The sequence below is a fragment of the Bufo gargarizans genome, chromosome 6, assembly GCF_014858855.1.
Source record: "Bufo gargarizans isolate SCDJY-AF-19 chromosome 6, ASM1485885v1, whole genome shotgun sequence".
Taxonomy (NCBI): Eukaryota; Metazoa; Chordata; class Amphibia; order Anura; family Bufonidae; genus Bufo; species Bufo gargarizans.
Window position 1 is genome coordinate 74,103,877 of NC_058085.1, and position 72,089 is coordinate 74,175,965.

Consider the following 72,089-nt stretch of genomic DNA (forward strand, 5'->3'; position numbering starts at 1 on the left):
GGGGGACAAGATTAGCTTGCACAGGGTCTGGCACTTCTCTGTCTGACATACTGTTAAATCAAATAAATAAATTAAATGGAAATTAAAACACCCTGTAATTCTCTCACTTCACCACATAACAGCTAATAAGCCCTTTTTCCCCTTTTCCCCACTAATACATGCCACAAACAGCTTTAGAACATATAACTGCACCGCTGATCAGAAAATATATATTTTCTTTTTGCACTAATACATGCCCCAAACGGCATTAGAACATATAACTGCATCGCTGATCGGCAAATATATTTTATTTTGCTACTAATACACGACAAAAAGGGCTGTAATTTCCGCACTTCACCAAACAACAGCTAATAAGCCCCTTTTTTCCCACGAATACAAGCCAAAAAATGCTTTAGGCTAGGTCTACACGACGACAATAAGTCGCGAGACACATAGGGCACCACTAAACTGCAACATGTGTCACGTGACATTGATGTCGCACCAATGTCACGCGACAATTTTTATAATGATAGTCTATGGTCTCGCACTACGACATGCGACATGCTGCGACTGCGACGCGACAGACGCAGAAAAATCTATTTCTAATAGATTTTTAGCGACTGTCGCAGTCGCAGCATGTTGCATGTCTCAGTGCGACACCAAAGACTATCATTTTAAAAATTGTTGTGCAACAAAATGTTGCGCGACAAATGTCGTTGTGTAGACCTAGCCTTAGAACATATACTGTAACTGCACTGCACAAGGGCAAATAAGACGTAGAAATATTTGTAATAAACCCTGTCAATGGCTGTATCAAACAGCACTTGCACCCCAATAACAAGAATGGTTTGCTGGAATTACAGAGCTATATAATGGCAATTTGGGTCCACAGTGCAGCAAGGTGTAATAGGATTTTTCTTAATACCCAGGCTGTAACATCCCCTACTGAACCCTGTTCAACATAAATGCTGTGGAATGATTCCTCCCTATTCTTTACCTACCTACACCTTGAATATTCTTTCCCTGCACTTGTAAATTTTTTTTTTTTTGCACAATGAAGTTTTTTCTAACATTGTCCCTAGCGCCTGCTGACATTTTTCCCTGCACTAAGTACACTGGAAAATGGCAAACTCTAAGATGGCTGAGGCTATTTATAGGACTGTGACATCACAGGGCTGGCTGCTGATTGGCTGCATGCATGGCATTATGGGTGATCCCGCCTTCCCAGAGTTCCTTGCTCGATGTCCTCACACATGTAGCAGCCATTTTCGGGAAAAATTTGATTCATTATCACGAATCGCGAGGAAATTCGGATTCGGTGCGAATCTAATTTTTCCTGAAATTCTGATCGAATTCCACTTTGTCAGCTTCAATTCGCTCATCTCTACCAGTAATCACTAGAACAGGCGTCTCATACAGTTGAAGGGAGTGGCAGCATGCCTGTTGGTCCACTGCCCCATTTAAACGGGAGAACACGGGCTCTTATTCTAGTGCCCCTAATGCCCTACTGATCAGACACTTATCCCCTATCCTATGCTTTTGTAATGGGACAACCACTTTAAAGGAAATCTATCAACAGTGACATCCCTATCACACAGTTTGCATAGACACATAGCTGTGGTTCTAAATGAGTAACTAAAGTTGATACTGGTTTACGTACTTGTCACTATAGATCAGGGATGCTCAACCTGCGGCCCTCCAGCTGTTGCAAAACTACAACTCCCAGGATTCCCAGACAGCCTACAGCTATCAGCCTACAGCAGGGCATGATGGGAGTTTTAGTTTTACAACAGCTGGAGGGCCGCAGGTTGAGCATCCCTTCTATAGATCAATGGTTTACTGCCTGAGAAAGAACACTTAAAAACAATAATTTATTATCATCATATTAAAATATAGTGGCTACCCGCCAACAAACAGATCAGGCTGAGTGCAAAGAGGTAGCGGACTGCTTGTATAAATATCAAGCCACTCGTCCCCTTGTCACTGATGAGTAAAAGAATCTGTATGTGGTGCTAGAGATACGATGTTGCCTCTACACTCTCACCACACACGGCCGTCATAGAGCCGAAGGCTTCGCTACTCCATGCTGCACGTGTGGCGTCTCCAACATGCAGCACTTCTCCCTCTATCTCCCAGCACCCATGATACGCCACGTGTATGGGCGATCTGCATCTGGGTGATGAAAGCTCTGCTCCTGATGAATGGCTGCCCAGCCTGCCCTGAATAGGGTAGCATAGAAACGCATCGAGTGGACGCTAGATGAGGCAGGGATTCATGTATTATGCCTTAACATAGGTCATAGGGCTCGGCAATGACAGGGATTATGACTGGTGGCTACAAGTACATACTAGACCAATCCACCCCCTATCAGATAACACTGCCATTAGCCCTGAATGACCTGCTTGAGTAACAGATACACATAAAGAGAATACAGTGTATCTGAGTGTGTGTGGTGAGAGTGTGGAGGCAACAATGTATCTCTAGCACCACACACTGATTCTTTAAGGCCTCGTTCACATCATCGTTTCTCCTTTCCGTTCTCAGGCTCCGTTGAGGAGCAGGAGAACGGAAAGGATGGATTCTGCAGATAACTGAGACCTAACTGAGCGTAACGGAACCTAAAGACCCCACAGACTATAATGGGGTCCGTTCGGTGTCCTCTCAGAACATGATTTTTGAACGGAGACGAAAGTTCTGCCTCTATGGGGTCTTTAGGCTCCGTTACGCTCAGTTAGGTCTCAGTTATCCGCAGACTCCATCCTTTCCGTTCTCCTGCTACTCAGCGGAGCCGGAGAACAGAAAGGAAAAACGGTGATGTGAACGAGGCCTTGCTCATCAGTGACAAGGTGAGTGGCTTGATATTTATACAAGCAGTCCGCTACATCTTTGCTCTCAGCCTGATATGTTTGTTGGCGGGTAGCCACTATATTTTAATATGATGATAATAAATTATTGTTTTTAAGCGTTCTTTCTCAGCCAGTAAACCACATAGCTGTGGTTCACCTGATTAAAACACTGTTCCAACGCTTAATTCCCAAGTTATGACACTTTCTCAAATTTGGAAATTACGCCTTTGGTGCATGGAGGGCATGACCATTGCTCTTGTTACACCCAGGCTCCACTAATTTCTGTGGCTATCCCCTCCCTCGCTGCTTGGATTGACAGCACCAGGCAGTGGCAAAGCATCCAGGAAGGGGCTGGGAACAGAAAGGAGCGGAGCTTGTGTGCAACAAGAGCAATGGTGCTGCCCTCATTGCACCAAAGGCCTAATGTGCATATTAAGAAAAAGTATTATAACTCAGGAATGGAGCTTTGGATCAACAAGAGAAAATCCATTTTTTTATCAGGTGAACCACAGCCACAGTATGTGTCTATGCAAACATGGGATAGGGAGGTTGCTGGTGACATTCTCATGAAGTGGTATCTTGGTGGCTATTCGGGATACCTGTGCACAAATCTACAGATGGGAAACTCATGAAAAAATCATCAAAATCATTATGCCATTTTTCGAGAATTTAATTATATCAGTTTATCCACATATAGTATTCTAATAATGGGTGATCACCACCTCCAATGAGGTGTTTATTTGAGTGGAAAAACAGACTCTAATGACTAATAAATTGGAAAGAGCTCCAAATATTACAAAAGATTTCACCATTTCCAGTTCACTATGTCTAATGCATTTGAAGTCTTAAAATTACATTTAGTCTTGTAAATTAGCACCAAGGAGTGATTCATACCCATATTTATATATTATTACATTTAAAGGACCTCAAAGTCACATATTCCGTAACACATAATTAGTAACCTCACGGAACAGTATAAGTAGCTTCTTATTTACACCAACAGATTATCGGACAGATTTTCTGACCAATCATTGGTCAGATGGCTGATTACACACGCAGATCTTTTGTTACACACACACCAACTATTGGTCTGATTAGACAGAAATTGGTCAAATAATCTGTTGGTGTAAGGCAGGGGTTCACAACCTGCGGCCCGGGGGCCACATGCGGCCCTTGATACCATTCTGTGCGGCTCCCAACCATCTGGTAACAGACATGTATGCCTATGTCTTGTGGCTGCTCACATGTATTTTTCATGTATTTCTCCGATTAGATGGGAGTCCTGGAAGTGTAACTAGACATTAATGGTATATAATGTGTGTTCAATATGCCATAAGTACAATATTTTAGTTGTTAATACACCTTTAAATTTTAATTTCGGACCTCGTCATTGGTTTAGTCTGGCAATGTGGCCCCCTAACAGGAAACTTTGTGCACCCCTGGTGTAAGGTCTGAAAGTCACCATCAGCCTCCCTATCCAGTTGTTTTGGATAGACACATAGCTGTGGTTCACGTGAACCAAATGCTCTTTTTTTTACTTCTGCTGATCCGATGCTCCGTTCTAGAGTTATGACACTGTTTCTTAATATGGAGATTAGACCTTTGGTGCAATCAAGGTGCCACTATTGCTCTTCTTGCACCAAAGCTCTGCTCTTTTCTGTGGTTAGCCCCTCCCTGCCTGCTGTGCCATGGCCTGGCCCTCAGTGGTTTATGTAGAAGAATAGTTGGTGGTTGACTTAGTTATACAGATGACCCAGCCAATAATTTATTTGACCTCATTTATTATTCATTATTGCAGTACCCCAGACCTGGTTGTATCAGCAATTACTGTAATGTATTGTAATGTACTTTTCATGTTTTTGGCCGTATCTTCCAGGAAGGTTATGGATGGAAAAGGTTGGTAGGAACAGGGCTAATCACCCTCCCCTCTTGTCAGGAGTGGGCTGGTCCTGCTTCCTGCCAGGAGGGGGAGTTCCTGTCCAGACACAGAGAGGAGAGGGAACCACCTGCAGAGCTCCTGCTTCTGTAAAGGATGCTCCAGAGAGAACAACTAAAGTCATCCTCAAGCAAATACTTCAGAAATCAGGTAGCAGATAGAACACCTGCATCAAAGACACTGGTGGAAGGTGAGGGACTACAGCTAAGACACCCATCACCCAAACTACCACTAGACCACTTAAAGCTGAAATCTGGACCTGATAGTGTACACCTACACCCACAAGGGTGAAATTGTAGCCATCCAACCTGCCTCCATATTCCCTACTAGTGCCAGAAATTGCATTTGAAAATTCCTGCTATTGAATGTACCAAAAGATATACTTTGCACTTAGTAAAAGAGACTGTTATATGTTCACTTCTGGCATCATTCTTCAAAATGACATTTATACTGCACCAACCCCCAGACAGCAATGGCCTGAGGGTGTACATTGTGACACAACACTTCATCAGAGCCACTACCACTCCCATCCTCTGCATCGGCTCATCCGAGGCACGCTGCATTATCATAACCCTAAACAGCAACTCAGTCTTGTCTGTGTCAATCCAATCAGGGAACTGACAGTCTACGGTCCAGATCTATAACAGTAAACCCAGGTCTCCCGTTAGCTTGGTTGTACACCGGGGTTCCATGCCCAAGTTGATCCTCATTATCTTTATCTTGCTACTCTTGGAAATAAACATCAGAAGATGCTTCCAATGCAAGAGAAGTATCTTGGATATTACAATATACACAAGATGCAATATATACTGTAAACAAATGATCGATGCAGTACATAATGGACAAAAAATAAAAATGACCATGGTTGACCAAACCAAATATGTTATCTGTTACACTGATTTTCCTAAATACTGGAGAATTATTTAAAGATGGTTGCCAGAGACAGATGCTATCAGTGCACCTGATCATTTGTCAGTTGTGGCAGTAGGTAAAATTAGAACAACGATTAATCACAAAAAGCTGTGTATTGTATAATAACCGCACACAATTTCTGTTGGTTCCTGTCCTGATAACAATGATCTGGAAACCATGAGAACGTGTCTCTGTAATACTCAACTGTTCTTGGTTGTATTGCTACAAAACGGAATCCTTGAAAATCCTCAGACAAAGCACATGCCGTTTGTTTGGTACAAGGTCTCCTATTATGACACTGAATACTATTACTTTACTCCATGTTATAGAACCACTTCAGAAATATAATTTTCATATGTTGTTTAACCCCTTCAAGACCTTAAGATTTTTCATCTTTGCATTTTTGTTTTTATCTACCTTCTCACAGCCATAACTTTTTTATTTTTCAATTCACATAGATGTATGAGCACTTGTTTGTTGCGAGACAAGTTGTCCTTTCTAATGGCATTGTTTAATGCCATTAAAAGTGGTGCAATTGGAAAAAACCCCACAATTCTGCCACAGTTTTATGGATTTCATTTTTATAGTGTTCTTTATACAGTAAGGCTACATGCACACGACCGTATGTGTTTTGCGGTCTGCAAATTGCGGATCCGCCCCCAAAAAACGGATGATGTCGGTATGGCATCCGTTTTTTGGGGGGCGGATATGTTATTTTTGCGGATCCATTGTAATAAAGGCTATCCTTGTCCGCGAACTAGAAAAAAATAGGACATGCACTATTTTTTTTTTTTTTGCGGGGCTACGGAACGGACATACTGAACTGAACGGACAAGGAAACAAAATACGCTTGTGTGCATGAGGCCTTAAACTCAGTCACCTGCATTCTACAGGTCAGTAAGATTAAAGCAATACCAAATACTGAAAAAAAATATATGAAAAAATTCGATTTTTTTTTATTTGTCACATTCTGACCCCCATAAATTTATTTATTTATTTTATGCACTTACATAGCGCTACTATATTCCCCAGCGCTTTACAGACATTAGTATCCAGCTGTCCCCAATGGGGCTCACAATCTAAGGTCCCTATCGGTATGTCTTTGGAGTGTGGGAGGAAACCCACACAAATACAGGGAGAACATACAAACTCCAGGCAGATGTTGTCCTTGGTTGGATTCGAACCTAGGACCCCAGCGCTGCAAGGCACCAGTGCTAACCACTGAGTCTAGAGACCTATGTGAGGGCTCATTTTCTGCAACACCCGGCGACTATGGTTCCCTCTCAGCTTTTGATCAGGCCCCATGTTTAAAGACCATACTTCCATTGTATAAGTACAATGGAGGTCCAGAAGGGGTTATGTTCTTCTAGCAGTCTGCAAAGAATTTTCTTGTTAATGGAGTTCTCCGAGACTGGCAACCCCTTGTACTGTATATGTGCAGAAAGGGTCCAAGGGTTAAAAATAACTCACTTGTCACCAATGCTCTGGTTCCAACACCAAGCTCCCAGCTTTCATTCATTTCCAGTTCCTGTTGGACCTGAAATGTGAGGTGCCATCTACACTCAAATCACTGCTGCTGGCCAATAAATGGCCTCAGCTGTGGCAGTTGTCATCATTGTACTTGCATAAGTTACTTCTGAGCAGTTTGATTGGCCAGCAGCAGTGATGTCCACTTCTGGTCCAGCAGGGACTGGAAGCAGAGGAGAAGGTAGCTCGGTGCTGGAACAGGAGAGTCGGTGACAGTTGAGACTTTTTTTTTTTTTAAACTACTACACCCTTGCTTGGCCATACAAAAAGAGGTTCCCAAACTCGGAGAACCCCTTTAAAGTTTGTATTGTAGAGTTACTCTTTCTACTCTGAGGCTTGGAAGTTGGAACCATAGGCAGTCATTTTAGAGTTACTGCATGTATGTTCGAGTCACTTACATGTATGGATATTCAGATACTGCATTGCTCTCCTCTCCCTCGTCCATACATCTATAAGTTTGCTCATAACTCCATGTTTCTGTAATGAAATTACTTTCCACTTTCACACTGGTCAAAAACCTCTCTATTCAACATGTGGGAAAATATTAAAAACTCATGATTTGATTCTTTGTATCAATGTTTTATTAAGAAAACAACTATACAATGTTACATACCAGATATTTTAAGAAAAATTTATATTTTTTTATAAATTATGTTTATTTGTTTTTATAGCACTATTCCAGTGATGCTCATGGGTGACTAAAAGTCCATTGTGGCCCCACCCTTGGTATTACACCATCTCCGTGGACTCCTCAAGCCCAGCAAGCTGTGACATCTACCTAGGTTGGCCTACTACCTAGGTTGACCCCGAACTTCCTCACCAACAGTATCTAGTGAACATTTGCTTTTGAGTTAAAATGTTTCTTAAGTAGTCGCACTACCATCCGAATAATTCTGCACGCTGAATGTCAACACATTTTAAAATACTGTAGGGAGATGGGTAAGCAGTACCCTGTTAACCGTAAGCAGCAGATTCTGAGTTGATGGCTGTAGTGGGAACACAATTCAGTAAAAGATGAATAATAATATACAGTTTCTTTACAATTGAGCGGTAAAAGTATAGTAATAGTCCTAAAAGCACATAAATAACCCACTATGCATTGTATGCCACATTCAGAAATGCTGCTTAGGATGCAAGTGCTTAAGGACGTGAACAGTTTTATTTACAGGATGAAAATTGATGTACATTTACTAGGAAACATACTGTACTGGGGCATACTGTTATGGGGCAATTCAATGTCTAAATGACTAGTTCTTAAAAAAATAAAATATATATATATATATATATATACATACATACAGAAAATTATCGGAATTTTTTTTACCTTGGCGCGGTGAGTGGGCTTATGCTTTTTTGATCAAAATATATACCAATGCCTCTTGTACAGCATGCAACATATGGGGCTGCATACTATCTATTATGCTGAGAAGCAGTTATTAGATCAAAGCATAGCATGTGAATGTGCGCTCCAGGTTTCACTCCCTTTTTTTGGATATTGAATATATTTACGTTCCCTTTTTTTGCTCCCTGGTATCAGCACTCCTCCCATTCGGCCCAGGTGATTTTAATTAGCAGGAGTCTACATAAAAGCTCATGCACACTAGTGTTGATCGTGAATATTCTAATCGCAAATTTTTATCGCGAATATTGGCACTTTGAGGATTCACGAATAACTGGAATATAGTGCTATAGCGTATCGCGAATATTCTAGATTTTTTTTCATCAGTACCCATGATCCCTCACTGCTTGTGGGCCAATGAGAAGGCTGCAATATCTTTGACTTTAGGAGTAGCGGTTGATTGCAAATTTTCGTATCACAAATTTTCAAGTGCCGATTTCTGCAATCAAGAAAATAATGACTGGAGAAATATTTGCAAAATATCGCAAATTCGAATATTGCCCCTGCCGCTCATCACTAACCGGCCCGGGCCGTGCTGAGGACCTGCAAGGGCAACGACCTTAGGGCCCGCCGCATGCGGACACGGACCCATTTTGTAGTTCTTAAGTAGGGTTCCGTGCCTCCGTTCCGCACCTTCCGGATTTCGGACCCATTCAAGTGAATGGTGATGCAGTACAAAAATGTGGACCCGCTGTTTGTGGGTCGCAATACGTGCCCGGCTGGCACAAGGTCGAGTGCATGAGCCCTAATTTTGACAAGTGTTCACATGGTGCGGTGCTGCATGGTGGCCATTGTTGCTGTGGTTCTGTGCTTGTGGGTTGGTGGGTCCCAGTGCTGGGGTGGCATTGTCAGACAGCAGGGGTGCTGTTTGACTGCTGGGTCCCGCCGGCATCTGGTGCAGTGCTGCAGTGTCGGTGGTCGCGACACAGTGCCGCACTACATTTAGAGTGGGTTCCCACTCAAGGAGGCAACCTTGGCGTGGTGAGTGGGCTTATGCTTTTTTGATCAAAATATATACCAGTGCCTCATGTATAGCATGCAACATAGGGGGCTGCATACTATCTATTACGCTGAGAAGCAATGTTAATTATGCTCAGAAGCAGTTATTAGATCAAAGCATAGCATGTGGATGTGCGCTCCAGGTTTCACTCCCTCTTTTTTGGATATTAAATTTATTAAGACTGAAGTTTTTTTATGCCAGTCTTAATAAAAAAATAATAATAATACAAAGGTGTAAATTGCACCAGTTTTATTAAGAGGTGCATTTGGCATATCCTAGAGAGGTCCATGCACCAGAAACTGAAATCTGCACCAGGTGGCAGCCCTAAAAATGCTTAGAACTTAGTCTTCACTTACGCTTAATTGCTGGTGATATAATGACCCCCAAAGAGCTCTCTTTTAATATACTGGGAATGGAGAGTGTTAGAACCATTGTGGATGGCAGTAAAACAACTGACCGATTAAAGGTTTAGGACTTTTGGGTTCAGGTCTCATTTTTCTGCATCACAGCAAGATTCCTCTCAATTGTTGGAAGAATACACTTCTCAGACATCTAGTTTAGGCCTTGTGCACACACCCATAACCAAATTAGCGGATGCTTGAAAAATGAATAGCTTCCCTGTGCATTCTGTGTTTTTTTAGTTTTTTTTTTTTCGGTGCACTGATTGACAGGGCCAGGTATGATGAATTGATGTTTTTACTGCCTGTTCTTGTCAATCAAGTGGAGAGGGCGTGACAGTTGCAGAGAGAGCTGAGCCTACTTGTGTGATTTATTTCTAGGTTTGGGGTCCATTCACACGTCCATAGTGTATTGCGGATCTGCAATTCATCCGGCCGGCACCCCCATAGAACTATCTATTCTTGTCCGAATAGGACATGTTCTATTTTTTTCTGGAGCCGCGGACCGGAAGATCGGGGGCGCGCTCCGGAAATGCGGACAGCACACTGTGTATTGTCTGTAATGCATTATCAATGTCATTATTATATGTTTCCGTGTCACTGGGTACGTTTTCAAAAGGTAAAAAAGAACACAAATCTTAATAAATAAATTAAAATATAAAAAAAAAATAACATTTCTGAAACCTGAACTACAATTTCATAAAACGTAGTCATTTTTCCATTTATATTAAAAGCACAATGCAAAGAAAATCTTTGGGTTACTGAAAGTCAGGCTTCAAGTGATGTGATGCGAAACATCTGAATGTACACTAGTTTTGTTTAAATCCAGTTTAATAGTCTTTAAAAGACTGTTGCCCATCTAAGATGTCTGATTCTGTGGCTATGCTGATGTTGAAATGCATCGTTCTCTCAGACTTCCTCCTGAGACATATGGTAGTCCTTCCCCTGCTCCTGGGCCACCGGCAATCCTTGCATTGTAATATCCTGATCATCCTGATCTTCTTCAGGAAGGTTGTCTTCTTTAGGTTTGATAAGCTGCTGTGGATTGTGCTCCTCAGGTGGATCCTGTTAAAATTTAAAGCAAAAACATAAATGTTGTGGCAGATGGGCTCCTACTGTATATAAACATACTTGAATATGAGTTAAAGACAATCTCTTACCTTTCTAATTTTCTTCCTAAGTTTTGATTTCCTCACTAAATAAGACAAAAACAGGTTAACCATAGTAATGTATGTTATCATATTCATAAACGTCATGAGGATATAAGTTAAGCAGTATATAAAGATGAGTAGATATTCATCATGTGGCTAAAGTACATATGCATCTTTCCTAACCATTCTACGTGGCTCAAGATATCTCAGATGATTTGAGATACCTCGAGCCAAGAGTGCAAGATGACTAGCAAGATAATGAGCACCAGATGAGCGCGAGATGACTAGTATCGTGAGTGGCGCAAAAGGTTTTTTCTTTTAAAAATGTTCATCTTGCAGTGTTTATCTCTGGATATCTCAAGCCAAATAGAAAAGTAAGGAAGAACACAACTGTAATAACAGGGTGGTATGTGGTTTATTAAATGCAAAGAAAATATGAAGTTGACTTAGTGATGTTGTGAAGGTATCTGTTTGTTATTAAATGAGTAAAATTTGGCTAAGATTGTCCAGGAATAGTTGGTTTTGACTTCCTCTTGATTAGTTAGAGCTCGGTCCATACAACCACTGGGCAATAATGCCCTACATGTATGGCATTACGCATTAAAAAGTTAAAATGGTTTAATAAAACTGGCCTTAGGTATGAGATAATGTAGCTGTCAGATGAACATTCAGTCTGACATGAATAGACCTTTTCACCTTCTTTACGCAGTTTTTGCGCTATGATGGTATTTCTACTTACCAAAGATTACGACAGGCAACACGATTGCTACAAAGACTCCCACAAAGACCACGATATAGATCCAAGCATTAGACTGATTAGTTGGTGGCCTAGGTCCTTAAAACGGAAGAAACATGTATATGTATATAGAAAAATGCTAAAGCAGTACAATACTCTACAAAAATGTGAAAGTTGCAACCTCCTTCAGATCCTTTATTATTTTTCTACTGAAGCTTCAGAAGCCAGAATAGGGTGATACCTTGGCCTCACCACTAGTCTTAGTCTCTGGCAAAATATTTAATAATTAGCTGCATTTATTTTAAAATATATTTGCTGAACTCTGACTGTAGAACATTAAAATAAGCACAAAAGTCAAAAGCTGGTTATGCTGTTAAAGCAGAGATTGGTGTATCTCTACAAAGGCCCTCTTCACAGTTTGAGAAGCACTGCTGTAGAATACATATGGTTCTGTGCACGTGGTTGCATTATGTAGTGTGAAGGTTTGGATTATTGTACCTTTTCCTATAAAACCATGAAAACTTTTTCCAAAGAACACCTATGACAAGAAACACTTAAAATTGTGGCAATAAATATCCAGTTCATGCGTGGAATTATGATATGGCCTTAGATTTCTAGTACATTAATCATACATTGCATTTTTTTTATATTTGTAGACATGACTCCCTATAAGTCAGGGGCTCATCTATTTGTCTTAAATGTTTTTTTCTGGACTTTTATATTGATGGTTTATCCAGACTGACGGGTGTCCGACTTCCAGCACCCCTGCTGATCCGCTGTTTTTCAGTAGCTCAGTGCTGGGAATAGGCAACAGAACTACACAGCTCCATTCAGGCTTAGACTGGCCAACATGGGAGCAGTTGACTCATGGGAGCTTCTGAGTCAGGGTGGTCCCCTAGTCCCCATTCCCCCGGTGGCACATTGGACAGTACATTGACTTTACTACATATAGGAATCATACACTCTTTCGCTCTATGTGTCTATATAAACTTTGTCGATTATTTAACAAACTACACTTGTAGGTAGCTGAGATAATTTATTGGGATAGAGGCAAGCCAGCCAGTATCCTCTTTCACTAGGGACTCACCTTCTAAATTTCACTGCAGGGGTCCCATCATCAGCCATCCTGCAGGTACTTGCTGATGCCGACTGCTGTGTGAGTATGTGTTCCTGGTTTATGGAGCATGTTACTGCACCACTGCTCCCATTCACTTCAATGGGAGCATCCCTGCAGTAACTAGCTTCATCATCTACATAGTGGACGGAGATGTGTAGTTTCATTGTTGACTTTTGGTGCCAGAGCTACCTAAAAACTGCAGATTTGTCAGGGTTTCCGAGAGTCGGACCACCGCCGATCACACATTGATAAATTGTCCTGAGGACCGGCCATGAATATGAAGGTCCTAGAAAATCCCTTTAAGGGCCTCTTTCACTGGCTAATTATGGTATAAATAAATTATTTTGTCAAGCAAATGTGACCAATCATTGTCGAGTGTAAACATGTGCAGCTATCGCACGATCAGCCAAAATTCAAACATTTGTCATTGCCTAAATCTTATATGATGACGTGAAAATGATCATTTGTCGGAGTGATATCCCTCATGTAAACCTGATTCTGCATGCTAGCCATTAGCAGTCAAAACAGGAGGAAAATGATGAAAAACATATTATTGTTACATATCGATGCATGTCTTTCAAACCTTGCTATTATCATCAATTGTTTTTACAAATATGTGTTCACATATAATAAGACCTTTGCACTAGAACGAGAAGATAATAACAGACCCATGTCAATGACTGACCACTGCCAGCACGAAGAAATGGTGATAATCATTGTAATTACTGTCAGGGTTCAAACAATTCTTTCTGTTGAGTCGTAGATAAAGTAGGGAAGGAATAACAATCCTGTATTTTGATGTCAAGAAATGTAGAATTCTACTGATGCAAGGTTTGGAACCCAAGGTCCTTTACCCTGCTAGTGCTGAATATTGGGGAATATAGCCATTGTTGGTATATGTATATTTTCCATTTAGATAAATGAACATATTTGTGTTTATCTTTACCATTTTTGAGATCTCTTCTGAAAGGGGTTGTGAAAGAATGGGGGGGGGGGGGGTAAACCCCCACTTGGCCAGACCTGTAAGGGAAAGATGACCTGCTTCCAAGGCCTGGCTTTCCGTTCCTTCTCCTCCAGGCCTGTGATGTTCCACTGGGCTCCATCAATGTCAACATATGGTTTGACATCACTGCCGCCAATCACTGGTTGCAGTGAAGACAAATGGTCATATGACTCAAGGGTATACAGGTCCTTTTAAAAAAATTAGCATATTGTGATAAAGTTCATTATTTTCTGTAATGTACTGATAAACATTAGACTTTCATATATTTTAGATTCATTACACACCAACTGAAGGAGTTCAAGCCTTTTATTGTTGTAATATTGATGATTTTGGCATACAGCTCATGAAAAACCAAAATTCCTATCTCAAAAAATTAGCATATCATGAAAAAGGTTCTCTAAACGAGCTATTAACCTAATCATCTGAATCAACTAATTAACTCTAAACACCTGCAAAAGATTCCTGAGGCTTTTAAAAACTCCCAGCCTGGTTCATTACTCCAAACGGCAATCATGGGTCAGACTGCCGACCTGACTGCTGTCCAGAAGGCCATCATTGACCCCTCAAGCAAGAGGGTAAGACACAGAAAGACATGTCTGAAGGAATAGGCTGTTCCCAGAGTGCTGTATCAAGGCCCCTCAGTGGGAAGTCTGTAGGAAGGAAAAAGTGTGGCAGAAAACGCTGCACAACGAGAAGAGGTGACCGGACCCTGAGGAAGATTGTGGAGAAGGACCGATTCCAGACCTTGGGGGAGCTGCGGAAGCAGTGGACTGAGTCTGGAGTAGAAACATCCAGAGCCCCCGTGTACAGGCGTGTGGAGGAAATGGGCTACAGGTGCCGCATTCCCCAGGTCAAGCCACTTTTGAACCAGAAACAGCGGCAGAAGAGCCTGACCTGGGCTACAGAGAAGCAGCACTGGACTGTTGCTTAGTGGTCCAAAGTACTTTTTTCGGATGAAAGCAAATTTTGCATGTCATTCGGAAATCAAGGTGCCAGAGTCTGGAGGAAGACTGGGGAGAGGGAAATGCCAAAATGCCTGAAGTCCAGTGTCCAGTCCCCACAGTCAGTGATGGTCTGGGGTGCCATGTCAGCTGCTGGTGTTGGTCCACTGTGTTTTATCAAGGGCAGGGTCAATGCAGCCGCTATCAGGAGATTTTGGAGCACTTCATGCTTCCATCTGCTTAAAAGCTTTATGGAGATGAAGATTTCATTTTTCAGCACGACCTGGCACCTGCTCACAGTGCCAAAACCACTGGTAAATGGTTTACTGACCATGGTATTACTGGGCTCAATTGACCTGCCAACTCTCCTGACCTGAACCCCATAGAGAATCTGTGGGATATTGGGAAGAGAAAGTTGAGAGACGCAAGACCCAACACTCTGGATGAGCTTAAGGCCGCTTTTGAAGCATCCTGGGCCTCCATAACACCTCAGCAGTGCCACAGGCTGATTGCCTCATGCCACGCCGCAGTGAAGCATCCTGGGCCTACATAACACCTCAGCAGTGCCACAGGCTGATCGCCTCCATGCCACGCCGCATTGAAGCAGTCATTTCTGCAAAAGGATTCCCGACCAAGTATTGAGTGCATAACTGAACATAATTATTTGAAGGTTGACTTTTTTTGTATTAAAAACACTTTTCTTTTATTGGTCGGATGAAATATGCTAATTTTTTTAGATAGGAAATTTTGGTTTTTATGAGCTGTGGCCAAAATCATCAATATTAAAACAATAAAAGGCTTGAACTACTTCAGTTGGTGTGTAATGAATCTAAAATATATGAAAGTCTAATGTTTATCAGTACATTACAGAAAATAATGAACTTTATCACAATATGCTAAATTTTTTAGAAGGACCTGTATGGTCTTAATCACATTATTGGCAATGGTGGTCAAACCGGATGTTGACATCAAGGGATCCCAGGGGAGCATCGTAGGCTTGGAGGAGACAGAGCGGGGAGCTAGCGCTGGCAAGCAGGTAAGTCATTCTTCCTTTACAGGTCTGGCCAGCTCAATTCTTGTACAACTTCTGAAAATTCAGAGGCTTTGTGATTGAGGTATGGGGATATACTTTGAAAAGGAGACTTACTGAATTAAAAGAGGCTTCAGCCATTGGTAAGTGGGATATCATTTGATTTGCTTTCTAGGATACAGTCTTTATAATAAGCTATAAGGCAATTTGACATTTTATATTGCCATGTCCTTAACTGTTGAGCTTTGCTGGTGACTCATTTTTAGTTCATTTCACTGAGCAGATTGAGGAAATACTGTATACAGTATCTAAAAATGTCATCCCTTTGTGGGGAATGGGGATAATAACTCACCACACTTAAGATCAGTAGTAGGAGTTCCTGGCTGTATTGTCACCTCTTCTTCACCACACCTAAAAGCAGAAAAACGTATTAGGCAAAAGTTGACTTTTGCATGTAGGTAAGCAATTAAACAGTTGTGGTAAATAATGTGCACCTACAGTACATTCAGAAAGTCTTCAGACCCTTTCACTTTTACCACATTTGATTCTTTTTGTGTTAAAATTAAAACAATACAAGTTTTCCCCCATCAGTCTGCACTCAATTAATCATAATGACAAAGTAAAAACAGAATTTTAGACATTTTTGCAAATGTATTAAAAAGAAAAAAAACTGAAATTTCACAAGAACACATCTATTCAGAGTTCAGACCCTTTGCTAGAAATTTAGCTCTACTGGCCCCATTTCTCTTGATCATCTTTGAGGTGTTTCTACATCTTGATTTGGAGCCCACCTGTGTTAAATCTGCTTGATTGGACATGACTTGGAAAAAAACACCCTTGTCTATATAAGGTCTCACAGCTGACAATGCATATCAGAGCAAAAAACAAGCCTTGAGTAGGAAACAATTGCATGTAGAACTCAGACAGGATTGTGTGAGACACATAACTGGAGAAGGATACCAAAAAATATCTGCTGCACAGAAAGTTCCCGAGAACACACTGGCCTCCATAATTCTAAAATGGAAGACATTTTGAACAACAGGACTCTTCCTAAAGCTGGCCTCCTCACCAAACTAAGTACCTGGGGGAGAAGGGCTTTGGTAAGAGGTGACCATGAACCCAATGGAGATTTTCTTGATGAAAACTTAAAGGGATTCGGTCATGACATTTTAGGCCTATAACTTAAACATATGGCCAGGTCCATACTAATAACCTGAATCCGAAACTGTCCTCATTAAATCTGCCTGTGGCTCTATTAGCAAATAAAACTGTTTTTTGTAACCTGTCATTCACCTACCTAAGGTGCCCAAGGGGACGTCGCCTCATACAGTGTGCCCGGCTGCACCCATCTCCGTCTGGTGCCCAGCGCCGCCTTCTCATTTGAAATCGCCCCCTCCCTGTCGAGCGGCATGTGCCTGCCGCTCGATTCAAAGGGGGAGCATGGGCGTCTATTCTAGCAATCAGCGTGGGCTCCAGCGGTTGGACGCTAGTTGATTAGACACTTATCTCCTCTTCTGTGAATAGGGCATACATTATCATGGAACAACCCCTTTTAGAACCGTTATCTTGTTTCTTACCGAAAAAATCAATTCAAATGAATAAAAGCCATGATGTAAGTGGATATTCATGTTAGCGGGAAGCATGCAAAACAAATTAAAAATGTCACAAGTCTTTAAAGTGGAAACTTGTCACTGTTTATTGGCAGCTCATAGTTATCATACTGTACATTGGGGCTCATAGTAGCTTTAGCAGAGCAGAAACAGCTCCCATGTTGGTCACTGAGCTCAGTATTACCAATTCCAGTTTTAATGGATCTATGGAGACTGCATAGCTGCACATGTGAATGTTTCCAATGATTCATTGGGTAGAGCACATTTCTATTAGGGCTGCAGCTAACGATTACCGGTATATAAATAATACTTTAGTTGTCGATAATGTCAACGATTAATTGGGAAAAAACACAAAAATGACAAAAAAAGGGGTTTATATGATTTTACTTGAAACATTATGTTCAAAAGCCATATTAAAACAAATTTAGGAGTTACATAATTATACAAATTTTGCATTACAATGTAAAAAAGTCAACATATCCACATGGTCAGGGCTGAGGCTAGCTCTCTTCTTACACACTATGTTGCCTGTAGCAGATCTGTGGATGACCCAGGATTTCAATAGCATCAATTATTGGGCCTCATTTATGAAAACTGTCTAGAAGAAAACTGTTGTCCATAAAAGTCCATATGGGCTCAGCTTTTGTTTCTTAAAACTACTCTGGTAATATGAAAGCATTGCTGTGATTGCTTGCAAAGGGCAACAAAAACTGTTTTTCTTTTAGACTATTAGATAAATCTGCCTTAACAATCCCAGAAGTGCCTCTGACCAGCAAGATCATTATCTGCATGAGCTGTAACATCTTCTTCAATATATCCTCATTATACCCCCATGTACTGACTACAAAGAAAAGGATTGATTAAAAGGGTTCTCTGGTGCCACAATAACATTTTTATCTGCCCAGAGAACTGCATACACTGCATATTGTTGTCATATATATTAGTCTTCACTTCATCACTTCCCTTCCCTGTCCTCAGCATCACTGCATCCTGGCAGGATGTTCGCGTGGGTTACTTCCTTCCTGCTTTATCAGCTTTCTGCTGGGTTTCCTAACCAAACCTAAAATGCTATGCTAGGTTTCTCAGGCTTGCTATGCCTGCTGCACTGTTGCCTCTGCAGTAGTCATGCCCACTACACCTGCCCTCTTCATGTGAGTTAGGTCATGCCAGCCCTATAAAACATTGCAGAGTAAAACCCAGCAGTAAGCTGATGCAAACATCCTGCCAGGATGCAGTGATGCTGAGAACAGGGGAAGGAAAGCGCTAATGTAAAAACAGGTGTATGAAGTAAAAATATTTTTGGGGGGTACTTTTGACTCTTGAGATAGAAATATTCAATATGGCAGCCTTGATGACATGCGCCATAAACCTACCAGGCCTATCACAGGTATATTCCAGGTGGCAGTGCTGCATTGGACTATACTGAATTTACCATATACTACTATATTAGATCACAGTGATATATAGGAGGAGCAAGGAAAACATTTTTAAAAATATAAAACATAAAAAAATATACAAATTACCCCTCATTAAAAAAAATATATATATATGCACCTCTATGTTCCAAAGGGTCATGGCCATGGCCATGGTGGTGACTCCTGAACCGCTTGCTGTTGCCTGCAGTTTGGTTGCTTGTTCAATCACAGGTGAGGGCCGCTAGTTTGTTGCCTCACTTGTGGTTGCCGCTGGCAATATTAGCTATGTGGCAGTAGAGCTGCTGGAGCTGGTTGCTAGGCTGCTTGCTGTCATAGCAGGCAGTTGTCTCTGGCAACTAGTGTGATAGGTGTGCACTTTCCATGTCTGGTGTGCATGGGGTTTGTTTATGTGTGTGTATTCCCCTTTAAGTTGCTGTCTTCCCTTCCCTGGTGTTGGAAGGGTTAACTTCCTTCCTAGTGTGTGTGCACTGGGTGTGTCTGTGTGGGTGTGGCTACTTGGGCCTATATAGCCTCTGCTGAGAGCAGTAGTCAGAGGGGTACTTCAGCCATGGTCTGCTGGAGTCATCCTCCTACTTTATACCATCTGCCAGTGAGGGCCACCCTTGTGGTCATAGATGTATAAATGTTTTATGTGATGTTTAGTTGAGGTTGTTTTCCTTTTCATATTTTATGCACCTATGGATCTGGGTTCCTGTGTGTTTGTGTATGTGCTGTGTCCATTTAAGTTTGGGTGTGGACACTAGTTTGTATTGCACGGGATCCAGTCAGTGTGTCTGTGGCAGGTAGGTGTGGAAGTTCTTTTCATCCTCCTGCCATATCTATAGGCTGTTCATGGTCCTATCCCCTTGCAGCTTGGCCACTTTAGACTCCTGTTTCTCCGCGTCCAGGAGGAACGGGCTGTCTACCCAGCTCCTAGCCCAGGGATCTGCGGAGGGTGAGTAGGGATCCGAGGTTCCTGAGCATGAGCCCTCCTACCTTCAAGGTCGGCTCATGTAGCTAGGAGTCAGGGTCAGATTAGGGAAGCTCTAGGAGGTGACCTGCTCCCTAATTCTCTGGTCCTGACCAAGTAGCGACCTACCATCTTCGGGCCTCGCACGGCTGAGGGTTTTCCCCATCCTCAGCCGTGACACAGAGCTACTAAAATATAAATGTAAATTACTCCTTATGGAGAACGAAGTAACAGAAAAAAATAATCAAAATGTCCGATTTGCCATTTTTAGTAGTGGAAGTAGTGGAAAAAGTCATACAGAAACCAAAATGTTATAAATAAATCCTGTAGATTACCCTGAAAAAATGAGCCCTAACTCAGCTCCTTAGATAGACATAGATAAAAGTTATGGGGGGTCAGAATATGGCGATGCAAAAAATAAAAAAATAAATAATATTTTTTTCCCAAACTATATAAATGTGGTATTGCTGTAATCGAACTGACCCAGAGAATGAAGGGAATGCCATAAAAACAAAACCCATAAAATTATAGCACACTTGAATTTTTTCCACCCCATTTGGAATTTTTTTCCAGCTTTCTACTTTATAACGTATCCAATTGCAATATAAAAAGTTGACATTAGAAAGTGCAACTTGTGAATTGAAAAATAAAAAAACTATGGCTCTGGGAAGGTTAAAATTAGCAAGGTGTATAGACTATGGTAAATGTTTTTTTAGTTGCTTATACAGTGTCAACCTTTTCGACAGGCCTGTACAGAATTTGTCACCATTCTCATAGTCCCTGTCCTCAATTAGTCCCGCAATCTAATTTCCCTGTCTGAGACATGCTGAAGGGCCAGGTTCATAGCAAGTCCATTAACCTATCAGGATTGTAATCGACGGATATTTTATGAACCCTAGCTGTGAAAGGGAGAAGTTATTTTCTTTCAAAGCAATCGATGTGCTGTGCACATTTTACGTGGCTTTATAGAAGAATTACCAGATATTATGTATTATGTTGAAGCAGATTGGGGCTTTCTCCACATAAAACACATTTATATCACTGCTGCCTGTTTTCACAACACTTTGCAATTAAACAGCTATCTCGACTGCGTTCTTCAAAGTCGCTTTTCCCTGCAGCCATGAGATTTTATTAATAAACAGAATGGAAACGGCACATTTATAATTTATATTCATTATGGCAGTTTCCACTTAACAAATAAATGAAATGACAGGGTGACATTAAAGGAAAACGAAACCTACAAACAATATTTTGATATGTCATAAAACAGAACACGCTCATTTGCCTGTCATCGCCTTTATTTTGAGAAAATCTCTGTATACTCAAGCGGAACAGGAACATTTCTTCAGTACACATGCCATGTAGAAGTTAGTGCTGCACCCGTAAGGCTACATGACAACTTTGCCCTTGACATGTGTTGCATGACCAAGGATTATACTACAACACAAGTAATCGCAACTAATATACGTAAATGGGTTTAGTTGCGACTAGGGATGAGCGACCCCTGGATGTTCAGGTTCGCCAGGTTCGGCCGAACTTCGGGTCAAAGTTCAGGTTCGGGACCCGAATTTGACTCGAACTCGAACCCCAATGAAGACAATGGGGACCCGAACTTTGGTGCACTAAAATGGCCGTAAAATAGTCATAGTAAGGCCTCTTGCACACAATCTTGTTTTGGTTCCGCATCCGAGCCGCATTTTTTGCGGCTCGGGTGCGGACCCATTCACTTCAATGCTCCGTTCCGTGACCCCACAAACATTATAGATCATGGCATTTGTATAATGGTCCGTCTGTTCCGTTCTGCAAATACACGGCACGTTCGTATGCACGAGGCCTAAGGGCTAGAGGACTGCAAAAGGAAGCAAAATGGGGGTAAGAGCAGGATAATTGCCTTGCAAACAAATGTGGATAGGGAAATTACTTAAACAAACATAGAATAGAAAAAATTTTAAAAATAATAATCTTGAACTAGAAGGCGTAGGTCAAAGTGGAGTAGGAGGTTGAGAAGGTGGTGGAAGCGGCGGTGGAGAAGTAGGAGATAGCCAAGAGTGGGTTTTTTTTGTTTTTTTTTATAAACTTGGGAAGGCCCCAAAACATTGGGAAATGGAAAAGAGAAAATGCAAAGAGAAAGTGCGCTGGAGTATAACAATGGCTGGGTGCGGCCAGTATACTTGTCTATTCAGCACAAGGCACGGTCAAGTCCTGTGGGATCCATGCCTGGTTCATTTTAATGAAGGCGGCTGCACTTGTCTGTGATAACTGCCCCCCCCCCTCCCCGCCCGTGCTAAACATTTGTTCGGACAATACACTGTCCGCAGGGCAGGCCAGCACCTCCAAGGCGTAAAGGCCAAGCTCAGGCAATATGCCCAATTTGGAGATCCAGAAGTTGAATGGGGCAGACCCATCAGTCAGTACTTGTAGGCGTGTGCGCACATACTGTTCCACCATGTTGCTGAAATGCAACAGGAGCTCCACCAACACCAGCAGTACCACGACCAGGGCCACGTCCTTTATTTGATGCTCTCCTCTTTCTTTGAGGTCACTCACTGAACGAACAGTGGGTGACCGAATTGCTGTCACGATGGGGAGTGGGGGAAACCCTCCACCGTGCGGTGGCAAAGGGTAAAAGGGGATCAGCCTGGCCAAAAGGAGAAATAAGGGAGCAGGTCACCTCCTACAGCGTCCCTAATCCTCTCCCTGACTCCTCACCGTATGAGCGGACCCCGAAGGTAGGACGACTCATACTCAGGATACCTAGAAACCCTTAGCAAGGAGCAGGGAAGAGACGACCTGTTCATCCCAGTCATGGAGGAGCAGGAGTCTCTATCTGAGGCCAGGCTGCAAGGAGAGGGGAACACATACAGCACATGGAGATGGCAGGTAAGCGAAACCAATAACACACTTACCTGCCACAGACACACTGACTGGAACCCGTGCACTAGTGCTGCTGTCCACACCAACATTAAAGGACACAGCACACACCACAAACCACACAGGAACCCAGGACATCCATAGCTGCAACAAACATGAGACAGGGGAATATCTAGCACACATGCTGGACACCAAACACCACCAGACATGTAACACCAAATTAGACATACAAACACCCTGAACCTAACCCACTCCATACAAATAAGGACAGGAAGGGAAGGAGACACCGGGATGACATTAATGACCACAAGGGTGGCCCTCACTGGACAGATGGAACACCCTGGACTGGAGCAGCGCTCCAGCACCAACGACAGCTGAAGTACAACTGACTCCAGCCAGGGAGCCACAGGGGATAAAACCCCAGTGACCACACCCAGTCAGGGAGTTAACCCTTACAGCACCTGACAGAGCGAGGCTACAACTTATAGGGGAAGTGCACACACAAGCATGCCAAACCACACATTACCACTGGTAATAGCATGCGTGGCAATCACCTAGAAGGCCGAGACACTGCCACTGCATGCTCTCACAGCAACACGTTGTCGCAGGCAAAAGCAAGTGTGGTAACAGTGTCACAGCGCAAATCAAAGGCCGTGACAACTGCAGAGAGATACTGATATGATATATAATACTGTAGCTAGGTTGCTATCTCTCTGAAGTTCGTCCCTGTGACGTTTCTTTTGGATATTTATGCACATACTAGCTTTGCCTTCTATGTGATCAACATTATCATATGATGTGAGGGTGGCCAGCCCCTATTAGGTATGCATTGATGGCTCACAGTACCTGTGTGTGGGCACACTTCTCTCCTGTAAGCATATTTGTTCCTCCTTTACCCCTTCCCTCACCTAGCTACTGTATAAAAATGCCTCTTGGAGATCCCTCCTTTCTTTCTATGTAGGCTGGGAAGTATTTTTGCACACGATGATGTGGATCCCCGAGACCTGGGGCGGCTCACTGTGCTGTGACACGCCCCTCTCTGGTGATTGGCCACTTCAGTCAAGTCTCCCTCCTAAGCACACCCTAGTCCCTACTTATACAGCGGAGGTGGGCGGGCGCGCACGGCCATACTAGCGCCGGTGCTGCTGCACTACTCTCAATGCAGCATCAATCGTCAACTCTCTATGTCTTCTAGACTATTTACACTACCTCTATTATTTATGAGCTCCTGATGAACGGTCAGTCACAGGACTAAAAGAAACGCGTCGAGCAGGGGGTATGATTATTAGCCAGACTTAGAGCATAGAGGTAGCTAGTGTCCCGTGAGATCATGGAATCTAATACAGTACATGGGTCTCATCCGATGCTTTAGTGACGCTAGCCATCTAATACTAGGATGACAGCCCTGTGACTGGACACAATTAGAGTCCTAGCTTGATTACTGTTACCGCATTGGAGGTGAGGTTTTGTTACTCTGGATCAGCTCTGGCTCACTGGACATAGTACAAACAGCCAGCTGACTGTCCACTTAAACTGTGGGGGTTGGAGAATCCCCCCCATCTGATACACACTCACCAGAGCCTTTTATATTAATTTCAATCACGGGACTAATATATTTTAACCAGAAATATACATTATTATTTTTTTTTACATTTTGTTGTTTTTACTTTTTAAATCGTCGATCCCTTTCAGTGAGTTAAAACTACATATAATTGAAATACAACATAATTTTTAATGTGTCCCAATCTTAAAAATATTCTATGAAGCACCTGTGGGGTCAAGCCGATCACTATAGCCCTAGGTGAATTCCTTGAAGTTTTTTAATTTTTTTTGGAAAGAAAACCAGAGTACGTTTTGGGAGTTTTACAGTGTACTGGTATCTCAGGGGACAGAACACCCAAGAACTGTTCCCGCGAAATCTGTCTTTTATTTTTTTATAAACAGAGGTAAAATGTTTCAGCTCAAATTTACCACTAAAATGAAGTACAATGTGTCATGAGAAAATAGTCTCAGAATGGCTTGGATAAGTAAAAGCGTTCCAAAGCTATTACCATATGAAGTGACACACATCAGATTTGCTAAATTAGACGGGGTCAAGAAAATTAAAAATGAAAAGGGTTAAATTTACTCAGTAAAAAAATTGATTTATTACATATGCTAGATAATAATATTACATAACTAAATTAATTATTGGCAATCTTCTGCCTAAAAGACCACATCGTTGTAGCTGTACACTTATCTATTGACATTTATATCACATAAAACTGTTCCAAACCAGGATCCAGGGTATATAAGTGGTTACTTACTTGCTCCAGTCTTTACATGGCTCAATCTCTGATTCTGTATCAGAATATGTCCCCACATTGCATGGTGAGCATTTGGTGTCAGAAACACTAGTAGCTGGAAAAATAAATACATAAGAGTGTAAAAAGCTTCCAAAATATGTAAAAAAAAATTAATAAATTAAAATGATTGCTATAACTTGTAAAATACCACTTCATAATCATGCCATCCCTAAATAACCAGACCACGCTTGTATACACTGTATGTAACTGTATACAATGTTAAATACTTCCGAGTCAAAAAGTAATAAAAAAAATTCACATGTTCACATCAGTGCTATTATTTCTGTTTTGCTCCGTAACAAAACAACAAAAATAACGGAAGTGACGGATTCGACACGTAACTGAAATAAACAGAGCCAAATAGGCCCCAATGACTATAGTGGGGTCTTTTAAGATTCCGTTCTGGAAAATGTTTGTACATGCAGGATTTTTTTCTCTGCTATTTTTGACAAACTCTGTCATCGACGCCCCGAACAGAGCCTCCAACGCATATGTGAACATGCGCTAACTAAGCGCTACATTTTAAAGGGGTTTTCCCATAGAACTGTGATCCCGAGTGGGCTGCTTTGGTGGACTCTGAATGGGATCCATGTAATGCTAGTTTTCAGAATCAGTTTCCATATTAAAAAGGGAGGTTTCGGTATTAAAGAGGTTATCTGTGATATTCACTGTGCCTGGATGACATGGTCAGGTGTAGTCACTATTAACACTGAGGTGTAATAAACATGCTACTTGGTCCAACAGAGAACAGCATAGAGAACATTTTTTACAGGATGCTTGATGCGCACCTCCGGTACCCAGTACAGCCGGCCACGTCTTACCTCTTTGCACAACTCCTTCTCCTGGACCACACACTTTGTTCAACACACATGTTTCGCAGGCTGCACTCGAGCAGTGCTTTCCTACTTGACATCTGCAGTTTGCATTTGTGGTTAGGTTTCCTTCGCTTATCTTCTCAAATCCAAGCTCTAATGTAGGAAAAGCAAGTCGGTTAGAAAACTATTGTACAGAGAGAAATAGCGGAAGAGCATAACCACTTAAGGACCACAGGTTGTTTATATCCCCCTAGTGACCAGGCCCTTTTTTACAAATCGGCACTTCACAACTTTAACGGTTTATTGCTCAGTCATGCAACTTGGCACCCAAATAAATTTTACCTCCTTTTCTTCTCAAAAATACAGCTTTCTTTTGGTGGTATTTGATTGCTGCTGACATTTTTTTGTTTTTCTGATATTAATCAAAATAGACCGCAATTTTCTCAAAAAATTTTGTATTTTTAACTTTTTCTGGCAAAATTGTTCAAATATAATTACATTTCTATACAAGTTTGTGTCAGAATTTATTGTGCTACATGTCTTTGATAAAAAAAATCCAATAAGTGTATATTTATTGGTTTGTGCAAAAGTTATAGCGTTTACAATCTATCGTACAAAAATGTGAATTTCCGCATTTTGAAGCAGCTCTGACTTTCTGAGCACCCGTCATGTTTCTTGAGGTGCTAGAATGCCAGGATAGTATAAATACCCCGCAAATGACCCCATTTTAGAAAGAAGACACCCCAAAGTATTCGCGGAGGGGCATGTGAGTTCATGTATGATTTAATTTTTTTTCACAAGTTAGCGGAAAATGACACTGAGGAAAAAAATAATATTAAAGTTTCCATTTCTGCTAACTTCTGGCAAAAAAATTTTTCTCTCCCACGGACTCACTATGCCCCTCAGTGAATACCTTGGGGTGTCTACTTTCCGAAATGGGGTCATTTGTGGGGTGTGTTTACTGTTCTGGCATTTTGGGCGGGGCTAAATTGTGAGCAACCCTGTAAAGCCTAAAGGTACTCGTTCGACTTTCGGCCCCTTTACGCACCTAGGCTGCAAAAAAGTGTCACACATGTGGTATCGCCGTACTCAGAAGAAGTAGGGAAATGTGTTTTGGGGTGCATTTTTACATATACCCATGCTGGGTGAGAGAACTATCTCTGTAAATTGACAACTTTGTATAAAAAAATGGAAAAAGTTGTCATTTACAGAGATATTTCTCACACACAGTATGGGTATATGTAAAAATACACCCCAAAATACATTGCCCTACTTCTCCCGAGTACGGGGATACCACATGTGTGACACTTTTTTGCAGCCTAAGTGCACAAAGGGGCCCAAATTCCAATGAGTACCTTTAGGATTTCACAGGGCACTTTTACGCATTTGGATTCCAAACTACTTCTCACGCTTTAGGGCCCCTAAAATGCCAGGGCAGTATAAATACCCAACAAGTGACCCCATTTTGGAAAGAAGACACCCCAAGGTATTCCGTGAGGGGTATGGTGAGTTCATGTAAGATTTAATTTTTTGTCACAAGTTAGTGGAATATGAGCATTTGTAAGAAAAAAACTAAACAAAAAATAAATAAATCAATTTCCGCTAACTTGTGCCCAAAAAAAAAAAAATCTTCTATGAACTCGCCATGCCCCTCACGGAATACCTTGGGGTGTCTTCTTTCCAAAATGGGGTCACTTGTGGGGTATTTATACTGCCCTGGCATTTTAGGGGCCTTAAAGTGTGAGAAGAAGTCTGGAATCCAAATGTCTAAAAATGCCCTCCTAAAAGGTACTCATTCGAATTTGGGCCCCTTTGCGCACCTAGGCTGCAAAAGTGTCACACATGTGGTATCGCCGTACTCAGGAGAAGTAGGGCAATGTGTTTTGGGGTGTATTTTCACACATACCCATCCTGTGTGTGAGAAATATCTCTGTAAATGACAACTTTTTTCCCTTTTTTTATACAAAGTTGTTAATTTACAGAGATATTTCTCTCACCCAGCATGGGTATATGTAAAAATACACCTCAAAACACATTGTCCTACTTCTTCTGAGTACGGCGATACCACATGTGCCACTTTTTTTCAGCCAAGATGCGCAAAGGGGCCCAAATTCGAATGAATACCTTTAGGATTTCACAGGGCATTTTTACGCATTTGGATTCCGTGAGGGGTATGCTGAGTTCATGTAAGATTTAATTTTTTGTCACAAGTTAGTGGAATATGAGACTTTGTAAGAAAAAAATAAAAAAAAATAAATAAATTTCCGCTAACAAGATCAGGCCTGATCGGGCGAACACTGCGTTTTTTGTAGAGCCTAAGGTGACCCTAATGTACTGATATAGATCTGATTGCGATCAGTCTTGATCACTTACAGATACTATATAGTACTAGTGCTGATTAGCGACAGCGATTATGCTAATCAGCAAATAATCAGTGACTGCGGTGCGGTGGGCTGGGCGCTAACTATCTGGCAGTGATAAGGGACCCTTAGGCCCCATTCACACGTCCGCAATTCTGTTACGCATTTTGCGGAACGGAATTGTGGAACAATTAATTTCTATGGGAACATAGAAATGACTTTGTCCCGCTCGGATCCAGAATTGCGGATCTGCACTTCCGGGTCCGTACTTCCGTTCCGCAAAATTATAGAACATGTCCTATTCTTGTCTGCAATTGCGGACAAGAAAAGGCATTTTCTATATAGTTCTGGCAATGTGCGGATCCGCAAAATGCGGAAAGCACATTGCCGGTGTCCGTGTTTTGCTACAGCGCTGGCAGGCTGTAGTTTAACTTCTCAGCTTCTGCGCGCGCTCATGCGAAATCTCGGGTCTCACGAGATGACGCCAATAGGCGTCGCTGAGACCTGAGAGAGCCGCCACACTGACGCCTATTGGCGTCATGTGTGCGGCAAACGGTTAAAGGGGTTCTCTGGGAATGTAAGCTTTTTATCTGACACCCGTAACTTCTCTCAGTAAATAGAAGATTCATATTTTCCTGTTCCGCCGCTCTGAATGCCACATGTTCACGTTCCGGTCCCCGGACTGTTTACATCTGGAGGTGCATGGGTATGGTCACATACTCTGCTGCAGTCAATAACTGGCTTCAGTAGTGTCGTGGCCACAAGCAACACATGACCACCTCCCATCTCCATAACAGATGACTACCCCCCATTTTCGGAGATAGCTAAGAACAGTTCTCAGTTATCTCCAGTAATCCAATAGAGAATAAATCCCAGCAGTCAGATCCCTACCGATCACATATTTTTTCCCTATCCTATCCTAGGCACAATCCATTTAGGATTCTTTAATTTCTGCAATGTATCTACAATAAAAAAAATGAAGCAACTTTGCAAACAGTCATAAATTTGTCAATTTACAGTAGCTCCTATACACTACAAATGATAAAAGTTAAAGTATATGCTTCAACCACTCATAGTATTGGGTCAACTATATTTTTGGCATTGGCACTTACTGTAAACAAGCACAAAAACAAAGTTGTCACCTGCCTAGGGTTAGAAATGAAGTGAAATATCTGAGATTGAATTCACAGCACTATTTCCTATATTACTACCCAATATGTCTGAACAAGCACCACAGGGAAAATGTAGCACAGAAGAGAAACAACAGATAGGTCACACGTACGTTCATTGCATTCTTTGTGCAGCAAACAGCTAGTTTCTCTGTGGTATTTATCCTGGTATTCGCCGGCAGAACAGGTGATGCACACGGTGTCATTTTGCTTTGTGCAGTCTCTCAACAACCACTTTCCTGTGAAGGATGGATTCAGGCATTAAAACACAGGAAAAATAACTAGCCTAATATACGAACTGAGAAAAATAGCAAATGAAGCTCTGAGACCAAACCTGTGCCCACAGGCAGGTCACTGAAGTTAAATTTGCAGAAGACAAAGTTCACGGAGACACTTGAAAAATCGTGTTCTAATCTATTCTTATTAGTTATGGACACATAAAGTCATACACAGGGAAGAAGGGCGCTAGAATACAAATAATAATGGTGCTCTTCTCCCAGTTTCATGCCACTCCCCCATCTCAAAAGAGAGGGACTTTAGGGTGGGTATCCCATGGCAGAAACCGCTGTGCTGTGGTATCTGCCGTGGGTTCTCGTGCGGGCCTGCTTTAGGTTTAGCTCCATCAAATGTGGCTCTGTGAAGGGTCCAAACGGTAACCGCACCAAGAATGGACCTGTACATTCTTGGCACTGTCTTGAAAACCACACGGCAAGAACCCTCAGCTGTATGAATACTTTTGAAGGACAGAAGCGTGGTGTAACTTTTGGACTAGTTGATACTTTTTGGTGCCAATAGAGAAGAAAAGTCTTGTATAAGTTCTTAAAGGAGTTATCTGCCTTAAAAGGAGTCTGTCACCAGGAAATTTACTGTGTTAAACCAAGCACAAGGCTTTGTAGGGCTAGCTCAGCTGAATACCCTTCACGTAGTGATCCGTTGTTTCATTCTGGAAAAAAGTACTTTTAATTCACGTGTAAATGAGCGATTAGCAGAAGTCACCAGCTCAGGCCAGGCAAGACTGTACAGGAACCACATGATGTGAGTACAGTACAACACACCCGCAGTCACATAGGAACTCACTGCATGGGGAGGGTATTTTTTATTGGAGTGCCTTTTTAATCAATATGGTTTTCAAAGGGGGAACCCTCAACCACCCGCTTACAAGCTGACACATTCCATAGAGAAGAATGACACTTTTCCAAGAAAAAAGCAGTTCCTTTTTTCTAAACCATGAACAATGTTACGCAATCTGTAAAAAAAAAATCAGATTTAAAATGTTAAAGGTTAGACTCTAATTCCACCAAATGACAGAATAAAGTTGGTTTGTTATTTTATTTTTAGCGACCCTATAAATACTGTGATCTGCTATTATTGGAGACGTAATTGTGTACAGTCGTGGCCAAAAGGTTTGAGAATTACATAAATATTGGAAATGTTGCTGCTTAAGTTTTTATAATAGCAATTTGCATATACTCCAGAATGTTATGAAAAGTGATCAGATGAATTGCATAGTACTTCTTTGCCATGAAAATTAACTTAATCCGAAAAAACCCTTTCCACTGCATTTCATTGATGTCATTAAAGGACCTGCTGAGATCATTTCAGTAATCGTCTTGTTAACTCAGGTGAGAATGTTGACGAGCACTGGAGATCATTATGTCAGGCTGATTGGGTTAAAATGGCAGACTTGACCTGTTAAAAGGAGGGTGATGCTTGAAATCATTGTTCTTCCATTGTTAACCATGGTGACCTGCAAAGAAACGCGTGCAGCTATCATTGCGTTGCATAAAAATGGCTTCACAGGCAAGGATATTGTGGCTACTAAGATTGCACCTCAATCAACAATTTATAGGATCATCAAGAACTTCAAGGAAAGAGGTTCAATTCTTGTTAAGAAGGCTTCAGGGTGTCCAAGAAAGTCCAGCAAGCGCCAGGATCGTCTCCTAAAGAGGATTCAGCTGCGGAGTGCCACCAGTGCAGAGCTTGCTCAGGAATGGCAGCAGGCAGGTGTGAGCACATCTGCACGCACAGTGACGCGAAGACTTTTGGAAGATGGCCTGGTGTCAAGAAAGAAGGCAAAGAAGCCACTTCTCTCAAAAAAAAAACACATCAGGGACAGATTGATCTTCTGCAGAAAATATGGTGAATGGACTGCTGAGGACAGGGGCAAAGTCATATTCTCCGATGCAAGGGAGTGGGCTCACTCACAATTTTGCCCAAAAACGCAGCCATGAATAAAGAATGGTACCAAAACACCCTCCAACAGCAACTTCTTCCAACAATCCAACAACAGTTTGGTGAAGAACAATGCATTTTCCAGCACGATGGAGCACCATGCCATGAGGCAAAAGTGATAACTAAGTGGCTTGGGGACCAAAACATTGACACTTTGGGTCCATGGCCTGGAAACTCCCCAGATGTTAATCCCATTGAGAACTTGTGGTCAATCCTCAAGAGGCGGGTGGACAAACAAAAACCCACTAATTCTGACAAACTCCAAGAAGTGATTATGAAAGAATGGGTTGCTATTAGTCAGGAATTGGCCCAGAAGTTGATTAAGAGCATGCCCAGTCGAATTGCAGAGGTCCTGAAAAAGAAGGGCCAACACTGCAAATACTGACTCTTTGCATAAATGTCATGTAAATGTCGATAAAAGCCTTTGAAACGTATAAAGTGAAGTGCGTGTAATTATATTTCACTACATCACAGAAACAACTGAAACAAAGATCTAAAAGCAGTTTAGCAGCAAACTTAGTGAAAACTAATATTTGTGTCATTCTCAAAACTTTGGGCCACGACTGTATATCCATTAACAATTACGGTGAAAGCTTAAAGATGTGCCAAGACTTATCAAACCATGTTCAACGTTTGATAAGTTTGGAGCAAAAATTACTTAAGCAAAACTGACTTCATAACATCTTCTCATGATAAATTCTGCTCCTTAGTGAGTTGAATCAGAAATGCACTTACCTGGCCTACATAAAGAACAACATCGACCGTCTTTCTCATATTCGGTCACATCACACAGCAATTCTGAGCACTACAAAAAGAAGAAGAAACATTAACTCTCAGTCGTACATCCTGACCTGTTCTTGGAGACTGGTCATTTGGGCCCATTTATTGTATAAAACCGGTTGCATAAAATACATTGTCCAGTCGCAAATAATTTTCTCACCTCTGCTATATAAATTGAAAGTGGTTGCTATAGGCAAGCCTTTCATTTTTTTCTTGCACTAGTTTTCATAAATGAGCCCCTTTGTGAGCTATTAGCCAGGTCTTCCTACACCGAGAACTGCCTCTAATAAGAACCTGTCTCGAGCAGCATTTGTTGAGGATAGCAAAAGTTAAGGTATTCATTAAGTGTAAGTTTTCCCTCATGTGAAAAGTTCATATTAGTAATCCCTGTTCTGCTGGTTGATAATAAAATGTGTGTTAGTATTGATTATCTATGAAGAATAGAACTATTTTGGAGGTTCCGTCCGTCTTTATGATGACTAGGACTATTTTCTAGGAGTATTTTCTATGCAGAAAACCTGCTGGTTTAAAATTTTGCTTGGTGCATGACTTGTATTTTGCACTTCAGTAATCTGTTCACCACATAGATGTCTAGTATGCAGAGGTTAATCAAGGACTTAAAGGGAACCTGTCACCGGGATTTTTTGCATAAAGCTGAGGACATGGGTTGCTAGATGGCCGCTAGCACATCCACAATACCCAGTCCCCTTAGCTCTGTGTGCTTTTATTGTGTAAAAAAACTGATTAGATAAATATGCAAATTAACCTGAGATGAGTCCTGTCCCTGACTAATCTCACGTACAGGACTCATCTCAGGTTAATTTGCATATGTATCAAATCAGGTTTTTTCACACAATAAAAGCACACAGAGCTATGCGGACTGGGTATTGCGGATGTGCTAGTGGCCATCTAGCAACCCATGTCCTCAGCTCTATGCACAAAATCCCGGTGACAGGTTCCCTTTAAAGGGATTGTGTAGGACCACAATATTGATGACCTATCGTCAAGATAGGTCATCAATGTCAGGTCGGCAAGTTGACTGTTGGGAATCCCACTAATCTGATTGTAGGATTTGACCCCCACTGATCTGCTGATCAATATTGTAGCACTGCACAATCCCTTTAGGGGGTTTCCCACTCTGTTACAAATGAAATGTTATCCACAGCAATGTGGTGTGGACCCACAGTGGTGTGGTGTGGACCCACAGGACTGATCTCCAGGTGATACAGGACACCCAGAGGGTGATCAGGAAGAAGCGTAGTCAGGGTACGAAGGCCGAAGTCAAAGCAGGCAGCAAATAGGACTAAGTTCATGTACTTTGCCTAGGTCAGGGGCAGGCAGCAAATAGGCAAAGTCTGCTTAAACAAGAAGCAGGGTCCAGTACACAGTAAAGCAGAATCACATTAAACACATTGACTAAGTTGTTCAGGCGTCTTCCTGTAGGAGGCGCCTTAAAATACATCCAGAAGATAGAGGGCGTGTGCGTTCTGCCTCACATAAGAAGGAGAGACACACCTGCACACACACCCTATATGCACACAAGGAACTCAGAGCAAGGAGGGGAATTCCAGCAGCATGAGCGCAGACCCCAGCTAAGAACCTCTCTTCCCGTGCCTGTCAGCAGCAGAGAGGAGGAGTGAGGAAGCCCGACGCCTGTGTGTGGGGACAGAATCGCAGACAAGGGGCACCAGGTTAACACACAATACATTGTAATACATAAGTGCCATGCAGTGCACTCTTACCATAAAATAAACACATTGGGGGTTCAAAATGTCAGTCTTAATAAAGCCCCTGCACTGGCGGTGGGTCATAACTTCGGTGTATCCCAGTGCCGGTCTAAATGTAAGGCAGCTTACTAGCTAGCATTCAGCAGGACCTGCACTGAGGTCACCACGCTCACAATTACGTCAAAGGTCCTTTTGCAGGCCCTGAAAGAAGAAGCAAGAAGATGATGCCAGCTGCGCAATCAATTGGATGAGGTGAGTTAATTTTTTTAACCCCTCAATCCACATTTTTGTAAGCATTCTGTATTAATGCTATTATTTTCCCTTATAACCGTGTTATAAGAGAAAATAATGAAATAAATAGAACACCTAACCCAAACCCGAACTTCAGTGAAGAAGTCCGGGTTCGGGTCTGGGTAACAGTCAGTTTTTTTTTCACACGTGTGCAAAACGCATTGCACTCGTGCGGAAAAAAATTAACATCGGAACGCAATCGCAAAACGCATGGGTGTAAAGACAAATATGTTTATAGGTAGGTTACAGAGGTTATTCTGCACCATTTACTTCTCATTATTTGAAAATAAAAACATTTCCTTTAGAAATATGTAAGTTCCTCTTTTCAGCTCATTTTTAAAATTCCAGTTTAAGTAGTATCTGTAAAAACATAACTTATGAGGACAAGTTTACAAATAATTTTAAGAAGTGAAAAGGTTCAGTGACGTCAACAAGCTATAGAATTATTCCCATTGTGGATTTTAATTTTAAGAACTTTGTAATTCATTAAGATATGTATACAAAAATGTGTATGTGTGTGTGTGAAGGAGGGGCTTCCATAATGCAGGCTTTAAAAGTGTTTTCCAAGATCTTTTAACTAATGAGTCCTCAGTATCCGATAGGTGGTGGTCCAACACCCGGGACCCCCGCCGATCAGCTACTTTGAGAAGGCAGCAGCGCTCCTCTGAGCTCCGCTGCTGTCTCACAGCTCACCAAGCGCAGTGTCGTACATTGTATAACAGCTGTGTTTGGTTTTGCAGATCAGCCCCAATCACTTGAAGGGGGCTGAGCTGCTCCTAGGCCACATGGCCAATGAACGTGTCGTCACTGGCCTAGGAAAAGTAGAGCGAAGGCCACGGTGCTCACAGGAGCGCCAAAGTACGTAGACGCAAACTCAAACAAATCAGACTTTAACTATTACCATCATAATAAATCCCCCCCACCCCATAGAATTGTTATTTCTGATTGGATGTGTTTCTCATCTCTTTACATGGTCTTCACAAGCTCTCTTTTACATCTTGTCCGAATAGCTTTCAAGATTCGCTTTACAGCAGACACAATTAGGATACCTGCACACAGTGCAGATTATGCCTTTTTTTGCTATGCGGATTTTCAGCCAGAAAAACGGCAGCGTAAGGCTACTTTCACACTAGCGTTCGTCGGTCCGATCGTGAGCTCCGTTTGAAGGGGCTCACGAGCGGACCCGAACGCTTCCGTCCAGCCCTGATGCAGTCTGAATGGAGCGGATCCGCTCAGACTGCATCAGTCTGGCGGCGTTCAGCCTCCGCTCCGCTCGCCTCCGCACGGACAGGCGGACAGCTGAACGCTGCTTGCAGCGTTCGGGTGTCCGCCTGGCCGTGCGGAGGCGTGCGGATCCGTCCAGACTTACAATGTAAGTCAATGGGGACGGATCCGTTTGAAGATGCCACAATATGGCTCAATCTTCAGGCGGATCCGTCCCCCATTGACTTTACATTGAAAGTCTGGACGGATCCGTACGAGGCTATTTTCACAAAATATCATGTTTCAGCCAAATATCATGTTTCAGTTAGCTGTTTTGTTACGTGCGGAAAACTGACGTGAAGATTTTATAATCCGCAGCATGCCAATTGTTAGTGGTTTTCCCATAGTCTTTTCAATGGGGTTATTAACGTAAACATAAAAGGCGCACATTTATTAAGACCGGCATTTTAAACGCCGTGTTAATAAAGCCCTATAGCTGGAGGTGGATCAGCCAAAGTTATGTCGAGGCGTCGGCCTCTTCATGACTTCGGCGTATCCAGCGCCACTTCTAAATGTAAGAGAGCTTCCGGGCTGTCTTAGGCCCCTTTCACACGGGCGAGTTTTCCGTGCGGGTGCGATGCGTGCGGTGAACGCATTGCACCCGCACTGAATCCTGACCCATTCATTTCTATGAGACTGTGCACACGAGCGGTGATTTTCACGCATCACTTGTGCGTTGCGTGAAAATCGCAGCATGCTCCTCTTTGTGAGTTTTTCACGTAACGCAGGCCCTATAGAAATGAATGGGGTTGCGTGAAAATCGCATGCATCCGCAAGCAAGTGCGGATGCGGTGCGATTTTCACGCATGGGTTCTAGGTGACAGTCTATTCACTGTATTATTTTCCCTTATAACATGGTTATAAGGGAAAATAATAGCATTCTGAATACAGAATGCTTTGTATAATAGTGCTGGAGGGGTTAAAAATAATAAAAAAGTTAACTCACCTTCTCCTCTTGTTAGCGCAGATGCCGGTCTGTTCTTTATCTGTGGGCTAAAGGACCTTTGATGACGTCAGATCACATGCTCCATCACCATGGTGATGGACCATGTGATTGGAGCATGTGATCTGACGTCACCTCAGGTCATTCAGTCCACAGCTAAAGAACAGAGTGGCATCTGCGCGAACAAGAGGAGAAGGTGAGTTAACTTTTTTATTATTTTTAACCCTTCCAGCACTATTATACAAAGCATTCTGTAGTCAGAATGCTATTATTTTCCCTTATAACCATGTTATAAGGGAAAATAATACAATCTTCAGAACATCAATCCCAAGCCCGAACTTCTGTGAAGAAGTTCGGGTCTGGGTACCAAACATGCGCGATTTTTCTCACGCAAGTGCAAAACGCATGACAATGTTTTGCACTCGCGCAGAAAAATCGCGCATTTTCCCGCAACGCACCCGCCTCTTATCCGGGCAAAAAACATGACGCCCGTGTGAAAGAGGCCTTACATTTAGACATTTTTCTACATCTAAAACGGTGTAGAAACCATGCCCACTTTTTTAGACCTGGCGTGAGAAGTCACAACTAACCATAGTGCCGCAATCTGCACCTGACATATGCCTATGGTAAATGACCCCCAAAATCTGCACAAAAATCTACAATGTTTAAAAAAAAAAAAACACCCACAAAACCGTGATAAACAGTGTGAATTTATGTGTGTTTTTTAATGCCGTTTTCATGCGAGTTTTATGCATACAAATACATAACTTGTACAGGGACCCTAAAGATGAGCAGTCACCACACCTGATATTGCAATAAACAAAAAATGGACCTCATCTCTAAGAAAAAAAAAGAATGTCCTGCTAGTGCACGCCTCAGCAAACTTGGTCCATACTTCCCACATGCACTATCCAAAAATGAAGGGGAGGCAGCACATGTTTATGGATGAAAATCAGGCTAGCTCTAATCTAATTATGATCCTGCCTTATAGGGCGGCCCCCACTGATGCCATGGCACTTTTTTTTTTTTCTAAAAAAAACCCTGTTCGTCTGCTGTTGGCCCCATATATTTTGGCGCCTTATATTATAAGCAGGCGACTCGGCTCTTAGCCAGAGAGAATGAGCTCAAGTTCTCGCGAAAACTTGAGCTCATTCTTCCTGGCTAAGTCTTTGCCTAGTATAACTGAGTCGCCTCATTATAATATAAGGCGCCAAAATATACGGGGCCAACAGCGGACAAACGAGAGATACTTTAGAAAAAAAATAATAATGTGCCATGGCATCAGTAGGGGCAGCCCTATAAGGTAGGATAATAATTAGACTAGAGCTAGCCTGATGAAAGGTCCTCTATAATCCAGTGTCGTATCCAGTGCGGCAAGGTTTCAGGCAAATACAGCCTTTCTCCAGCATATTTATATTTGGCCAAAAATGTCACATTAATAGATACGAGACTGAATTAAACGCCTCATGTTATTTACATCTATAAACATATGCAGCGTTCCCTTCTTAGATTTTACACCACAACTGACATATCTTGACATACTTCTAATCCCCATAAAGCATCTTTTCTTTGAACTCTTTGTAGTGTGTTCTTCTATTATTCCTCCTGAAGTATTACAAATGAATTGACAAGGGGGGTCAAGAGGGTGTGTACCTAAACAGACTGGCAGGATCATCACTGATTGGACAGTGCCAAATTGTACAAGGACACCCCCCAACCTTGCAATACGCAAGTCTCAATCCCTACTTCCCACAGGCAGCCCCTCTGAGTTGAGCATTGGAGCATTTCATGCTCAGGGCAAGGGCTTTTTCAGCAGATTCAGTGATGTACCAGGTCTCACCATGGGAATGCTAGGCAAGGGCTTCCACCTAGCAGTGAGCCTGGTGATATCACCAGCACTAATGAGAGGGCTTTAGCGCTGCCCTAGACTGTAAAACAGGCCCTAGTGGGCCCCAGAATCTCAAATCTCTACCGTTTCACTTCTTAGATGTTGGTTGAAATAGCAACCACAGCATCTGGGTGGTTTACAGAGGGAGAGGTTCTCTCAGTCATCTCATTATCATCTATGTGATCACTGATGGATTGTCATGAAAGTCCGTAGCCTAATGAATTAATTTAAAATATTTTTAGCTATTATGCCTTGCCTCTGGAAGCCTTTCAGTTTTACATTCAGTCTCGGACTGGCCCATGGGGGAACAGGTAAATCCCTCAGTGGGCCCCAGAGTAAGGTGGGTCCCTAGTCCCCCCACCCACTATACAAGTGCCACATAACACAGTAAACCGACTGCACTACATATAGATAGACAGCGTTCAGTATCTTAACCAGCCTACAAGTCCATAGATTATTTAACAAACTATCTAGTTTATTATTATCGATACCAGTGGCTGAGATAACTTCTAGGTACAGGGTCAGACTAGCCTGTATCCTCTTTTCCTAGGGACCTGCCCTCTCAATGTAACTGCATATGCCCCATAATTATTAATCTTGCAGAATTTTGGTGCTGTCACTGTGGGGTTAGGAAACATTTGCATGTAGCTTTACAGTGGACTCCCAGATTCAATTTTACTGGTAGGCCCTGGATGCTCCAGTTCGACGCTGTTTACACTGAAGTACTGCAATGTATTTTAGAGATGATGAAAGTCTCACAGCGTAATGAAAGTAAGTGTTAATAAAAGAGTAACAAAGGGGCACATTTATTAAGACTGTGGATCTCTGAAGTTATGTACCAGGCTCTACATAACTTCTGCGTATCCACCGCCGATTCTAAATGTAAGACAGCTTCCTTGATGTCTTACATTTAGACCATTTTCTACACCTAAACCAGGCATAGAAAATGAGGAATGAGATGGGCCTGCCGGCCAGTCCCCTTCCCCGAGCACAGAGGAAGTCGCAGATTGTGCTGCAACATGGCATGTGAGAGAATATATACGCGCATATCTGGTCATAAATGACCCCCAAGGTTTATAGAGGAAACAAATAGAAAATCCTAACTAAAACTAGAAAAAAAAATCTTAAAAATGCTTTCTTATGGGGGAAATTTTTTAAAAAAAATATACAGTTAATACACATCTGTAATGAGCTAAGCTTCAAACCTATCATGTTATTGTACTGTTGTTTTACTCATCTTGTCTCTCAAAAAATGGAATAAACAGCAATTGGCTTATTTACCCCAAAAAGGCACTAATGGTATCAAAGCAAGTGGAACCCCAGAATGGTACCCCAAACACCCCAAAGTAGTAGCAATGATAAGAAACAAAAACAGCACAAAACATATTTTATACAGTCATTCAGGCAGATAGTTGCAAAACTTTTAATTACGTAGTAATAAAGTTGGAAATTACTTAATCCTAACATGGGGAAAACCTGTTTACCAGATTTATAATGAAGGCAATCAAAAAACACTGGACAAGGAAGCATGGGAATCTCTGGTAATATTTATTTGTCATAAAATCATTTACTTTCTTCCCTTTTTTGAAAGGTTAGTTCAAAATATATTCTATTCCAGTACAAGTGTTCAGGAAATGTAGAAGGCTACTAGTAATGTCTCTTTGCCTGGGCTCCCTACTAGTCAAGTGTATTCTGCTGCCATGCAGCTCTGTATTGTCTTTAAAGGGTGTCTGCAGGGACGGATTGGCCATAGACCTTACAGGGAAATTTCCTGGCGAGCCGATGCCAAAGGGGCCGCTTGAGCCCTCCTCACAGCCGGCCAGTGGAAGTTTTTGGGGTTGCATTTTGTGCTGATGGAGCAGTATTTTGAGATGGACTGTAGTATTTGGCTCTGTTGGGGTGGTATAATGTGCCGCAATACGGTATTGCTGGCCCCGCCTACTTGAGTTTTATTATCAGGAGTAGTATCATGTATTTGTAAACTTTTATGTGCTAATACTTTCATTTGGCTGTTGCCCTAACAGACCTGACAACACGCTACGGGTACGGCCACAAGGTCAGGTTTCTATGTGCAGTTTTGAAAACCAAAATCAGGAGTCGATCAGGAAAGGAAGTATAAAGGGCAGATATGATTTCTCCTTTTTTTTTATTCACTCCTGGTTTAACTTCCAAAACTGCATCCAAAAACCTGACCATCTGGCTGTACCCTTAGTATACAGAAAGCCGTGGGGTTCTATCTGTATATTGGATTTCCAGTTCCCAATTGGATCACTGGGAAAATGGGTGACCTGATTAAAAAGAGGAGGAGACCCATTTGATCATGCCTTAATCACTCTTGAATGCAACAAAAAAACGGTTTAGAGCAGTAGACTGAGCACCCTCTCTACAGCACCACAGGACACCAACGCTTAATGTCCCCTGTAGGAAGGCGCAAGGGTCAGTCATTGACAGAAGGTATGTGTCACAGAGATGCCTGGCCTCGGTGAGGTAAGAGCCAGTACTTTTAAGTGTCAGCGGCAGTTAGTGCTGTCTGACACTATTTGTTAGTTAGTATGGCTGTAGAGCCGATCCGGGCCGCCTCCTATTGGGAGCAGCCAAAGTGCAAGGCGGGTGGCTTCTCCCCATGCTCCAGGCCGGGTTTTGGCTGGGATATAAAAACCCAGCCAGCAGTCTCAGCTGTGTGGATTATCCTTCACTTCACAGTGAATCTGTGGAGATGCTGTGGTTTTGGGAGCTCTCTGCGCTGAGGTCTGAAGGCCGTGTGTCAGGCGAGCAGGACTACTTAAAGCCTGCAAGTGGACTTTCTGAGGCTGAGCATTCAGCCGGGTGTGAACGGACACCCAGGATACCAGGTGAATGTTATTTTGTTTTTTCTGTGTGAACAAGCACCAAGCCTGAAAAGGGACTGTTCTGTTATATTATGAGTGTGAATAAACACTGAAGATTGATTTAAAACCTGGTCCGTGGCCTCTATATTGCTGCTAACCTGCCTACAAGAGCGAATCCCCACACCCCTTAAGGACCACTGTAAAAACATGTGTTAACAGGGATTATGGTATTTGTGTAGATGTCTGAACTGGAGTCTGAATTAATTTATGGTTCTGGTCTGGTGTCCGAATACCTCCCAGGTCCTAAGGCTGAATTCTCTGCCTACGTGGCTGACATTGTCTGCCCCAGCTGACCATTTGTCATTGCATGCTAGGAGTACTTCCACAGATGCATTTTTTACCAACAATTTTTAATACCCCTTTGCAACTAGTTTAAGGAGCTGATTACCTAAACCAAGCTGCTTTTAGATACTTTGTACTATCCGTTACAACCTCAGAGGCCTTTATGCAACGGTGACCTTCATAACGAATGTTGTAACACTGGGACACGTGGCCCGAGCTGGAAAAATTCCTGGCTGCATTCCACAGTTACAGTGGTTTTACTTTCATTTTAGTTTTAGGAGTTTCATTATTAGAGACCTCCAAAAATGCTATGAACGAAATTTATGAAAGCCAGTATGCCAGGACTGGTGTAGAAAATGCACAAATTTCTTTGCAAGAGACATTTAGCAAAACAATTTTGACTTTTACCATTTGAATAGCACAGCTGATGCAGATTTGACTTCCTGGTGTACCCATTGCCAGAAGACGCACCTCTTAATAAATTTGAGGCATCTTACTCTGGCACATTGTGCTGGAGTGACCATAAGCCCTGCAAGTGCATTCTATGCCCGGTGGAGTGTTTACTTGGCTGTCAACTGACAACTAAGCTCTTGCTCTAAAGAGCAGAACTGAAAAAATCTCCAGCCCCTGCTGTTTAACCCCTTAGATGTTGCATGAAACAGCAATTTAGTAACCCCTGCATTAAAAGTGGTCACCTGATTATCACCCCTGTGATCACCGATGGAAGCCAGGAGCCTTATGAAGGCCTCCAGGTCTGCCATCTATTTTTACCTATTAAGCCCTGTCTACAGAAGTACTGCAGTGTATTATAGAAGTGATCAATGACATGATATACTCTCATAGCGTGAAATAAGTGTAAAGAGCAACAAAGTTTATAGAAGAAAAAAATTAATTTTGAGAGTATATCCTAGCAAGGATCCGTGAAAAATATGGACCAGTGGTCAATCCTATCCAGTGACTGACTTCCCTGTACTTACAGAGTTAGCTATTATTCACTGATTAGACCGCCAGCAGGGGAGCACGGCCAAAGAGGCGAGGTGAGGAGATGGCCTCAGGAGGTGCCGCTTAGAGACAAGTGAGGGTTTCCATTGTGGAAGCGCTCATCTCCATATTCAACAGTATTGCCATCCTCAGGATGTCTACCTGCCCCACCGTTCCCTCCAATAGGGTACCGTCATTGGGGCTGAAACCTATCAGAGGCCGTTGCACGCGGCACTATGACGTCATCATTATTGCGCACACATTATTGCACACACATTATAAGGGGGATTATCACTACTGGGGGGTATTATGATTGGCTTTATTAAAACTGGGGGACTATGGGGAACATGATTAATAGTATGGGGACTATGAGGACATTATTACTTCTAGGGCATAATGGGGGCATTATTACTATTGGGGGCACTGTTAACATTAAGTGCACTCTGGCATAGAATTATTACTATTTGTAAGACTTTGGGGGACACTATTTCAGACATTCCAACCTGCAAAAACTCATTTCAGGGGGGTGCACTTCTCATTTCCGGGAGGTTTTCTTTTTTTTTCCTTTCACAAACTTTTTATTACATTTTCCAAACATATGCAGTATCTGCACACTTTGCTCTATGGTGTGGAGGACTGGGCTCATTACCCTGCCCCAAATTATCATATTTATGTATATGATTAAAGGGATCCTGTCACCACCTATAAGCCCTGTGAGCTAAACATAGGCTCATGTCCAGGGTAGCATTCTGATTTCTAAGGTGGCCTTATAAAAGCTATTTGTGGCTTTATTCTGTGGAAAAACTGGTTTTACAAACCTGTCAATCATTGAATTAAGGTGCCCAAGCAGGGGAGGTCTGTGGATGCATGGTGCCCGGCCGCACGCATCGCCGTGCCCAGCGCCGCCTTCTACTCCTCAGTGCCGCCTCTCCCTCCCTCCCCCTGCTTTGAGATTCCGCGTGTGCGCACAGGCTCAGCCTGATGCGCCGTTGCGGACTGCTGGCATCGGCTTCTTCTTGCACTGTGCGCACGCGCCAAGAAGGGGACACTGCTACAGGTTGCCGGAAAGGTTTACTGCGAGTAAACCTTTCCGGGATATATTGTTTCACATGCGGGCGTCAGGGAGCCGCTATCTAATAGCGGGAGACTCCCTGAACGTCCGGGAGACTTGAGATCCCTGCTATTTCTGTGGGAGGCACCCTGGCACAGTAGCAGCTTAGCACAATTATATTTAGGGTACACTATGTTTACCGCACTATTACTGTCAGGGACACTAATTGCTGGCACAGTTATTTTTTAGGGCACTGTGTGCCAATAATTGTTAAAGGGGGCCCTATCTGTGTGGATAATCTGTTTATGCTGTATAGTATTGGGGAGCACATTGGGCACAGTATTGGGGGCGGCAGGATGATGGAAAAGTAGAAAGCTAAGATGCCTGTATGTCAAACTCTGGAGAGACAAGAGATGTCTGGTCTGGAGAAGATGAGAAAAGAGAATATCTACATCAGAGTAGACATCACTTCATGTAAGAGGTATGTGGTGCTGTATTAGGCCTCATGCACACGACCGTTGCTTTATTCCATGTCCATTGCGCCGTTTTTCGTGATTTTCTGCAGACCCATTGATTTTCAATGGGTCCGTTGAAAACTCGGCTAATGCACCATTTGCCACCCGCTTCCGTGATCCGTGGTTCCAGTCCGTCAAAAAAATATAACCTTCCCTATTATTTTCGCGGAAAACGGTTTGCGGCCCCATTCAAGTCAATGGGACCCCTAAAAAACACAGAGGCACACAAGATTGTCGTCTGCGCGTTCGCGTTCGTTTTTTTCCTATCATTTGCATGGCAAACCTGTCTTAGACTTTTTTTTACATTCCATTATGTCTGGTGGTCCTCAATAAAGGAAGACACACGGAAACAAAAACAGAAACGGATCACGGAACTACGGAACTACGGAACCCCATTTTGCGGAACGGAACACAACAACGGTCGTGTGCATGAGGCCTCAACCTGTATGTTTTCCAAGTATGGGCTGAAGGCCAGGGTTAGGGTGAGAATTTAGCATGCGGGGGCACAGTTTCAATTTTCGCTTCAGGCAGCAGAAAGGCTAGGTGGACCTTTGACCACCAGCTGGACTCCAAAGTATAGAAAGTGCAGGGGGTTTCGACGAATAAAGTAGCACTGCATGTGCAATGTGACACTGCATAACTAGGACCCATGATACCCCATAGCAAGATTTGAACCAGGGCCCCACTCCACCATGAACACAGTCAAGCAAAGTTTAGAACATGCGAACCTTAGGCTTATGTTGATATCCCAACTGCACAGGGATAATGCACCAAGTGATGTCACAATAGTGGGCACAATGCCACAGTACAGCAATAAGGCTCACAGTGATGTTACAACAATATAAAATACATGGTAATGTACAGAAATAGATCAGCGACGTCACAGCACCGAAATAATGCAAAAAGAAATGCACTCTTCCATTGTCACAAACTGAGTGGCGATGGGCCCCCCCTTTTTTTTTTTTATATTACCACAACTCTCAGTATATTTACAGATATACAAAAAAATAGTCCTATACATAAATAAATGTGCATTAATAATGCAGCAAATATATGAACGCAAGTTCATTCCATATGGATACACTGTACAATGCTTGGTAGGGTTGATCCTGCTGAGTAAAAGCATTTATTTCTTATATAAATCAGTTTCGTTGTTTTGCCTTCCTCTGGATCAACTTGCAGGATGAGAGGCCGAACTGGATGGACAAATGTCTTTTTTCTGCCTTATGTACTATGTTACTATGTGCAAATAAAGTTGTTAAGGTGGTCAGCGCACCAAAGGGTGGTCTTGAACCTTTCGATGCACTATAGCTCTGAGGTTGTGTCTCAATTGTTGCCACTCCACCATTCCCATGATTGACATGGCCAGGCATCTTGCCTGACTCTGTAATTGACTTACAGTATCAGCGCATGCACAGGAGTAAATTGTGCTGCTGGGAAAGCCAAAGAAGTTGTACTCTGCAGATGCTGATACTGTGACCTAGGTATGGAGGAGGAGCATGGGGACTTCAAAGCACAGCGCTACCTCCGGAGGACAATCAGGATACAGTTCGCATTGAGATGTTTTTATTTGCTAAATTGCAACATCTTTTGGGTCCACATGGGACCCTCCGTCAGGTCTGTTATAGCATGATGAAGGGTCTGATCCAAAACCCAAAATGTGTTGCAATTTAACTAATAAAAACATCTGAACGAGAACTGTATTCTGACTATCCTCTGGAGGTAGTGCCAAGCTTTGAAGTCCATGTTCTCCTCCTCTGTACCTTTGTATCTATCCAGCGGCTTCTATAAGTTACAACAGGTTGTTGCGCCCTCAGTGCAACACATTCAGGTGAGCGTCATACGAGCCGGCTCTCTCTTCCTATAGCCTGCGGTCCTTACGATGTACGCTCTACATTACTCATTCTAGCTGATACTGTAACCTACAGCACAATTGCAGGCTTATAAGGCCCGACGAGATGCCTGGCCATGTCAATCATGGGAAGGGAAGAATGGCAGCTGAGACATAGCATCGGAGCTGAGATGCACCAAGGGGCCCAGGCCTGGTTTATCTTTAGTGGTGTTGAGCAAACTTGTGGTTTCAAGTTTAGCATACAAGGTTTGGGTTCATGTTATCTAAGAATTTTTCTATTATGGATTCCGCTACAACTGGCCATAACTTATGGTCCGTGGTATTGGATTCTAAAACCGAATTCTTAGCTAAGCCAAAACTTGTACGCCAAACTTGAAACCACAAGTTCGCTCAACACTAATCTTTAGTCTTTCAATATAGTCAGATTTTATGCTTAATACAAGAAACAGTATTACATTGACTTAAAGGGGTTGTCTCATCATGGACAATGGGGGCATATCGCATGAAAATGCCCCCATTGTCTTATAGGTGTGGGTCCCACCCTTTCACCGAAAGTGAAAGAGGGCACACTGCGCATGCGCAGCAGACCTCCATTAATTTTCTATGGGGCTGGCGAAAATAGCCAAGCGCTGTCTGGGCTATTTCCGTTGGCCTCATAGAAATGAAAAGGAGCGGGGGGGCCGCGCATGCGCAGTACGCTCCCATTCACTTTTATGGGGAGCCGGCTTGGTGGTGGCCGGACCGAAGTCCTCCAGCCACCACCTTGCTGGGCTCTGTTCTCGATATAGGTGCGGGTCCCAACGGTGGGACCCACACCTATAAGACAATGGGGGCATATCCTAGCGATATGCCCCCATTGTCCATGATAAGACAACCCCTTTAACTTGCTTCCAGGCATTTTCTGATATTAATTTTCGCTCAACAGTGGCTTCATTAAATAAAATCCTCTGTAGGCTATTTCCTAAACAACAGTAATGCCACGGTGTACAACTTTCCAAGATATACTCACAGTTAACACTAAACAGATCAGTCGATAATGGCATAAAATTAGCCTTCCAGTGGGATGCTTAAGTACGCACACATTTAGATAGCACACAGCATTTCACGTCTGCAGTTAAAATCCCCAGGGACTCAAACAGCAGGTGCTAGGAAATTACCGGTGTCAAAAATGAGGAACAAACGCGTATTAACTCCTTGGGGAAACAATGAGAAGACTAATGTAGAACATAGCACGCAGGCATACTAGACACATGAGGGCAGAGCAGAACCGGGTCTGCTAGCTATTAATATTTGTGAGAACCCAACCTGTTTTTACAAGAAGGCAGCATTAAGTCATGTCTCACCTGGCAATAGCGGCTACACAGAATCAACAATATAATCCAAGGGTACATTGCAAGGCCACAGAATTTCAAAGGACGGCAATATCAATAGGATGTCCCCAGGAGCAACAAAGAGGCAGTGGTAGACACACAGGATCTCAAGGTCCTCTGGGAAAATATCAAAAACACAGCATCGCATGAAGATTGTGAAGAAGATAACCCCGAAAGGAAAGCTTAAGAGGTTCAGTAAGTGGATCCAGGTAGATCACCAACTGCAAAGACCAGGGTAGACAGCAGACAAGTGACTTGTTATGTGTTCTCGATAGTAAGACCCGCCCAAGGATTACTGCTGAGTGAAAGTGAAACTGGGAACCACATAGGATCCAGGAAGAACTAGGGGATTTCTAAAAGGGGAATCCACACAGTTTTAAAACACGACAAAATGTAGACTTTATATTAAGGGTAGTGTTTGTAAAACTAGTAATGAAATAATAATTATTCATTTCATTATTGAACTTCTTATTGAGGTAGACATTATGTATGGATATAATATTTTATTGTTATCACAAGATTACGGCGCTCTAGCTTTGTGACGTCAGGGAGCAAGGAGGACATTCTGAGGATGCGGGGCGGTGCTGCGCTCCTTCACGCTGGACTCATCTCAGGGACAGGACTCATCTCAGGTTAATTTGCATATGTATCAAATCGTGTTTTTTTGACACAATAAAAGCACACAGAGCTATGAGGACTGGACATTGCGGATGTGCTAGCAGCCATCTAGCAACCCATGTCCTCAGCTCTATACCCAAATTCCAGGTGACAGGTTCCCTTTAACCTCATGACGTACCGGTACGGCCCGGTGAGCGGTGAGTGGAACAAGGTGCCTGCTCAAATCATTGAGCAGGCACCTTGGCTTTTACATGCGGCGGCAGTTGCGATCGGCGGTGCCATCGGGTCCCCGTGGTGCTGTAGGGGGGACCCGATGGCATGGAAGGCAGCGCGATGCCTAAGGAAGGCATCGCGCTGTCTTCCGGTGACGAGCCTGTGAGATCCAGCTCCCTGAATCTTACACGCCGGAAGCTGTATGTGTAATACACACAGTATTACTCATACAACCAATGCATTCCAATACAGAAGTATTGGAATGCATTGTAAAGGATTAGACCCACAAAAGTTGAAGTCCCAAAGTGGGACAAAAAATAAAGTTGAGAAAATAAAGTTTCCCCCCCCAAAAAATTAAAGTTTCAAGTAAAAATAAACAAAAACATAATTTTCCCCAAATAAAGTTTTTTTTTTAAAATAGTAAAAAATAGGGGGGAAAAAAGTTGACATATTAGGTATCGCTGCATCCGTATCGACTGGCTCTATAAACATATCACATGACCTAACCCCTCAGATGAACACAATAAAAAATAAAAACTGCTAAATAAACAATTGTTTTGTCACTTTACATCACAAAAAGTAAAACAGCAAGCGATCAAAAAGACGTATGCCCACCAGAATAGTACCAATCTAACCGACACCTCATCCCACAAAAATTGAGCCCCTACCTGAGACAATCGCCCAAAAAATAAAAAGAAATATGGCTCAGAATATGGAGACACTAAAACATCATTTTTTTTTGTTTTAATAAACCTGTTATTGTGTAAAACTTACATAAATAAAAAAAGTATACATATTAGGTATCGCCACGTCCGTATCGTCCGGCTCTATAAAAATATCACATGACCTAACCCCTCAGATGAACACCATAAAAAATAAAAACTGCTAAATAAAAAAAATTTGGTCACCTTACATCACAAAAAGTACAACAGCAAGCAATCAAAAAGGTGTATGCCCACCAAAATAGTACCAATCTAACCGTCACCTCATCCCACCAAAAATTTGCCCCTACCTGAGACAATCGCCCAAAAAAAAAAAAAACTATGGCTCAGAATATGGAGACACTAAGGCCTCTTTCACACGGGCGTCATATTTTTGGCCCGGATAAGAGGGGGGGGGGAGTTGCAGGAACATGCGTGATTTTTCCGCGTGAGTGCAAAACATTGTCATGCGTTTTGCACGCGCGTGAGAAAAATCGCGCATGTTTGGTACCCAAACCCGAACTTCTTCACAGAAGTTCTGGCTTGGGATCGGTGTTCTGTAGATTGTATTATTTTCCCTTATAACATGGTTATAAGGGAAAATAATAGCATTCTGAATACAGAATGCTAAGTAAAATAGCGCTGGAGGGGTTAAAAAAATAAATAAAAATTTTTAACTCACCTTAATCCACTTGCTCGCGTAGCCTGCATCTCTCCTGTCTCTTTCTTTGCTGATTGTAGTCAAGGACCTGTGGTGACGTCACTCCGGTCATCACATGGTCCGTCACATGATCTTTTACCATGGTGATGGATCATGTGATGACCGGAGTGACGTCACCACAGGTCCTTGACTACAATCAGCAAAGAAAGAGACAGGAGAGATGCCAGCTATACGAGCAAGTGGATTAAGGTGAGTTAAATAATTTTTTATTTTTTTTAACCCCTCCAGCGCTATTTTACTATGCATTCTGTATTCAGAATGCTATTATTTCCCCTTATAACTAGGTTATAAGGGAAAATAAAAATGATCGGGTCTCCATCCCGGTCGTCTCCTAGCAACCGTGTGCTGCGGATGTTTGCGATTTTCACGCAACCCCATTCACTTCTATGGGGCCTACGTTGCTTGGATTATCGCACCGCAACGCACAATATAGAGCTTGCTGCGATTTTCACACAACGCATAAGTGCGCCATTGTGCGCCGCAGCTCCGCCCCCGTCCCCATTATAGTCAATGGGGACGGAGCGGCGGTCCGGTGGCACGGCGAAATAGTGGCAGGACGGATCCGACATCATGAACAGCCTGTCGGATTCGTCCTGCCACAAGTGTGAAAGTACCCTTAAACATCATTTTTTTTTGTTTTAAAAAAGCGGTTATTGTGTAAAACTTACATAAATAAAAAAAAGTATACATATTACGTATCGCCACATCCGTATCGTCCGGCTCTATAAAAATATCACATGACCTAACCCCTCAGATAAACACAGTAAAAAATAAAAACTGTGCTAAAAAAAAATATTTTTTGTCACCTTACATCACAAAAAGTGTAATAGCAAGGAATCGAAAAGTCACACGCACCCCAAAATAGTGCCAATCAAACAGTCACCTTATCCTGCAAAAATCATACCCTACCCAAGATAATCGCCCAGAAACTGAAAAAACTATGGCTCTCAGACTATGGAAACACTAAAACATGATTTTTTTTGTTTCAAAAATAAAATCATTGTGTAAAACTTACATAAATAAAAAAAAGTATACATATTAGGTATCGCCGCATCCGTGTCGACCGGCTCTATAAAAATATCACATGACCTTACCCGTCAGGTTAATACCGTAAAAAAATAAAAACGGTTTAAAAAAAGCAATTTTTTGTCACCTTACATCACAAAAAGTGTTATAGCAAGCGATCAAAAAGTCACACGCACCCCAAAATAGTGCCAATCAAACCGTCATCTCATCCCGCAAAAATCATATCCTACCCAAGATAATCGCCCAAAAACTGAAAAAACTATGGCTCTCAGACTATGGAAACACTAAAACCTGATTTTTTTGGTTTCAAAAATAAAATCATTGTGTAAAACTTACATAAATAAGTATACATATTAGGTATCGCCGCGTCTGTGACAACCTGGTCTATAAAAATACCACATGATCTAACCTGTCAGATGAATGTTGCAAATAACAAAAATAAAAACGGTGCCAAAACAGCTATTTCTTGTTACCTTGCCTCACAAAAAGTGTAATATAGAGCAACCAAAAATCATATGTACCCTGAACTAGTACCAACCAAACTTCCACCCTATCCCATAGTTTCTAAAATGGGGTCACTTTTCGGGAGTTTCTACTCTAGGGGTGCATCGGGGGCAGGGCCAGTGCAAGGATTTTTGTCAACACAAGCGAATCTACATTTTGGCGCCCCCCCCCCCCCCCCATCATTTCACATTTCTGCCCCTCATGATTCATGTCCATTTCTACCCCTCATAATTCATGTCCATTTCTACCCCTCATAATTCATGTCCATTTCTTGCCCCCCATCATTTCACATTTCTGCCCCTCATGATTCATGTCCATTTCTTGCCCCCCCCCCCCCCATCATTTCACATTTCTGCCCCTCATTAATTTATGTCCATTTCTTGCCCCCCCCCCATCATTTCACATTTCTGCCCCTCATGATTCATGTCCATTTCTTGCCCCCACATGTGCTAATATCATAGTGCCATGCTCTCCTCCTTGCCCCCTAATGTGCCAGTATCAAGTTCCTCTATCCTCCCCCCTCCATGTGCCAGTATCATGGTGCCAATAGTCCCCCTACCCCCCTGCCTCAGCCTGTCAGCTGTGACTGAGACAGTGAGGGCCGGGGGGCGGCTGGGCTGCTCGGCACACAGGCTCAGAAGGGGTAAGTGTAAGTTAGCAAGTTAATTGTTTTCCGCCGCAGCGCCTCCCCCCCTTCTCTGCGCCCTCAAGCAGCTGCTTGGGCTGCCTTATGATAGAGCCGGCCCTGATCAGGGGGGCTTCAAATGGGATATGGTGTCAACAAAAACCAGTCCAGCAAGATCTGTCTTTCTTTCTGTGTCCTGCCGTGTGCCTGTACAGCAATTTACAACCACGTATGGGGTGTTTCTGTAATCTACAGAATCAGGGCCATAAATATTGAGTTTTGTTTAGCTGTTAATCCTTGCTTTGTAACTGGAAAAAAAATATTAAAATGGAAAATCTGCCAAAATAGTGAAATTTTGAAATTGTATCTCTATTTTCCATTATTTCTTGTGGAACACCTAAAGGGTTAACGACGTTTGTAAAATCAGTTTGGAATACCTTGAGGGGTGTAGTTTCCAGAATGGGGTCATTTTTGGGTGGTTTCTATTATGTAAGCCTCACAAAGTGACTTCAGACCTGAACTTGTCTTTTAAAAAGTAGTTTTTTGAAAATTTCAAGATTTACTTCTAAACTTCTAAGCCTTGTAACGTCCTCCAAAAACAAAATGTCATTCCCAAAATGATCTTAACATGAAGTAGACATATGGGGAATGTAAAGTAATAACTATTTTTGTAGGTATTACTATGTATTATAGAAGTAGAGAAATTGAAACTTGGAAATTTGCAAATGTTTCCAAATTTTGGGCAAATTTGGTATTTTTTTTATAAATAAAAATGTTTTTCTTTTTACTCCATTTTACCAGTGTCATGAAGTACAATATGTGACGAAAAAACTATCTCAGAATGGCCTGGATAAGTCCAAGCGTTTTAAAGTTATCACCACTTAAAGTGACACTGGTCAGATTTAAAAAAATGGCCTGGTCCTTAAAGTGAAATAAGGCTGTGTCCTTAAGGAGTTAAGATGCAAACCCAAAAAGGAATGAAGTAATCTAATACGAAAATAAGTTAAATGTTTCTGATGACCTATTTCCAAAGACCAGACATAGGCAGGGTTGCCAACCAGAACTTTTATTTTTATTTTTTTTGGGTCAACTTATCCCCAAATCACAGCCAGCCAACATCTTTTACAGACAAATTGGAAAACTGTAATAAATTGGTAAAAATTGTATAAGTAATACATGTCTATAGCTCAATATACTGATGATAACTCATTACCAGAATTTCTCCGAGCTGTAAAATAATGATAATCACCACCAATCTAATCTAGTCAAGTACCGCCAGCCTGAAAAAAATCACAGACGCTTCGATTTTTTTTCACGGACACAGGAAAAAAGTCACCTATTTTTAAGGACTGTAAAGAAATTTCAGGACGGTTGGCAACTCTGGACATAGGCCACTTTTACACGGTCTGTTACTGGTCAATATTTTGCATCAGTATATGCAAGCCAAAACCAGAAGTGGAACCTACAGAGAAAAGGTATAATGGAAAGATCTGTGTCTCTTCTGCGTTTGGACCCACTCCTGGCTTTAGATTACAAATACTGAAAAAAAAAAAAAAGACCAAATACTGACCGCATCAAAGGGGCTTTAGATGAGCTTCAATCTCGACCCACTTGTCTCCATCACTTCTGAAATCAGCAGAAGTATGCATGCCATGTATGTCTGAGGAAGGTTCAGTATAGAGCCTACACGCATCACATGTACCCATAAGGTGACATTAAATCTACAATATACTACAATCAAGTGAGTGGTGGTCTTTCCTTAAAACAGAGTGCCTCTCCTAGACGCGAGCACCACGACGGAGGATATCTGGAGTGCCGACTTGCATTCATCCTTACAAAAAAAAAAAAATTGTAATTTGTGTTTTTTACTTTCCCGGTTTGCTATCAGGTAAAGCTTGTATTGCTTTATTAATGTATTTATTTATTTGCATTACCTCCCAAAAAATCATCACCTCTAAGTAAAGGAATTTCAGAAAGCTATCATATATTGATAGAATCTCCTCCTTCCTGTTCCCATTTCTACAATTTTTTTTGTATAATTCCTTATGAAAGCTGTAATAAAGCATTTTTCATAGTCTATACATTTTCGAGATGTACTAATCACTTAGAAAATTCTAGGAAAATGATCTTCCGGTGGTGTTATACATTATACAGATTAATGAAAATATATACCAAGGACCAGATGTTTTTTGGTGGAGAAGCCTTAGGCCTCTTTCACACGGGTGTCATGTTTTGGGTCCGGAGGCGTCCCAGGTTCATTGCGGCAAACCCGCACGAGTAGGTACGCGATTGCAATCAGTTTTGACTGCGATTGCGTTCCGTTGTTCAGTTTTTATCGTGCGGGTGCAATGTTTTTTGCACGAGCGTGATAAAAAACTGACTGTGGTACCCAGACCCGAACTTCTTCACAGAAGTTCAGGTTTGGGTTCAAGGTTGTGTAGATTGTATTATTTTCCCCTATAACATGGTTATAGGGGAAAATAATAGCATTCTGAATATAGAATGCTAAGTAAATTAGAGCTGAAGGGGTTAAAAAAATAATAATAATAATTTAACTCACCTTAATCCACTTGTTCGCGCAGCCCGGCTTCTCTTCTTTCTTCTTCTTTGCTTATTTTCCTCACAGATGAAGACAGAAAAGATGACGGCTGCGCGAACAAGTGGATTAAGGTGAGTTAATTATTTTATTTTCTTTTTAACCCCTTCAGTCCTATTTTACTTAGCATTCTGTATTCAGAATGCTATTATTGTCCCCTATAACCATGTTATAAGGGAAAATAATAATGATCGGGTCTCCATCCCGATCGTCTCCTAGCAACCGTGCGTGAAAATCGCACCGCATCCGCACTTGCTTGCGGATGCTTGCGATTTTCAAGCAGCCCCATTCATTTCTATGGGGCCTGCGTTACGTAAAAAACGCACAAAGAGGAGCATGCTGTGATTTTCATGCAACGCAAAAGTGATGCGTGAAAATCACCGCTCATGTGCACAGCCCCATAGAAATGAATGGGTCCGGATTCAGTGCGGGTGCTGATACATTTTAAATTTTGACGGATCTCCAAAGGGGTTGGATCACTGCATATTCCCACCACATATCTTTCATATCAGCCTTATTGCTAAGGCCCCTTTCACATGGGCGAGTTTTCCACGCGGGTGCAATGCGTGAGTTGAACGCATTGCACCCGCACTGAATCCGGACCCATTCATTTCTATGGGGCTGTGCACATGACCGGTGATTTTCACGCATCACTTTTGCGTGAAAATCGCAGCATGTTCCTCTTTTAGCGTTTTTCACGTAACGCAGGCCCCATAGAAATGAAAGGGGCTGCGTGAAAATCGCAAGCATCCGCAAGCAAGTGCGGATGCGGTGCGATTTTCACGCACGGTTGCTAGGAGACGATCTGGATGGAGACCCGATCATTATTATTTTCCCTTATAACATGGTTATAAGGGAAAATAATAGCATTCTGAATACAGAATGCATAGTACAATAGGACTGGAAGGGTTAAAAAATAAATACAATTTAACTCACCTTAATCCACTTGATCGCGCAGCCCGGCTTCTCTTCTGTCTTCATCTTTGCTCTGCACAGGAAAATGACCTGTGGTGACGTCACTACGCTCATCACATGGTCCATCACATGATCCATAACCATGGTAAAAGATCACGTGATGGACCATGTGATGAGCGCAGTGACATCATCAAAGGTCCTATTCCTCAAAGAAGAAGACAGAAGAGAAGCCGGGCTGTGCAAACAAGTGGATTAAGGTAAGTAAAAATATATATATTTTTTTTAACCCCTCCAGGCCTATTGTACTATGCATTCTGTAATTAAGAATGCTATTATTTTCCCTTATAACCATGTTATAAGGGTATTTTTCCATTACAATCTACACAACCTTGAACCCAAACCTGAACTTCTGTGAAGAAGTTCGGGTCTGGGTACCACATTCAGTTTATTTTCACGCGCGTGCAAAACACATTGCACCCGCGCGATAAAAACTGAACAACGGAACGCAAACGCAGTCAAAACTGACTGCAATTGGGTACGTACTCGCGCGGGTTTGCCGCATTGCACTCGGGACGCTTCCGGAGCCAAAACGTGACGCCCGTGTGAAAGAGGCCTAGCTCTCACTTTTCCTATATTTTCTATATTGTGCCTGTGTTGTGTCTGCCTCCCTGCTTCTTCCCCTCCACATCTGCTTTCCATTCATTTCAATGGGAGATTTACAAAAAAAAATTGCTTTGTGACAAATTACGAAGCGCATTTCTTTGAAGGAGTGGGTGCAATGAAAGGAAGCAGCGATTACAACGCTCCACTTCATTGTACCCCCCCAGCTGCCAAGTTCATCGCTGATCGCGGTATCTGACATTAATATTAAAGTGTAAAATTTAAAAAATTGCTAAAATCATACTTACCATTTTGATTGAAGATCCAGTGCAAAATCTTGCACAGGATTTCACATGGGATCTTCAATCAAGATGGAGGCGGCCAGCTCTTTGCACTCAAACAGATGAGGTAAGTATGATTGTTTTTATTAATTAGCATGAAACACAAGGAAATTCTGCTTTACAGTGAATTGAATTTTCCCAGAAATTCCGATCAAAGTCACTCAACACTATTTGTAACTATGCTGCTGTCATTGCCAACAAAAACCAGAAGATATGTATTAGGAAGTTTCTGATATGTCTGTGGTATAACTTGTACATTACTGGATAAACATGCAACATTAATTACTGAATTAGTTTGGAAATCCTGAATAACTGAAATCCTGAATAACTTTCACCTCCCAAAAAAACAAATTCAAGTAGATCCAATATAAAAATAAAAAAAATTACAAAATGAAAGAAAAATTCTGGGAAAAAATCCCAAAAATATGTTATGCTAGGAGCCATGTCACTTCCCATTCTGGCAATCTTACTGCGTTTTCTTGCACTTTTAGACTTGTCCTGGAGTCATTGTCCATATCTTAGAACAGATTTGAGGAATATGCCATAGTCACACTTGATGCTCCCTCACGCTGTCACCCCATCAACGTCATGCAAGCAATGAGCAAGGTTCCCAACGAAGGCCCCCAAGGCCAGCCATGTGTATGTGACAAAGGCAAGCTGTAATAGGTTGCCTGTTAGTTTTAGGCTGTGTTCACATCTGCGTCAGAGTCACAGTTGGGGCTTCCTGTCCAAAGAAACAGACTTACCTGCTCCCCGATGCTCAGCTCTGGCTCTGTGGTCTACCACTGTCCACTGCTGGAGGGACAAGCCACCGCTGCAGTCATTGGCCATGATACCCATCCATACTATAAGCTTACATGAGGGGATTGAAGTGCAGTTAAGGCCTCTTGCACATGACAGTATGTATTTTGCGGTCTTCAAAAAACAGATCCGCAAAAAATACGGATGACGTCCGTGTGTATTCCGTATGTTGCGGAACGGACAAAATGCACACGGAGTGCCTTCTGGGTTTTTTTTGTGGACCCATTAAAAAGAATGGTTCCGTATACTGTCCGCAAAAAAGAAAAAATGGAACAGACCCAGAATGAAAATACGTTTGTGTGCAAGAGGCCTAAGACAGTGGTGAATCCAAGGAGGTAAATATGCTTCTCTCAACAAGTCCTGCTGGGTGGGGTGGTATTTAGAAAAAACATCTGAAGTTGGACAAGTGAAGTTTAAGGCCTCTTTCACACGAACGAGTTTTCCGCGTGGGTGCAATGTGGGATGTAAACGCATAGCACCCGCACTGCATCCTGACACATTTATTTAAATAAGTCTGTGCACATGAGCGTTTTTTTGCACGCATCAGTTCTGTGTTGCGTGAAAAACACAGCATGTTCTATATTCTGTATTTTTACACAGCCCTGGCTCCATAGAAGTGAATAGGGCTTCAGTGAAAAATGCATTACAGCCGGAAGTAAGTCCAGATGCCATGCGTTTTTCACTGATGGTTGCTGTTAAGGGGGGCTTATTAATTACCAATATTTATGTCAATTCCAATAATTCATATTCCTAAATAGGAATGAGTCATCTACTGTGACCCCGCCTATTTATTCCCTTAACATAATATAACATATGCACCCTCGCCTTACCTGCATGCTGCGCTGAAAGCCTACTGCCTGCGCCTTACAGTACTATAATAATGGACCAGACACTGTGCCCTTAAAGGGAACCTGTCATGTGAATATTTGATTATAATCTAACTAATTATATACAATCATTAACTACTAAAAAGTACCTTAGATGTATTCACTTACTGGTGTGACAGATGGTTACCTCATAATATACACACAAAGATGCCGCATGCCGCATGCTAATGAGCTGATTGAAGTCCAGCGTGATGTAATTGAGTCCAGCATATATTTAATTCAGAGCTATAGCCACTCCCCTGCCCACCTGCTGCTGATTCAAATGGAAAATAACTGTCATTCAGCAGCAGTTAGGCGGGGAGAGTCAGGAGCTCATGAATATTCAGGACTCATCATTATGAGCTGGAGCTTTTCAATACAAGATGTTGGCAGATTGACTGGGTCAATTAACCCCTTAAGGACACATGACGTACCGGTACGGCATGTTTCCCGAGTCCTTAAGGACACATGACGTACCGGTACGTCATGGCTTTAAATAGCGATGCCGGCGCCGCGGGGGTTAATCGGAACGGGATGCCGGCTGAAATCATTCAGCCGGCATCCTGTAACAATGCAGGGGGGGGTCATTTGACCCCCCCGCATCGACGATCGCAGAAAACCGCAGGTCAATTCAGACCTGCGGTTTTCTGCGTTTCCGGTCCATTCAGGTGTCCTGTGACCCGATGAACCGGAAAAAGACTGCGATCGGTGGCGTAATTTTACACCACCAATCGCAGTCCGAGGATTTGCAGAGGCGGAGCTGGCCCTGGTGCTGAACGCCGCTGTCCAGGGTGCTGATTGGTGCAGGGGAGAGAGGCGCGAGATTCAAACTTCCTGCGCTCCTCTCTCCCCTCCTCTTCCTGTTCTGCACGAGCACCCGGCAGCATCGTCCAGCACCAGCTCCTGTGTCCCCCTAATCGCCATCCATCACCCTCCTGCACCCATCGCCACCCAGGTAGGTTAGGGTCAGTGAGGGAGAGGCACCTTTAGGCAGGGATAGAAGGGAAAAGTTAGAAAAAAAAAAAAAAAAAAAATCACATTTATTCCAAACTCTTTTTTTTCAGCTACCAGACCCCAGACCCCAGACCCCAGACCCCCCTGCCACTTGCCCCCCCCCCCGCATCCCCCCCACCACCAGCCCCCCCCTCACCACCAGCCCCCCCCCCCACCAGACCCCCCCACCACCACTTTTTTTTTTCTGCGTGCGCTGACTGGCCGGCACTTTTTAGCGTCCGTCCACTGTTAGCGCATCGCCCGCCCCACCGCCCCACCACCCCACCGACCGCTGATCAGCGTTGAACCGCTGATCAGCAAGTTTGAACTTTTTTTTTTTTTTTTTCTAACACTTGCCCATTTTTTTTGCCTGGACTTTTAGTACGTGAACACCCGTGCCCCCACACACACGCACATAGAATAAAGGTTTACACGCACGCACATACACACGCACACACACACACCCATGGCCCGCCGGGTGTTCTCGGCCGAGGAGGCATATGCCCAGATTGCCTCCGACTCTGAGAGCCCCAGTGAGGATGAGGATGACCCCACGTTCCTTTTGTCATCCGCATCCTCCTCATCATCATCGGATGACGATGAGCCACCAAGGCAGCGGAGACGCCGCCAGGCGGAGCCAGGGGCCACACATGCTAGGGATCCTGTGGCCCACCCTAGTACGAGCCGCCCTGGGGTTCGTACTGGTTTCCCGGCCCACCAAATAAGTTCACCGGAGCCCCCTGCCGATGAACTTAGCTGGTGTCCCCCAGTGGACTTTGAGCCTGAGATTCCGGATTTCGCTGGCAATCCTGGAATCCAGATTCCCACAGTGGGGTTTACTGAAATAGACTTTTTTAGTTTTTTTTTCAGTAACCCACTGGTGAATCTGATGGTGGAGCAGACGAATCTGTACGCCCAACAGTTCGTCGCTCAAAACCCGGGCTCATTTTTGGCTAGACCCGGTGGCTGGACGCCGGTCAGTGCAGCCGAGATGAGGACATTTTGGGGCCTCGTGCTGCATATGGGTCTAGTGCAAAAACCCAGTGTCAGGCTGTACTGGAGTGGGGACGTCCTATACCAGACCCCACTGTACAGTACGGCCATGACACGCTCCCGGTTTGAGGCCATCCGGAAATGTCTGCATTATTCCGATAATGCAGCATGTCCCCCCCGAAGTGATCCTGCCTATGACCGGCTGTACAAGATACGGCCGGTCATCGATCACTTTGGGGCCACATTTCAGCAGGCCTACGTACCTGGAAGGGAGGTCGCGGTTGATGAGTCTCTCGTTGCGTTCAAGGGGAGACTCAGTTTCCGCCAATACATTCCCACAAAGCGGGCGAGGTATGGCGTGAAGCTATACAAAATTTGTGAGAGTACCTCAGGGTACACTTACAAATTTCGTGTGTACGAGGGGCGAGATTCCCGGATTCAACCACCAGAATGTCCCCCCACTCTGGGTGTTACCGGGAAACTCGTGTGGGACCTTATGTACCCACTGCTGGATAAGGGTTACCACTTGTACGTGGACAACTTTTATACCAGCATTCCCTTGTTCAGGTCCCTTGCCGCCAGATCCACGTTCGCTTGTGGGACCGTGCGGAAAAATCAACGCGGCCTCCCTGCCCACCCCCTCCAGGTACCTATCCCCAGGGGTGAGACCCGTGCACTTACCAGTGGAAACCTGTTGCTGGTCAGGTATAAGGACAAGAGGGATGTCCTTATGCTGTCCACAATCCACGGTAACAGCACCACCCCAGTCTCTGTGCGAGGTACCACGGCAACGGTCCTCAAGCCCGATTGTATCGTCGCCTACAATCGGTATATGGGAGGAGTTGATCTCTCTGATCAAGTCCTCACGCCATATAACGCCATGCGCAAAACCCGGGCATGGTACAAAAAAGTTGCGGTCTACATGGTGCAGGTTGCCATGTACAACTCTTTTGTACTATCCCGAAGCGCTGGCAGCACAGGGACATTCCTCCAATTCTATGAGGCAGTCCTCAAAGACCTGATCTTTTCGGACCGGGAAAGAGCAGGCCGGAGTACCTCGGGAACTGGAGGCGCCCGGATCGTCCCTGGCCAACACTTTCCAGGTGTGGTCCCCCATACTGGAAAGAAGGGACGAACCCAAAAAAGATGCAGAGTGTGTCACAAGAGGGGGATACGGAAGGACACCACTACTCAGTGTGACACTTGCCCCGATCATCCGGGCCTCTGCATTATCGATTGCTTCAGGGAGTATCACACTTCCATGGAGTACTAAATTTTTATAATCTCCAACAGTCCCCTAGAGAACATAAAACACTATGGCTCTCAGACTTTGGAGACACAGAAACAATTTTTTTTCCCCAAAAAAATATTAGTTTTAGTGCAGGCATCCTCAAACTGCGGCCCTCCAGATGTTGTAAAACTATAACTCCCAGCATGCCCAGACAACCTACAGCCATCAGCAGGGCATGGTGGGAATTGTAGTTTTACAACATCTGGAGGGCCGCAGTTTTAGGATGCCTGCTTAGTGTCTCCAAAGTCTGAGAGCCATACATATTGGGCATCGTCGCATGCGTAAAAGTCGTCGCTATAAAAATAACATTTGACCAAACCCCTCGGATGAACGGTGTTAAAAATATAAAATAAAAACGGTGCCAAAACACCCATTTTTGGGCAAAATTTCCATTTGAATCCTTTTTTTCCAGTAATAAAGCAAGGGTTAACAGCCAAAAAAAACTCAATATTTATGGCCCTGATTCTGTAGTTTGCAGAAACACCCCATATGTGGTCGTAAATGGCTATATAGCCGCACGGCAGGGCATAGAACGAAGGGAACTCCATATGGTTTCTGGAAGGCAGATTTTGATGGACAGTTTTTTTTTTTGACACCATGTCCCATTAGAAGCCCCCCCTGATGTAGCCTAGACTAGAAACTCCAAAAAAGTGACCCCATCTAAGAAACTACACCCCTCAAGGTATTCAAAAGTTACTTTATAAACTTTGTTAACCCTTTAGGTGTTCCACAAAACTAAATAGCAAATGTAGAAAAATTTTAGAATTAAATTTTTTTGTTACCTTGCCTCAAAAAAGTGTAATATAGAGCAACCAAAAATCATATTTACCCCTAAAATAGTACCAAATCAACAACCACCTTATCCCGTAGTTTCCTAGATGGGGTCACTTTTATGGAGTTTCTACTCTAGGGGTGCATCAGGGGGCTTGAAAGGGTACATGGTGTAAATAAACCAGTCCAGCAAAATCTGCCTTCCAAAAACCGTATGGCGTTCCCCTTCTTCTATGTCCTGCCGTTTAGCCAAATAGTAGTTTACGACCACATTTGGGGTGTTTCTGCAAACTACAGAATCAGGGCAACCCATTTTGAGTTTTGTTTGGCTGTTAACCCATTTTTTTCAGTAATAAAGTAAGGGTTAAAATGGAAAATTTTCCAAAAAATAGAAATTTCTAAATTGTTTCTCCATCTGCCATTAACTCTTGTGGAACACCTAAAGGGTTAACAAAGTTTGTAAACCCAGTTTTGAATACCTTGAGGGGTGTACTTTCTTAGATGGAGTCACTTTTTTGAAATTTCTATTCTAGGGGTGCAACAGGGGGCTTCAAATGGGACATGGTATAAACAAAACCAGTCCTGCAAAATCTGCCTTCCAAAACCCATATGGCGTTCCCCTCTTTCTACGTGCTCCCGTTTGGCCAAACAGTAGTTTACGACCACATATGGGGTGTTTTTGCAAACTACAGAATCAGGGCAACCCATATTGAGTTTTGTTTGGCTGTTAACCCTTACTTTATTGCTGGAAAAAATGGGTTAAAATGGAAAATTTTCCAAAAAATAGAAATTTCTAAATTGTTTCTCCATCTGCCATTAACTCTTGTGGAACACCTAAAGGGTTAACAAAGTTTGTAAACCCAGTTTTGAATACCTTGAGGGGTGTACTTTCTTAGATGGAGTCACTTTTTTGAAATTTTTATTCTAGGGGTACAACAGGGGGCTTCAAATGGGACATGGTATAAACAAAACCAGTCCTGCAAAATCTGCCTTCCAAAACCCATATGGCGTTCCCCTCTTTCTACGTGCTCCCGTTTGGCCAAACAGTAGTTTACGACCACATATGGGGTGTTTTTGCAAACTACAGAATCAGGGCAACCCATATTGAGTTTTGTTTGGCTGTTAACCCTTACTTTATTGCTGGAAAAAATGGGTTAAAATGGAAAATTTTCCAAAAAATAGAAATTTCTAAATTGTTTCTCCATCTGCCATTAACTCTTGTGGAACACCTAAAGGGTTAACAAAGTTTGTAAACCCAGTTTTGAATACCTTGAGGGGTGTACTTTCTTAGATGGAGTCACTTTTTTGAAATTTTTATTCTAGAGGTACAACAGGGGGCTTCAAATGGGACATGGTATAAACAAAACCAGTCCTGCAAAATCTGCCTTCCAAAACCCATATGGTGTTCCCCTCCTTCTATGTCCTCCCGTTCGGCCAAACAGTAGTTTACGACCACATATGGGGTGTTTTTGCAAACTACAGAATCAGGGCAACCCATTTTGAGTTTTGTTTGGCAGTTAACCCTTGTTTTACTCCTGGAAAAAATTGATTATATTGGAAAATTTTCCAAAAAATAGAAATTTCTAAATTGTTTCTCCATCTGCCAATAACTCTTGTGGAACACCTAAAGGGTTAACAAAGTTTGTAAACCCAGTTTTGAATACCTTGAGGGGTGTACTTTCTTAGATGGAGTCACTTTTTTGAAATTTCTATTCTAGGGGTGCAACAGGGGGCTTCAAATGGGACATGGTATAAACAAAACCAGTCCTGCCAAATCTGCCTTCCAAAACCCATATGGTGTTCCCCTCCTTCTATGTCCTCCCGTTCGGCCAAACAGTAGTTTACGACCACATATGGGGTGTTTTTGCAAACTACAGAATCAGGGCAACCCATTTTGAGTTTTGTTTGGCAGTTAACCCTTGTTTTACTCCTGGAAAAAATTGATTATATTGGAAAATTTTCCAAAAAATAGAAATTTCTAAATTGTTTCTCCATCTGCCAATAACTCTTGTGGAACACCTAAAGGGTTAACAAAGTTTGTAAACCCAGTTTTGAATACCTTGAGGGGTGTACTTTCTTAGATGGAGTCACTTTTTTGAAATTTCTATTCTAGGGGTGCAACAGGGGGCTTCAAATGGGACATGGTATAAACAAAACCAGTCCTGCCAAATCTGCCTTCCAAAACCCATATGGTGTTCCCCTCCTTCTATGTCCTCCCGTTCGGCCAAACAGTAGTTTACGACCACATATGGGGTGTTTCTGCAAACTACAGAATCAGGGCAACCCATTTTGAGTTTTGTTTGGCAGTTAACCCTTGTTTTTTTCCAGGAAAAAATTGATTATATTGGAAAATTTTCCAAAAAATCTAAATTCTAAAAATGTATGTCCATTTGCCATGAAGTGTTGTGGAAGACCTAAAGGGTTAACAAAGTTTGTAAAAACAGTTTTGAATACCTTGAGGGGTGTAGTTTCTAGAATGGGGTCATTTTTGGGTGGTTTCTATTATGTAAGCCTCACAAAGTGACTTCAAACCTGAACTGGTCCATAAAAAGTGGGATTTTGAAGATTTCTGAAAATTTCAAAATTTGCTTCTAAACTTCTAAGCCTTGTAACATCCCCAAAAAATAAAATATCATTCCCAAAATGCTACAAACATGAAGTAGACATATGGGGAATGTAAAGTCATCACAATTTTTGGGGGTATTACTATGTATTACAGAAGTAGAGAAACTGAAACTTTGAAATTTGCAAATTTTTCAAACTTTTTGGTAAATATGGTATTTTTTTATGCAAAAAAATTAACTTTTTTGACCCAATTTTAGCAGTGTCATGAAGTACAATATGCGACGAAAAAACAATCTCAGAACGGCCTGGGTAAGTCAAAGCGTTTTAAAGTTATCAGCACTTAAAGTGACAGTGGTCAGATTTGCAAAAAATGGCCTGGTCCTTAAGGTGAAATAGGGCTGTGTCCTTAAGGGGTTAAAGAAAGTGACCCAGCATTTTGCTAAGAGAGTCAGTCACTTATTTATGTTGCCCTTAGTTAGGACACCATAAAACTGGTGACAGGTTCCCTTTAAATAATAAAATATTTATTCCACAATAGTCTACTAATACGCTATATCTATTTATATCTATAGATCAATGGTTATAGATATATATACATATAGACGCACACATCACAGTACAGTAAGATTATTACAATAAACACGTACAACACAGATAATACTACACTACACACAATCCCAATTCCACCCCACACACTATCTATACAATACACTTACATACATTCATTAGCAGCCCACCCAACCTGGCTCTAAACTATCTCTATGAACGAAGGGTTAACTGTGGCGCTGCAAGGGTAAATGCAGGCCATAGACACAGGGTTACAGGGGTACAGCAGGGGTAAAAGGGGTAATGCAAGAAAGGGGAGCAGGGATGCTCCTGCAGGGATAGGGCAGGGGACTGGTGGCACAGGGGTAATAGGGGTAAGTAGAGGCTACAGGTTGTTGGTGGGATAGGGCAAATAGGGGTTAATCAGAGGGGTCTGTTGGTGGGATAGGGTAGATAAGGGTTAATATATAATCGTTGGTGGGATAGCGGGGATGATACTTAGCCCTCCAGGGATGCTCGTTTCCTGGGGTCTTCTTTGGGGGGCGGCTAGGCTCTTCAGCCCAGTGCAGGATATTTATGTCCGGCGGCCCGCACTGCCACAACACCTCCACACTGTGGCGCGCGCCACTATCCGGGACACGTGGGCCGGTGCAGTGAGATGACATCACTGAGTCAGCCCGCGCGTCCCTGCATGAGTGCGTCGGGGCCGCGGCACTTGCTTGACAGGCGGGAGAAGCCTTTGCTCTCCCGCCTGTAGCACTTTGCATCCCGGGCAGCGCGATAGTAATCGTGCTGCTGGAATGCACATAAAAGAGGGGAGGGTTTTTCCCTGATCCTATTATGCATAGTTATCTCCAGCGGATGACATACAGGATGACCGGACTCTTGTCCGGTCATTTTGATTCAATTAACCAGATGGCATCAGTGTGAATGCTTGGGGCACATTCACACTGATACCTCTGGTTTTAGGTGACATTTTCCCCATCAATGGGGCCTCTGGGGCCTATGGATAAGGGGGTATATGATTATAAGAGGACATATACTATAAAGGGGACACATATGGGGGCACATATATATATATAAAAGGGACATATAAGGGGGCACATATTCCCCACAGGGGCCACAATGAGCCCCTGTGGAATACTAGGGGACAGATGTGCGCAGAAAAACGCATCAAAACGCATTGTACCCACGCGGAAAAAACTAAACAACTGAATGCAGACAAAACTGACTGAACTTGCTCGCAAAATGGTGTGAGTTTCACTGAACGCACCCTGAACGCATCCGGACCTAATCCATCACGCTTGTGTGAAAGGGGCCTGTAAGGCCTCTTTCACACGGGCGTCACATTTTGGCTCCGGATGCGTCCCGGGTGCATTGCTGCAAACCCGCGTGAGTAGGTACTCAATTGCAGTCAGTTTTGACTGCGATTGCGTTCCGTTGCTCAGTTTTTATCACACGGGTGCAATGTGTTTTGCATGCGCGTGATAAAAAACTGAATGTGGTACCCAGACCCGAACTTCTTCACTGAAGTTCAGGTTTGGGTTCAAGGTTGTGTAGATGTAATTATTTTACCTTATAACATGGTTATAAGGGAAAATAATAGCATTATTAATACAGAATGCATAGTACAATAGGGCTGGAGGGGTTAAAATAAATAAAAAATAATTTAACTCACCTTTATCCACTTGTTCGCGGAGCCCGGCTTCTTTTCTGTCTTCTTTCTTCAGGACCTGGGTAAAGGACCTGTGGTAACGTCACTGCGCTCATCACATGGTCTATCACATGATCCATCACCATGGTGATGGATCATGTGACGGACCATGTGATGAGCGCAGTGACGTCACCACAGGTCATTTCCCTCCTGCACAGCAAAGAAGAAGAAAGAAGAGAAGCCGGGCTGCACGAACAAGTGGATTCAGGTGAGTTAAATTATTATTATTATTTTTTTAACCCCCCCAGCCCTATTTTAGTAAGCATTCTGTATTTTCCTTTACTCCCCATCACCACCTCCTCAGGCAGAGAGTTCCATAGTCTCACTGCTCTTACCATAAAGAATCCTCTTCTATGTCTGCACTTGCGGCGATTTTCACGCAACGCACAAGTGATGCGTGAAAATCACTGCTCATGTGCACAGCCCCATAGAACTGAATGGGTCCGGATTCAGTGCGGGTGCAATGCGGTCACCTCACGCATTTCACCCGCGCGGAAATCTCACCTGTGAAAGAGGCCTAAGAAGGTACATGGAATCATCGTGGATGATAGGTACGTGTCACTGAGGTTCCTGGCCTCAGTGGAGTAAGAGACGGTTTTTATGTGTCAGCAGCAGTTGCTGTTTGACACCTTGCTACTTAGTATGGCCTCTTGCACACGACCGTATGGCTTTTTCAGTATTTTGCGTTCTGCAAAAAACGGATCCACAAAAAATACGGATGACATCTGTGTGAATTCGGTTTTTTTGTGGAACGGAACAGCTGGCCCCTGATAGAACAGTACTATCCTTGTCCGTTATGCGGACAATAATAGGACATGTTCTATCTTTGAACGGAATGGAAAAATGGAAATACGGAAACGGAAGGCATACAGAGTACCATATACGGAAGGCAAAAAACATGGTCCATATACGGAAGGCAAAAAACAGAACGGGAAAAAAAACGTTTGTGTGCAATAGGCTTATGGCTGTATAGCTAATCCGGGACGGCTCTTACTGGGAGTAGTCAAAGTACTGGGTGGGTGACTACTCCCCATGTTCCAGGCCGGGTTTTGCCAGGCCTAAAAACCAGCCAGTCAGGGGTGGACATACCGCCTGTACAGCTGGTTCAACTGCACAGGGGCCCAGCAAGGGAGGGGGCCCAGCAAGGGAGGGGGCCCATCCTAGTGCCAGCATATTTTTTTAATGTTATCATATTTTTCATTCCCTACCTCTGCCAACAGGGTAACCTGGGCAGCTTGGTGTGGAGGTCGTGAGGGGGCAGAGTTTTTTTTTTTGGGGGGGGGGGGGGGGGGGTCTTATTAGCTCTTACTGCAAATCTGCTGCCCGTTTGTGTCTACACTTCATAGCTGAAGGACCTTCAATGACATCATAGTCATGTGATTTTTTTTCAGCAGTGGAATTGGAGGTAGGACCTGTGATGAGGTCACTGTCATGTGACCAGTGCAGAAAGAGGCAGCGCTCAGCAGTGGAGACCTGCCTGTGATGCCATCAAATTAATGTAAGTGTCAGAGAAATGCTGGGAGATGTGGTTCTCCCCATTATACCTTCTCCCTGCTTAGTGGGAGGGAAATATGTTATTTAACTGGGACTGTATGTTAGAGGGGCTGAAGGAAGGGGAGGGGTGTCAGTTACATAGGACTGTATGTTATAGAAGATTGGAGGGAGATGACTGGTATTATTTACATGGGACTGTATATTTTTGAAGACTGGAGGATAAGGAGTAATGTTATTTATATGGGACTATGTGTTGGAGGGGGGTGAATGAGGGGATTTGAGCTATTTACATGGGACTGTATGTTCTAGAGAACTGTAAGAAAAGTTATTTACATGGGACTGTAGAGAGAGAGGACTGGTGTTATTTACATGGGACTGCATAGTATAGAAGACTGAAGGGAGAGGAGTGAAGTTATTTACATAGGACTGCATGGTATAGAAGACTGTAAGCAAGATAGGTTATTTACATGGAACTGCATCATATAGAAGACTGGTGGGAGACGACTGGTGTTATTTACATAGGACTGCATGGTATAGAAGACTGGAGTGAGAGGATGGGCATTATAATCTATGGGGGCACTACAGAGATGATTATAACTCTGGGGGGTACGGTTTGTATGTGTTGTTTGGGGGGAGCCCAGGTACATCCTTTGCACAGGGGCCCTTTGCTGCCTGTGTTCGCCCCTGCAGCCAGCACTACCAGGTGGAGAGGATTACCTCCATCTGACAGTGGAGCTCAGGAGCAGTGATGGTCAGTTCGCAGTGTTCGCCAGTGAACACATGCGGGCTGTCATCTTGACTCACCCATCCGGCAATTAAATGCGGTCCCTGGGAGCAGGCAGTTCCGAGAACAGCCCAATGAAGGCCCCCGGAGGCTGTTCTCGGAACTGCCTGCTCCCGGTGACCGCATTTGATTTCAGACTGGCTCCCGGCACAGGTAACGGCTTACCTGTGCATCGCCGGACGGGTGAGTCAAGATGGCACCCCCACACGTGTTCGCTGGCGAACACTGTGAACTGACCATCACTGCTCAGGAGGTCTGTGTGCTGTGATCTGATGGCTGTGTTGAGATCTGCGGCTTGATCCGGGCTGGAGGGCCCAGACCCCTGTGAGGGTGAACAGGCTGCCTAACGCATGCCTGTGGTCTTGACAAGGCAGAACTTCCAACAGGGTGTGAAGTAACACCCAGGAGAAAAGGTGACTGTTTTGTATATGGACGTTTCATGTGTGTGAACGATCACCAAGCAACTTGCGTTTTTGTTTTGCTTCCACGTGTGAATAAACACTGATGTTTTGAACCAAGAACTTGTACTTTGCCTCTGTGCTGCACCCGCTAATACTAACTACCAGAGCGAATCCCCACAGGGCCTAAGACTGGTTTCAGCTTTTCTCAGAAAAATTTCATGTTTTTTGCTGTATTTTTCATGGTATCTTTTGTATCACTTTGAAGTCTATAGAGAAATATAAAATGCACCTCATATTTAATCTTATTTTGGTGTGTGGTGTTTCAGAGGATTTTTTTTTAAATGCAGCATGCTGTAGGTATGGCATTTTTTCTGGCGTTATTTCCGTAAGCTTCTCTATAGAACATGAAAAATAGCAGGAAAAATAAATGTATAAAATTACACAAAATAAAAAACACCACTCAAAATGATGCTAAAAATGCTTGTTACATATTAATAAATTCAGATTTTTTTAAATGCTAGATAATAAGAATGTGTAAAGTCATATTAACACAGCGGGGTCATACTGCGGTTCGTGCCATGCAGCAAAAACATAGGGGCACATTTATTAAGACCGGCGTTTTAGACGCCCTAACGCTGGGTTCAGACCTGAGCGTTCTGAAACGAGCGCTCTGTATGCGCGATTGTACGGGCGTTTACAATCACGCATACAGAGACTGGCGTTCACACATTGTCGCGCGTTCCCGAATTTCTATGTGCGGGAACGCGCGACAAACGCCCAAAAAAAAGCTCAAGCACTTGTTTGAGCGTCGGGCGTTTTACAGCGCGATCGTACGTGCTGTAAAACGCCCAGGTGAGAACCATTCCCATAGGGAATCATTGGTTCTTGCCTGTTGTGCGTTTTACAGCGCGTAGGAACGCGCTGTAAAACGCTCAGGTGTGAACCCAGCCTTAAGCCCTCTAGCTGGCAGTGAATCTGCCGAAGGTATGAAGCCTCTCCATAACTTCACCACATCCAGCGCCACTTCTAAAACAGGCATAGAAAATTATGAAGGAGACGACCGGCTGGCCCGTCCCCTTCCGCCGACACCACGCCCACAATTTTAGCGTGGAAAAGTCGCAGATAGCAGTGCAACTAACCATTAGTAAATGACCCCCATAGATTTTATCGTATTGTTTGAACACAAGTACATGCTCTGTATTATGGGATGGAATATGTGGGCCTGTTTAAATTATAAGTAAAAATTAAATATGATATTTTCTCATTTTTCAGATGGTATTCGGTTACTTCCTTTTTCATGCTTGGCCTGAGATTAGTTTTATTATTATGCTAGATTTCTGCAGAAGTGTCTTAAATTAGGTCCTCATCAGAGATTTAAGTCAATTCCACTTACCCTCTATTACAGTATAGGAAATCCCTTCAACAAAGGCAATTATGTCTGTTTCCTGTTGCTTGTAAAGTGGCAGCCTATTCCACAGTGCTTTACAGGGATTGTCACCATTTGTCATTTCTTTTTCCAGCTTGAACTGATATATTAAAGGGAGTCTGTCCCCAGCGACTTTCCGCTGTCTGCATAGACACATAGCTGAGGTTCATCTGAAAAAACACAGTTTTTCTTTTATTGATCTGAAGCTCCGTTTCAGAGTTATGACACTTTTTCTTAATATGCAAATTAGGCCTTCGGGTGCAACAAGGGCAACACCATTGCTCTTGCTGCACACAAGCGCTACTCTTTATTGTGTCCAGCCCCTTCTTCACTGCTTTGACTGACATGGCCAGGCAGTGGCAAAGCAGCAAGAGGGGGTAGCCTCAGAAAAGCAGCTTGGGTGCAACAAGAGCAATGGTGACGCCTTAGTTGCACCAAAGACTTAATTTGCATAAAAATAAATAGCATCATAAGGCCGAATGCTCACTTTTTTTCCCCCCTAATTTTTACCAATGCATTCCAATACTTCTGTATTGGAATGCATAGGCTGTATGAGTAATACAGTGTATTACTCATACAGCTTCCGGCCTGTGAGATCCAGGGGGCTGGATCTCACAGGCTCATTACAGGAAGGCAGCGCCGATGCCTCAGGAAGGCATCGCGTTGCCTTCCATGCGATCAAGCCCCTCTACAGCCCCACGGGGACCTGATGGCACCGCCGCCCGCAACCGCCGCCGCATGTAAAAGCCGCAAACCGCAGGTCTGAATTTGCACCGGGTTCGGATCACCGCCCGCCGAGCGGCGGTGATCGGAATTACATAGGACGTACCGGTATGTCCTATGTACTAAACAGGTTAAAAAAAGGGGGGTTTTATTGCGCAAAAGTAAAAAAAAAATTAAAAAAACAACAACTTTGGGGCACATTTACTAAGACCGGCATTTTGGATGCCTGTCTTAATAAAGCACTATAGCAGGTATTGTATCTGCCGAA

General features: G+C 43.0%; 1 protein-coding gene across 1 annotated transcript; it reads right to left on the reverse strand.

Annotated features, from left to right (window-relative positions):
* Nucleotides 1-10,170: 10,170 nt before the first annotated feature.
* On the reverse strand, nucleotides 10,171-47,878 carry CD40 (CD40 molecule). The gene is made up of 9 exons (XM_044297866.1): nucleotides 47,567-47,878; nucleotides 32,498-32,567; nucleotides 29,644-29,769; nucleotides 26,008-26,154; nucleotides 25,148-25,241; nucleotides 16,328-16,386; nucleotides 11,888-11,983; nucleotides 11,158-11,192; nucleotides 10,171-11,062 (listed from the first exon to the last, which is right to left on the reverse strand). Exons 1-9 carry the CDS (start codon nucleotides 47,612-47,614, stop codon nucleotides 10,907-10,909), a joined length of 831 nt encoding a protein of 276 aa, XP_044153801.1. The 5' UTR covers nucleotides 47,615-47,878; the 3' UTR covers nucleotides 10,171-10,906.
* Nucleotides 47,879-72,089: the final 24,211 nt, after the last annotated feature.

Coding starts and splice junctions, on each gene's coding strand:
- CD40 (XM_044297866.1), bottom strand. CDS start 47,614: ATGTACCCTTGGATTATATTGTTGATTCTGTGTAGCCGCTATTGCCAG. Junction 25,242..26,007: donor AGAAGGAGTTGTGCAAAGAG/GTAAGACGTGGC, acceptor TTATTTTTCCAG/CTACTAGTGTTTCTGACACC. Junction 16,387..25,147: donor CCATGTAAAGACTGGAGCAA/GTAAGTAACCAC, acceptor TTCTGCTTTTAG/GTGTGGTGAAGAAGAGGTGA.